Here is a 58,889-nt window from a genome sequence, read left to right on the forward strand (position 1 = left end):
TGAGGACATTTAAGGTTGCAGTGACACATCCATAACCTTAGCGGAAACTAGATTGCATACCAGAGACAATACTATAGACATCAAGATATCCAGTCAGTTGATTATTGACATATACAGAGGAACATACAGCATCCTATTTACAGAGGAGCATACAGTATCCTATTTACAGAGGAACATACAACATCATAGATATCATCAACCAACTTGCCCTCTAAATACACCTCTGCTGTTTTCAACCAAGATCTCAGCGATCACTGCCTCATTGCCTGCATCCGTAATGGGTCAGCGGTCAAGCGACCTCCATTCATCACTGTCAAACGCTTCCTGAAACACTTCAGCGAGCAGGCCTTTCTAATAGACCTGGCCCGGGTATCCTGGAAGGATATTGACCTCATCCCGTCAGTAGAGGATGCCTGTTTTTTTTAAATGCCTTTCTCACCATCTCAAATAAGCATGCCCCATTCAAGAAATTTAGAACCAGGAACAGATATAGCCCTTGGTTCTCTCCAGACCTGACTGCCCTTAACCAACACAAAAACATCCTATGGTGTTCTGCATTAGCATCAAACAGCCCCCGTGATATGCAACTTTTCAGGGAAGTTAGAAACCAATATACACAGGCAGTTATAAAAGCCAAGGCTAGCTTTTTCAAACATAAATTTGCTTCCTGCAACACTAACTCAAAAAAGTTCTGTGACACTCTAAAGTCCATGGAGAATAAGAACACCTCCTCCCAGCTGCCCACTGCACTGAGGATAGGTATCATTGTCACCACCGATAAATCCACTATAATTGATAATTTGAATAAGTATTTTTCTACGGCTGGCCATGCTTTCCACCTGGCTACCCTGGTCAACTGCACTGTACCCCCCACAGCAACTAGCCCAAGCCTTCCCCATTTCTCCTTCTCCCAAATCCAGTCAGCTGATGTTCTGAAAGAGCTGCAAAATCTGGACCCCTACAAATCAGCTGGGCTAGACAATCTGGACCCTTTCTTTCTAAAATTATCTGCCGAAATTGTTGCAACCCCTATTACTAGCCTGTTCAAACTCTCTTTCTTGTAGTCTGAGATTCCCAAAGATTGGAAAGCACCTGCGGTCATGCCCCTCTTCAAAGTGGGGGACACTCTTGAACCAAACTGCTACAGACCTATATCTATCCTACCCAGCCTTTCTAAGGTCTTCGAAAGCCAAGTCAACAAACAGATTACCGACCATTTCGAATCCCACCGCACCTTCTCCACTATGCAATCTGGTTTCAGAGCTGGTCATGGGTGCACCTCAGCCACGCTCAAGGTCCTAAACAATATCTTAACTGCCATCGATAAGAAACAATACTGTGCAGCCATATTCATTGACCTGGCCAAAGCTTTCGACTCTGTCAATCACCCCATCATCATCGGCAGACTAGATAGCCTTGGTTTCTCAAATGATTGCCTCGCCTGGTTCACCAACTGCTTCTCTGATAGAGTTCAGTGTGTCAAATCGGAGGGCCTGTTGTCCGGGCCTCTGGCAGTCTCTATGGGGGTGCCACAGGGTTCAATTCTTGGGCCGACTCTCTTCTCTGTTTACATCAATAATGTTGCTCTTGCCGCTGGTGAGTCTCTGATCCACCTCTACGCAGATGACACCATTCTGTATACTTCTGGCCCTTCTGTGGACACTGTGTTAACAACCCTCCAGACGAGCTTCAATGCCATACAACTCTCCTTCCGTGGCCTCCAACTGCTCTTAAATACAAGTAAAACTAAGTGCATGCTCTTCAACCGATCGCTGCCTGCACCTGCCCGCCACCTCCCTCACTAACTTTGAGCACCAGCTATCAGAGCAGCTCACATATTACTGCACCTGTACATAGTCCTATAATTTAGCCCAAACAACTACCTCTTCCCCTACTGTATTTATTTATTTATTTTGCTCCTTTGCACCCCAGTATTTTTATTTCTACTTTGCACATTCTTCCACTGCAAATCTACCATTCCAGTGTTTTACTTGCTATATTGTATTTACTTCACCACCATGGCCTAGTTATTGCCTTTACCTCCCTTATCTCACCTCATTTGCTCACATTGTATATAGACTTATTTTTCGATTGTATTATTGACTGTATGTTTGTTTTACTCCACGTGTAAGTCTGTGTCGTTGTATGTGTCGAACTGCTTTGCTTTATCTTGGCCAGGTCGCAATTGTAAATGAGAACTTGCCTACGTGGTTATACAAAGAAATTAAAACATATTTACAGAGGAACATACAGTATCCTATATGGGAAACATTGGATAGCTGATATGGACCATATAAATTAGCCAGGATCTGAGGAAGTACATCTAGAACCAAAGATACGATCTATCTGCCGTAATCATACACAGGGGACCACATTTGTAGGAAACAGAAGCCGGCAAACGTGGTGAAACCATGTCTCCGTGAAATACATTTCATGTTCAAATCATTTTTAGGACATGTTGCAGATTTTACAATAATTCCCCCAAAACTGCTCTCTTAGTCTACATATATTGATTGCTTATCAATTTCGTTGGGCTCTCATATCACCACCAATGTGAGATTACAGTAAACAATAACATTAGTCTCACTCTGAGACTGTTGTTATCTGCTTCACATCTGGTTCTGTTTATGAGTTCCCATGCCGACCATATGTGGCTCCAGTCCCCAAGCTACTTTGCCTGGATCTCGGGGCCAGAGAGAGAGTGAGACTTCATCCATCCGGCAGGCAGCCAAACCCAGCCTGGACAATAAAAACACCTCCCTATTTTGTAAAAAAGAGAGTTTATTCCAACCAGAGTCCGACTGAATTAATACTGCACATATAATAGGACTGTTCATGTAAGTACAGTGGCTGTTATCTCATCAGGGACATGGAAGGGATTTTTCTCTTGAGACATTGTCTTGCCTTGGGCTGTTTTGAACAGCAACATTGAGGATGTATTGTTTAAATTTGTAATTAAACTGCAGTCATTTTGGGGGATTATAATCTAGTTAGGAGTGATGCAAAAATGATTTAAAACGCTTGACGAAGTCTCATGAAATGAAAACCATAAAGTGTAAAGTAAGTGGATAAAACTAAATACATGTGAGGTGCCGACTAAACTTCACATTTCAACAGGCTTTCAACACAGCTGTACTACTATATTTTACCTACAGGTGGCAGTATATCTCTATGACATGTCTACAATGAATGTTCTTGAAGCCGCTTAGCCTAGAGTCGTTAGTATATTCAATTCAACGGCTTATAATACTAGGTAAGTTTCATATTCACAAATGCAAATGGTCGAATTCAAAACCTAACTTTTTTCACTTTATTAATGAATTTAAACAACATGGCACTACTTTAACTAAAATGAAGGGGGAAAAAGGCAATTAGAACTTGTTGTATTATTAATGAATATGATCTCTTTGTTTAGGATTCCTGGCAATTTAAATAATTTGTATGTATGCTTGTTTGCATGCGACTATTCCTCTTTTATTTGTGGATATTTGTTCATTTAAAAAAATAATAATAATGAAAATGACTCGACTCAAAAAAAATAAAAAAAATAAAAGCATCTACATTCATAGATTATATTCTAGGTCAGTGCTGACTTTTACTTAGGGTAGAGTCTACCCAGTCTTTATGTAGGACATATGGGTTGTTGTGTATATAATCCTGTCATTGACATTTACAGAATACAATTTTCTGGTAAACACACATTTTGGTTCATATTCCAATGTTCCTGGCACACACCTTCCTCTATATAATTTTTGTCAAGCCATCATGCATAGGTAGAGTACATTTGAATTATTTAACCTTTATTTAACTAGGCAAGCCAGTTAAGAACAAATTCTAATTTACAATGACGGCCTAGGAACAGTGGGTTAACTGCCTTGTTCAGGGGCAGAACAGCAGATGTTTTACCTTATCAGCTCAGGGATTCAATCTAGCAACCTTTCAGTTACTGGTCCAACAATAGGCTACCTGCTGCCCCAAATTTTACGTAAAAATAATTGACATTAAATGATTTCCCATGCAAGTGGGTTTCCGTCTGAGGGATATCATCAGAGCTTGTTAACGTCACCAGTTTTTCCTGTCAAGTGCTCAGATGAACCCTCCCGGTCCTGGAAACATGGACATGAGAGAGAACATTATGGTTTTAATTGATACATTTTTTCCTGACACCAAAAAATGGACAACTATTTCCTCCTCCAAACAGATTCCTCTCCAGGAAAACAGGCACACACACTGTGAGGGTTCCCCCCAAACCAAACACTCACTACTTCCTTGGAACCTGTGTTCAATCTTAACGACACATTTCAGTCTTCCATTATGCTAGTACTACATCCTAGTGATTCCAAATGACCAATTTGAAATGAGAGAAGTAACTCATTTGGCAAAATAAGACCGCTTTTAGACAGCTTGTTAACTGCACATTGAACAAACTGCACGGCTCGACGAGTCATCATTTATATCTAGCATGCATTTGCTTTATCCAGAAAAGTCCCATTGATCATTTACGACCTGGCCAAGATGGCACTTCAATAAAAAATAATGCATTGATCATACACAATACAGTGCATACACAGCACAGCAAAACATAAAGAGATTATTTCCTGTCATTGTGGGTGTTTATTAGGATCCCCATTAGCCACTGCAAAAGCATCAGCTATTCTTCCTGGGGTCCACACAAAACATGACATAATACATATTACAGAACAATATTAGTCAAGGACTGAAATGCATCAATTTAAAACGTCACACATAGCCGACATATCAGTACATACACACAATATCTAGGTCTAATACATAGTACAGCGCAAATTACAATACAATATATGTAAAATGGCTGTGTCCCCTTTGTGCAGTAATTTGTTCTTTTATCCGTTTTTTTAAACTGCTTTTATTGCTAGCTTGAGTTACCTGGGGTGGCAGAGAGTTCCATGTAGTCATGGCTCTATTTAATACTGTGTGTTTCCCAGCCTTTGTGCTGGATCTGGGGACTGTGACGAGACCTCTGATTGCATGTCTTGTGTTGTTCCCGAAGAGTGTCCGAACTGTATGCCAACTGGTTGAACAGACAGTTCGGTACCTTCAACACATCAATACCTCGCACAAAGACCAAAAGTGATGCAGTCAATCTCTCCTCAACTTTGAGAAAGGAGAGACTGGCATGCATGTTACTGACGCTTTCCCATGCACATCTAAGTGCGATAAATTCTTTGTTCTGGTCCATCTGCAATTTATCTATGTCCTTCTTTGCTGCACATGACCACACAGCTGGGCCTGTCTGGTCGACTGAAATGTCAAGAAGGCAGAGCAACGCCCTATCATGGACAGACCTCTTCCCATTTTAGCAACCATTGAGTCTATATGTTTTGACCATGACAGCTTGCTATCTAGGGTTACACCAAGCAGTTTAATCTCCTCAACTTGCTCAATAGCCACATTATTCAATAATAGATTGAGTGATTTGTCCCACAAATTATGCTTTTAGTTTTAGAGATATTTAGCACCAGCTAGTTACCCATTCTGAAACTGACTGGAGCTCTATGTTACATTTCTCAGTTATTTATTTTAATGTTGCAGCCAATGTGTATACTGTTGAGTCGTCAGTGTACATAGACACAGGCTTTATTCAAGAGCAGTGGAAGGTCATTTGTAAAAACAGAAAACAGTAATGTCCCTAGCCGGCTGCCCATAATAAGGCAGAGGATGCAAATCCATAACAGCTATGTTTTCTCAGCAATAGGTTATGATCAATGACATCCAAGAGCTGTAATGTACAGTAACTATATCCTTAGTGGCATGCTACATAACTAAACCCATAACTAATGTTGCTCTTGCTCTATAACATTTCACAATAGCCACTCAGTACACAGTGTGAAGTGGGTGATTGTGGCATTATAGGGATGGCCACTCCTCCTTTTTTCAAACAAATCAAAATGTTTATTTACTATACGTGCCTCACCCTTAAACCAACGACAACTGTAAATGTCTGTAAGAGAACAATAGAGAGTAGGTAGGCTATCTTTAGGGCCAGGAGAAATCTCTGGGCTGTGCTTAATATTCAGAGGCTGGCTCCAGCAGCACGTCCTGCCGTCCTGATCTGTCTGTGGTAGCCGTTCATCAGAGAGGGTTGGACATGAAAAGACAGGACAAGGCCAGACGGATGGCAGGTGTCTGGGTGACACAGCCATGTCCTAGGGGAGGACACTCAACCGACGGCCTGCCTGCCACCCTGATGGAGATGTAAGGAAAATAATACATCTAGCGTGCTCACTCACAGCTGTGACAGCACCAGGCCACTGCTCCCACACGCCTGGATACAAAATAACCAATAGGCTAGTAATTTGCTGGCTGTATTGTATATTCTACCTGAATACCGACATACGGTAAGAACAAGTTGTCAGATGCAGTATTCATGAGGCTGACAATCTGACAATCCAAAATAGGCCTCTGAGTAACTGAAGATCTGAAGGGAGAATTCCCATGTGAATTTACGTAAACAACGTAGACTTTCAAAGTAGAAACATATAAACTCATCAGGTTTAAAATACTCTAAGATCAAAGTATCGTTCAAAGTGATCTGAAAGACAAGCACATTAGTGAGAATAACCAACCTAGATGTGTCAGAGTGGATTAAACCAAAGGGAAGTATCTACACGCAGTGATTGACAAAAATTAGCTTTATATAAGAGGTATAACTGATGTAGTTGATAAAGTGTAGACCATCCAAAGTCCTAGGGCTCTATTCAATCCATAGCGATGAAGATACAATTTATAACGCGATGTGTTGGCTCAATCGGAAATTACCTTTACATTTTAATTAATTAATTAATTTTATTTCACCTTTATTTAACCAGGTAGGATAGTTGAGAACAAGTTCTCATTTGCAACTGCGACCTGGCCAAGATAAAGCATAGCAGTGCAACACAAACAACAACACAGAGTTACACATGGAGTAAACAATAAACAATAAACAAGTCAATAACATAGTAGAAAAAAAATAATCTATATACATTGTGTGCAAAAGGCATGAGGAGGTAGGCAATAAATAGGCCATAGGAGTGAATAATTACAATTCAGCAGATTAACACTGGAGTGATAAATGATCAGATGAACATGTGCAGGTAGAGATACTGGTGTGCAAAAGAGCAGAAAAGTAAATAAAATAAAAACCGTATGGGGATGAGGTAGGTAAATTGGGTGGGCTATATACCCGATGGACTATGTACAGCTGCAGCGATCGGTTAGCTACTCAGATAGCAGATGTTTAAAGTTGGTGAGGGAGATAAAAGTCTCCAACTTCCGAGATTTTTGCAATTCATTCCAGTCGCAGCCAGCAGAGAACTGGAAGGAAAGGCGGACAAATGAGGTTTTGGCTTTAGGGATGATCAGTGAGATACACCTGCTGGAGTGCGTGCTACGGGTGGGTGTTGCCATCGTGACCAGTGAATTGAGATAAGGCGGAGCTTTACCTAGCATAGACTTGTAGATGACCTGGAGCCAGTGGGTCTGGCGACGAATATGTAGTGAGGGCCAGCCGACTAGAGCATACAAGTCGCAGTGGTGGGTGGTATAAGGTGCTTTAGTGACAAAACGGATGGCACTGTGATAGACTGCATCCAGTTTGCTGAGTAGAGTGTTGGAAGCCATTTTGTAGATGACATCGCCGAAGTCGAGGATCGGTAGGATAGTCAGTTTTACTAGGGTAAGCTTGGCGGCGTGAGTGAAGGAGGCTTTGTTGCGGAATAGAAAGCCGACTCTTGATTTGATTTTCGATTGGAAATGTTTGATGTGAGTCTGGAAGGAGAGTTTGTAGTCTAGCCAGACACCTAGGTACTTATAGATGTCCACATATTCAATGTCGGAACCATCCAGGGTGGTGATGCTAGTCGGGCATGCGGGTGCAGGCAGCGATCGGTTGAAAAGCATGCATTTGGTTTTACTCGCGTTTAAGAGCAGTTGGAGGCCACGGAAGGAGTGCTGTATGGCATTGAAGCTCGTTTGAGGTTAGATAGCACAGTGTCCAATGACGGGCCGAAAGTATATAGAATGGTGTCGTCTGCGTAGAGGTGGATCAGGGAATCGCCCGCAGCAAGAGCAACATCATTGATATATACAGAGAAGAGAGTCGGCCCGAGAATTGAACCCTGTGGCACCCCCATAGAGACTGCCAGAGGACCGGACAGCATGCCCTCCGATTTGACACACTGAACTCTGTCTGCAAAGTAATTGGTGAACCAGGCAAGGCAGTCATCCGAAAAACCGAGGCTATTGAGTCTGCCGATAAGAATATGGTGATTGACAGAGTCGAAAGCCTTGGCGAGGTCGATGAAGACGGCTGCACAGTACTGTCTTTTATCGATGGCGGTTATGATATCGTTTAGTACCTTGAGTGTGGCTGAGGTGCACCCGTGACCGGCTCGGAAACCAGATTGCACAGCGGAGAAGGTACGGTGGGATTCGAGATGGTCAGTGACCTGTTTGTTGACTTGGCTTTCAAGACCTTAGATAGGCAGGGCAGGATGGATATAGGTCTATAACAGTTTGGGTCCAGGGTGTCTCCCCCTTTGAAGAGGGGGATGACTGCGGCAGCTTTCCAATCCTTGGGGATCTCAGACGATATGAAAGAGAGGTTGAACAGGCTGGTAATAGGGGTTGCGACAATGGCGGCAGATAGTTTCAGAAATAGAGGGTCCAGATTGTCAAGCCCAGCTGATTTGTACGGGTCCAGGTTTTGCAGCTCTTTCAGAACATCTGCTATCTGGATTTGGGTAAAGGAGAACCTGGAGAGGCTTGGGCGAGGAGCTGCGGGGGGGGCGGAGCTGTTGGCCGAGGTTGGAGTAGCCAGGCGGAAGGCATGGCCAGCCGTTGAGAAGTGCTTATTGAAGTTTTCGATAATCATGGATTTATCGGTGGAGACCGTGTTACCTAGCCTCAGTGCAGTGGGCAGCTGGGAGGAGGTGCTCTTGTTCTCCATGGACTTCACAGTGTCCCAGAACTCTTTGGAGTTGGAGCTACAGGATGCAAACTTCTGCCTGAAGAAGCTGGCCTTAGCTTTCCTGACTGACTGCGTGTAGTGGTTCCTGACTTCCCTGAACAGTTGCATATCACGGGGCTATTCGATGCTATTGCAGTCTGCCACAGGATGTTTTTGTGCTGGTCGAGGGCAGTCAGGTCTGGAGTGAACCAAGGGCTGTATCTGTTCTTGGTTCTGCATTTTTTGAACGGAGCATGCTTATCTAAAATGGTGAGGAAGTTACTTTTAAAGAATGACCAGGCATCCTCAACTGACGGGATGAGGTCAATGTCCTTCCAGGATACCCGGGCCAGGTCGATTAGAAAGGCCTGCTCACAGAAGTGTTTTAGGGAGAGTTTGACAGTGATGAGGGGTGGTCGTTTGACTGCGGCTCCGTGGCGGATACAGGCAATGAGGCAGTGATCGCTGAGATCCTGGTTGAAGACAGCGGAGGTGTATTTGGAGGGCCAGTTGGTCAGGATGACGTCAATGAGGGTGCCCTTGTTTACAGAGTTAGGGTTGTACCTGGTGGGTTCCTTGATGATTTGAGTGAGATTGAGGGCATCTAGCTTAGATTGTAGGACTGCCGGGGTGTTACGCATATCCCAGTTTAGGTCACCTAACAGAACAAACTCTGAAGCTAGATGGGGGGCGATCAATTCACAAATGGTGTCCAGGGCACAGCTGGGAGCTGAGGGTGGTCGGTAGCAGGCGGCAACAGTGAGAGACTTATTTCTGGAGAGAGTAATTTTCAAAATTAGTAGTTCAAACTGTTTGGGAATGGACCTGGAAAGTATGACATTACTTTGCAGGCTATCTCTGCAGTAGACTGCGACTCCGCCCCCTTTGGCATTTCTATCTTGACGGAAGATGTTATAGTTGGGTATGGAAATCTCTGAATTTTTGGTGGCCTTCCTGAGCCAGGATTCAGACACGGCAAGGACATCAGGGTTAGCAGAGTGTGCTAAAGCAGTGATTAAAACTTAGGGAGGAGGCTTCTGATGTTGACATGCATAAAACCAAGGCTTTTTCGATCACAGAAGTCAACAAATGAGGGTACCTGGGGACATGCAGGGCCTGGGTTTACCTCCACATCACCCGCGGAACAGAGAAGGAGTAGTATGAGGGTGCGGCTAAAGGCTATCAAAACTGGTCACCTAGAGTGTTGGGGGCAGAGGATAAGAGGAGCAGGTTTCTGGGCATGGTAGAATATATTCAGGGCATAATGCGCAGACAGGGGTATGGTGGGGTGTGGGTGCAGCGGAGGTAAGCCCAGGCACTGGGTGATGATGAGAGAGGTTGTATCTCTGGACATGCTGGTTGTAATGGGTGAGGTCACCGCATGTGTGGGAGGTGGGACAAAGGAGGTACCAGGGGTATGCAGAGTGGATCTAGGGGCTCCATTGTGAACTAAAACAATGATAACTAACCTGAACAACAGTATACAAGGCATATTGACATTTGAGAGAGACATACAGCAAGGCATACAGTAATCACAGGTGTTGAATTGGGAAAGCTAGCTAAAAACAGTAGGCGAGGCTAATCAGCGAGCACAACAAACAGCAGGTAAAATGGCGTTGACTAGGCAACTGGGTCGACAGATAAAACAAACAAGCAGAATGGAGTACCGTGATTAATGGACAGTCCAGCGTGCGTCAGCTATGTAGCCAAGAGATCAGTGTCCAGGGGGCAGCGGTGGATGGGCAGGGAAGCTGGACTGGCGAGTGTTATCCAGGTTTTAAAAAAACTAACAATGACTAAATAGCTTGTAGCTAGTTAGCTGGTTAGCGTCTGGAGGTTATTCAGTGAGTCATAAAAATAAAATAAAAATTAAAAGTAATAGCGATTCCGTATCACAGTGGGTGAGGCAGGTTTCCGGAAGGTATAAACAAAATAAAAATCAAAAAGAGATAGAAAGTAAATGGGTTCAGAGAGTGTTTGGGACGCGGTGATTCAGACGGTTAGCAGGCCTGTGCTAACAAGCTAACAGTTCGTAGGCCCGGGCTAGACAAGGTAGCAGTTAGCGGACCGGAGCTAGACAAGCTAGCCGTAAGCAGGCCGAATTAGCAAGCAGGGAGATAGCGAGGGCTAGAGAGTTAACCTTTGGGGAACGTCGCGATGGGGTGAGTCTGTTTATTCCTCTTCATGCGGTGACATCGACAGACCGGTCGTGGGCCCGGGTAATTGTAGCCCAGGAGTATGCTACAGGTGCTCTAGTATGCTAGGTGAGCTGGAGACACAGCGTTTCAGAAAGCTTGCGGGCCTTGGCCAGCAGATGGATCTTTGGCGATGTCGCAACGGAAAAGCCTGTTGAAACCACCTCGGACGATTATGTCGGCGGACCAGTCGTGATGGATCGGCGGGGCTCCGTGTCGGCAGTAAAGGGTCCAGGCCAATTGGCAAAAGAGGTATTGTTGGACCTCTAGTCGGGAGATGGGCTTAGCTCGAGGCTAGCTCAAGGCTAACTGGTGCTTGCTTTGGGACAGAGACGTTAGCCAGGAGTAGCCACTCGGATTGCAGCTAGCTAGTTGCGATGATCCGGTGTAAAGGTTCAGAGCTTGCGGTAGGAATCCGGAGATGTGGTAGAGAAAAAACAGTCTGATATGCTCTGGGTTGATGTTGCGCTGGTGTCCTAGTTAGCTTTGAAGACCGCTAGCAGTGGCTAATTGAGTACTAGCTAGTAGCTAGTTAGCTGGCTAGCTTCTGATGGGGGTTCCGGTTCTAAAGTATAGAAAAAGCAGATCCGTACCACATTGGGTGATGCGGGTTGCAGGAGAGTATATTCAGCCTATAGTTGGAAAGTGAGATTAAAATTTGTACGAAATATATACAGAAAAAAACGAGGAAAACTATATTTACACCAGACAAGACACCAGACAAGACAAGACAAGACAAAACACACGTCCGACTGCTACGCCATCATGGATGGTGGTTGGAATCAAAAATCTAAAATTTGGACTCAAATCAGACCAAAGGACAGATTTGCAAGTCAATTCTTCTTATTGGTGTCCTTTAGTAGTGGTTTCTTTGCAGCAATTCAAACATGAAGGCCTGATTCACGCAGTCTGCTCTGAACAATTGATGTTGAGATGCGTCTGTTACTTGAACTCTGTGAAGCATTTATTGGATTGCAATCTGAGGTGCAGTTTACACCAATGAACTTATCCTCTGCAGCAGACGTAACTCTTGGGTCTTCCTTTCCTGTGGCGTTCTTCATGAAAGCCAGTTTCATTATAGCGCTTGAAGGTTTTTGCGACTGCACTTGAAACTTTCAAAGTTCTTAACATTTTCAGGATTGACTGACCTTCATGTCTTAAAGTAATGATGGACTGTCGTTTCTCTTTGCTTATTTGAGCTGTTTTTGCCATAATACAGACTTTTATCAAATAGGGCTATCTGCTGTATACCATCCCTACCTTGTCACAACACAACTGATTGGCTCAAACGCATTAACTTCTTATGGTATAGGGGGCGCTTGCATCATACTTGGCCAAATGCCAGGGAAAATGCAGCGCGGCAAATTAAAATAAAATTATATAAAAATCAAACTTTCATTAAATCACACATGTAAGATACTAAATTAAAGCTACACTCGTTGTGAATCCAGCCAACATGTCAGATTTTAAAAAGGCTTTTTGGTGAAAGCATAAGAAGCTATTATCTGATGATAGCACAACAGTAAACAAGGAGGGTAGCATATTTCAACCCTGCAGGCGCTACACAAAACGAAGAAATAAAATATAAAACATGCCTTACCTTTGACGAGCTTTTTTTTGTTGGCACTCCAATATGTCCCATAAACATCACAATTGGTCCTTTTGTTTGATTAATTCCGTCCATATATATCCAAAATTTCCATTTATTTGGCGCGTTTGATCCAGAAAAAAACTGCTTCCAAATTGCGCAACGTCACTACAAAATATTTCAAAAGTTGCCTGTAAACTTTGCCAAAACATTTCAAACTACTTTTGTAATACAACTTTAGGTATTTTTAAACATTAATAATCGATCAAATTAAAGACGGGTCTATCTGTGTTCAATACAGGAAGACAACAATCCAAGCTACTTTTCAAGTCTTGCGCAACTCTCAACAGTGTTACACAGTTCCTAGATGGCCATACTTCTTCATTGCACAAAGGACTAACCTCAACCAAATTCCAAAGACTGGTGACATCCAGTGGAAGCGGTAGGAACTGAAAACAAGTTCCTAAGAAATACCGTTTCCCAATGAGACTCACTGAACAGACAGAGACGTCAAAAAAAAAAAATTCTGAACGGTTAGTCCTTGGGGTTTTGCCTGCTACATAAGTTATGTTATACTCATAGACATGATTCAAACATTTTTAGAAACTTCAGAGTGTTGTCTATCCAAATCTACTAATAATATGCATATCTTATATTCTTGGCTTGAGTAGCAGGAAGTTGAAATTGGGCACGCTATTTATCCAAAAGTGAAAATGCTGCCCCCTATACCTTAAGTTAAGAATTCCACAAATGAACTTTAGTCATCAATGCAAATGGTGGCTACTTTGAAGAATCTCAAATATAAAATATATTTTGATTTGTTTACACTTTTTTGGTTACTACATGATTCCATATGTGTTATTTCATAGTTCTGACGTCTTCACTATTATTCTACAATGTAGAAAATATTCAATATTAAGTAAAAACCCTGTAATGAGTAGGTGTCCAAACTTTTGACTGGCACTGTACGTACATATGAAGCACTTGAGGGAGACAAATAATGAAAGCATCGAGGACATGCATATTATTGTAGTCGTATTTATTTATTTTTTTAACAAAATTTTTTTTTTTTTCCCACCTGTACTGTGATTCATTATTAAAACTGGGGTCTTACATGATATTGTACTTTCCACTGAACATCACAAAGTTACCCTTTTTTATGTATGTTTAGCTTTTTTTTCTCTTTTTTTCCTATACAATGATTTGTGCTTTGATACCTTAGATTTGAAAGACATGTTAATACAGTTAAGTGAATACCAGGGACTACTGACAAAAATGTCCAAAGAGTAAAATACACCGATCTTATACACACCATACAAAATACAGATATACATAAGAGTGACTGGCTGAATGCTCCCATTCATTTAGGTTGTTTATTTGCACAGCTTTTTACAAGCAACTGGGGATTCCAAATCCCAGTTCCAAAATGTATATATTATGAGATTGTACCCCCAAAATTTAGGGAACATAAGGTGCATTTCTTCAGAGTTCTTGATATCTGTGTGTACAAGCCTTTAAAAATGTTTTGGGGATGAACTGACGGCATCGCCCAGAATCAACTCTTTCCATGTATAAATGTGTATGACTGCATATATATATATATATATATATATATATATACACACAGATTAATGGGCATTCAATATTACATCTGCTGGAATGTTCCCCATACTACTCATTAAATCAAGTACTTCAAGCAACATGATTCACAGAAGATCAAACTATTTTTAATATTTCACTACTACTTCAGTAAGCGATGAACAACAACAAAAAGAAAGAAAATGCATAAGTGCACATGTTGAACAAAAAAATTATAAGTTCTACTTTTCTGTAAAAAAATGACAAAATCACAACTAGTGTAGCCAATCCAGCAGGAGAGAAAAAGGTACAAGCATTTAGAACTAACTACCATACTGTATGTGGGTGTCAATCCAAAATGTAAGTGCATATATATATATATATATATATATATATATATATATATATATATATATATATATATATATAGAATATATATAAAATATATATAGAATATATATATATATATTTATACAATAAGTATATATTCTTGTAAATTTTATTATATGTATATACTTCCAAGTAAAGTGTATTCACTAACATATAAAGCCATTTTACAGTGTACATATTTTTTGCTCTAATTATGCCATAGCAAAACCCATGCTTTACATAGAAAAGGCATACACAACATTAAGAAAAATGTACAATTTATAAAACATGATACAATAAATAGTATTATAGAATTGCTGCTGTACACAAAAGCCATTTAATTTCACTCATATAAAAATATGTTTTAGTGCAACCTTACATATATTGATACTTCACATCATTCAGACCCAAGTGTCCAAAAAAGACGGGAAATTGCATTTATTACAAAGCTGATAAACTTTATATATTTACATCTCTTCCTGCTTAATATGCTTATAAGAATATAAGCAGAAAGTAAAGAAAAGGCACACACATTTGTACATTTAAAAGTACCAGACTGGAGTCCATAAGCAATTTGGTCAGGCTCATGGATAAGTTAACATATACTGTATGTATATTCTCTGAAACTTTAAATAAGAAATACATTGTCAAAATAGCAAACCAGGTTATAAAAGGCATGCTATACACATACATTGAAACTGCAGAGTATCTACTTAATTTGCTTGTGTTTGCGTGTGTGTGTGTGTTTGAATGTCTGTCTCTCTGTGTTCTTGTGTTGTGTGTGTGCAATAGTATGGGTTGATGTCTTTACGTTGCACGTCCCTCCCTTTTCAAACATCGTTCACCTGTTCTCTGTGGAGTCCTTTGATATATCTTTACCTCTTTTTGTGCTTGCTGCCCTTTCCCCTGGGCCCTGTCGACCTGGTGACCTCTCCTTGACATGGTGGCCTGGCCCTGCCGCGGGACCCGCCGGGCCCTTTGATGTGGCCGGCAGGGAGGTCTCTGAGCTGGAGCTGGAGGGTAGGGGGAGAGGGGAGGCCGAGCGGCCGGCCGGGGTCTGCCTAACCTCTAGGCCACTAAAGTGCTGAATCCTGCTGGGAGCGCTCTCCTGAGGGATGGGGTGAGGGGGATGGCAGGGGTGAGGCAGCGGGGAGCGGCGTCTCTGGTGGGGCTCTAAAGAGCACGCCACCACGCCTTTCTCCAGAGTGTCATGTTCCGTAGCGATGCGGAGAGAGGCGATAGCTTTGGTACATGTCTGTATGCTCTCCTCCTGCTGCTGATTGTCCTTGTTGTCAGGCATGTCTGCGCTGTCCCGGCGACTTCCTGACCTGGGTAAGGACGGGCCGGAGGAAGGAACCGGGGTCCTCTCCATTCTTTCATGGCACTGGGGCGAATCGGTGGACCTGGTGGACCCCCTGGCCAGCGGGAAGGACACGTCACTGGTGCTAGACTCCTCGGACGTGCTCTTCTGCAGAGGAAGGCGGGCAGGGTGGGCCAGTCCGGTGACTGAGGTGGCCACGGAGTGCACCATCTGGATGCCCCCGATAGGGATCATGGGGAAGGGGATGCGGACCTGCTGCTGGGAGTGCAGGGGGAGGTGGCTGAACAGGCCCTGGTGTGGCCGTGTGGACTCCTGGCTGCTGTGGGGAGGGGAACCCTTCCTCTGATCCTGAAACAATACAAGATGAATTCAGTACAAAATATAGTGGCCAAAGATAAATAGGGTCTGTGGATCTTCGACTATAGAATATGCAGAAAGTACTACGCATTTTCTCAATTTAAGTCAGGGGCGTAGGCACTGGTGGGCGCAGACACACCCACTGGGGAGCCAGGCCCACCCAATCAGATTGAGCAATCCCCCAATAACATATTTTTATTGTATAATGTTTTTATTATTATTATTACTTGTCAGTGTTCCAAACGGGGTGGGTCCCATTGATCATCAGTTATCATATAAAAAACGTACATTTGCCTCCAACCTATGGCAAAATGTGTAGAATTGCAGGTAATTAGCTGTAAAAAAACAAACAATTCTCTCCACCCCATGGCAAAATGAGTAGAATTGCATGAAATTAGTTATAAAATTGTAAAATCTTCTCTCCGCCCTGTGGCAAAATATGTAGAATTGCAAGAAATGAACATTTAAACAAAAAATGTCTCTCTTCACTGTCATGAGGGGGGCCACTAAAATGTTTTGCTCGCAAGGTGAGAATTAGTCAAATAATTATTAACTTAAATACATAATAAATTCATCAAATAAAATAAACGTAATATACGCAACATTTGAAATATTTATTAAAGTGAAGTAATGTTAATAAATAATGGTTAATAAGTGATAGGCAGTAATGGGCAGTCACTACCCTCATGGGACTTTATTCATTGTTTTATTCTGTGCTGTTACAGCATTCAACCCACATAATGCATGGTGCATTTTAATGTTGAAAAAATATATATTTCTTAATAACTGATACAAAATCGAACCATCAGTCCAGTGATATAAAAAAAACGAGTAATTTAATGCCCATTGTGTAATGCTCCCTCTGCAAGTAACAGGCTTTCCACATTTTGTTACCTTACAGACTTATTCAAAAATGGATTCAATACAAAATAATCCTCATCCATCTACACACAATGACAAAGCAGAAACAGGTTTCAAGGGCCAAGAGAGTGCAAAGCGGTCATCAAGGCAAAGGGTGGATACTTTCAAATATAACATGTATTTTGATTTGTTAACACTCTTTTGGATACTAAATGATTCCATATGTTTTATTTCATCGTTTTGATGTCTTCACTATTATTCTATTGTGTGTAGATTGAGGAGGTAAAAAAACAAACAATTTTATCCATTTTAGAATACTGCTGTAATTTGACAAAATGTGGTAAAAGTCAATGGGTCGGAATTTTTTCCAAATGCACTGTATGAAAATAGGCAAATGCATGAAACAACATTTATTTACATTCAATGTACATCGCCTATCCTTTTTAGGAATTGTATGTAATTGGAAATAGAACTCTGCCCTGTGCTTCTTCATACTATCAACAAACTATCGGTTGATAAGCAAATGCTGGTTATGGTTAAGGTTAGTTTTAAAATATGGATTAGGGTAAGGGTTAAGGTTAGGGTTAAGTTTAGCATTAGGATAAGGGCTAGGGTTAGGGTTAGTACACATGTAGTTGAAAGGTTACTGATAATCTGTGGAGCTTCTACAGATGGACTATCCAAATGAAGTGTTACTTTGGATTTTAATGGATCTTGAGATGGTAGGAAAAATCAGCTCAAATACAACAAAACTATTACCAGCTAAAAAGAAGTCAAATATGAATATTAAAAAATCTATATATTATACAGCTGAAGCAGGCTCCATTTCACGCTTCATTTAAACTGTCCGGATTTAAAAAGAATCTTAAGAAAGAAAAAAAAACAGTTACTAACCACTGAGTGATGAGCCAAGCTTACAGTACATTATGGCTACGGCTGGCTTATCTTTTTATCCCTCACTACCACGGAAACCAACCAGATGGTGGGGAGAAGTCAAGAATGACTCCACAGTGCAAGAATACTGCATTTTTCCCCTTTCCCCAGGGATTCTTAATTTGCCACATATATAAATAGAAACGACCGCAGAGACTGTAAGAGCACTCTATAGTGGGCCTGCCCGGTTCCATTGTACTATAACTTTAAGTTAGACTCTCCATTTATCATCCTATAAAAGCAGGCACTAATAATACACTGAACAAAAATGTAAACTCAACATATAACAATTTCAACAATTTTACTCTGTTACAGTTCATATAAGGATATCAGTCAATTGAAATAAATAAGTTAGGCCACAATCTATGGATTTCACATGACTGGGCAGGGGCGCATCCATGGGTGGACCTGGGATGGCATAGGCCCACGCATTTAGGGGCCAGGCCCACCCACTGGGAAGCCAGTCCCAGCAAATCAGAATGAGTTTTTCCCCACAAAAGGGCTTTATTACAGACAGAAATACTCCTCAGTTTCATCAGTAATCCAGGTGGCTGGTCTCAGACGATCCCACAGGTAAAGAAGCCGGATGTGGAAGTCTGAGGCTGGAGAGGTTACACATGGTCTGCGGTTTTGAGGCCGGTTGGAAGTACTGACAAATTCTCTAAAATGACGTTGGAGGCTGCTTATGGTAGAGAAATTAACCTTAAATTCTCTGGCAACAGCTCAGGTGGACATTCCTGCAGTCAACATGCCTATTTCACACTCCCTCAAAACTTGAGACATCTGTGGGACTGTGTTGTGTGACAAAACTGCACATTTTAGAGTGGCCTTTATTGTCCCCAGCACAAGGTGCACCTGTGTTATGATCATGCTGTTTTGCCTTTGAATGGGAGCACCGGTTTGTGTCAAGAACTGCAATGCTGCTGTTTTTTTTAACGCTCAATAGTTTCCCGTGTGTATCAAGAATGGTCAACCACCCAAAGGACATCCAGCCAACTTGACACAACTGTGGGAAGCATTGGAGTCAACATGGGGGGACAGGTCCCTGTGGAACGCTTTCAACACCTTGTAGAGTCCATGCCCCGACGAACTGAGGCTGTTCTGAGGGCAAAAGGTGTGGGGGGGGTGCAACTCAATATTATGAATGTGTTCCTAATGTTTGGTATACTCAGTGTATATTATGCCAGTAAGGAGCTGTTCATGAAGGCTGATGTGCAATGTTTATATAATAGAATAGAACAGTTGAATACATTCTGGAACACTTACTGTCTCCATCTCTGAGTGGCTTCTGCTACGCTGGCCCATTGGCACCATCTCTGAGTGTAGGTGCTGGCCCAGACTCCAGGGGGCACTGTGATGGTGCATGCCCCTCCTGGGGGAGACAGGTCTGATCATGCCGCGGTGGCGACTCCGTGGAGACAGCTCCCTCCTGCCCACCAGTTCTCTGCCCGGTGACATAGGGCGTCCGGCGTGGGACAGGGGTGAGATGTGACTCCTGGGGGAAAGGTCCCTGCGGGGCGAGAGGTCCCTTCTGAAGGAGATATCCCTCTTGGGGGAGTGGTGCCTGAGAGGGGACACCTCTCTGTGGGGTGACAGGCGGCCATGGGGGGACAGGTCCCGTCGGGGGAAGAGGTACTTGCGTGAAGTGGAGGTGGGGGATGGCTCTCGGAGAGGGGAGGACTCCAGGCCTGGGGAAGAGAGGCGAGACAGGGACAGGTCGAATGATGAGGAGCTGTGAGCTGGGGAAAGGCCAAAGTCCTCGTCCATGGAGCTGGGTACATCTAGCCTGCTCTTATAGTCCTCCCCCAGGGCGCCCTGAAGCAGCTGCTGGTACTCTGTCATCTGGCCCTGGCCTGCACCCTCACTGGGCACCATGAGCTGGGTGATCTGAATGCTGGGCAGGCTGGTGAAGTAGCTGAAGAGGGGTGGTTTGGAGCAGTGGCCCAGCAGGTCTGAGGAGCAGGCGCCCTGAGAGTCCGTGACGGACAGAGATGGTATGCCATAGGGCTGAGGGCTGGTGCTTCTGGAGCGAGTCTTCGGCGTGGATTCGCCATCATAATCGTCGTCATCATCTTCATCATCATCCACCTCATCCCCGTCATCCTCGCCACCATCAGAATCATCGGCGTCTGAGAACTGGTGGTCTGCCGTGATGCCTGACATCTTCCCAGTCTCCCTCTGGCCATCCTCGACATTGTCTAAAAAGAAACATATGGTTTATCCAACCGTTGATCCAGTCAAACCCTATGCAAATGCAGTAACAGTAGCCTACTTTGTTCTGCAAGACAAATAAACTGAATTTAGTGCAGGAAATGAGACATACAAACACAGTAGTGCTTTTCTATTTAGGCGTTTACAAATCTTTTACAGCAACTGCAATTTACTTATTTTGGATTGAATGGGTCACTGGTGTTCTTTCCCACTTTATGCCAAATGATGGGATACAAGCAGGGAAAATGTGAACTGTGTATCTTTAAAGTTGGTCAATTTACAGAAACCTGACAGAGGCGGTTCCTGTTTTGCATTACAATAATTGTTCCTCAAGAACCGCACCAGTGCAACATACAGGGCCCAGTATTGATCAAATATTGGCTCATTTCTATAAAATATGCTCAGTAAGTCTGTCTGATTCATACCAGCTTCTTCGGCGTCCGCATCCTCCACAGATGTCACTGACACCCCGAGCTCCAAGCACTTCTTCATGTGGGCTTTCGACTTCATGTGTTTTGTCAGGTTTCCTGAAACAAGAGTTTACGACTTTTAAAATGTCTTACTGGAAGCAGAATAGGCCGCCTGGCCTTTCAATTCACTCATCAACACTCCACTGCAGCAGAGAGAGAGAGAGAGAGAGAGAGAGAGAGAGAGAGAGAGAGAGAGAGAGAGTTACAGAGAGAGAGAGAGAGAGAGAGAGTTAGAGAGTTACAGAGAGAGAGAGAGAGAGAGAGAGAGACAGAGAGAGAGTTACAGAGAGAGAGTTACAGAGAGAGAGAGAGAGAGAGAGAGAGAGAGAGAGAGAGAGTGAGAGAGAGAGAGAGAGAGAGAGAGAGAGAGAGAGAGAGAGAGAGTTACCCTTGCCACCCTTCTAACACAATGCTGTACATAAATCCTTTTCCAATGTGATCACTGTTTTTTGTTTGAACTATCAGGTTAAAGTGCTTGAGAAGAAAGGTGTACATTTGCATACATGTGGTTATATGAAATGGAAGAAGGAAACCCACCTTTGGTTTTAAAAGCAAAGTTGCAGAACTTGCAGACATACGGCCGGACATCGGTGTGTGTGCGGATATGTTTCTTCAGCATGCTTGGCTTCTTACAGCGGATCCCACACTCTTCACAGATGTACTTCCCTCTTCCTCTGCCCCTCACGTAAACATAGTCTTCATTGGATTTGTACCTGAAATCATAACAAGATCAGATTATTCAACATTATTGGAGGGTTTTGAGTATATCGAAGCATGTGTTAAGGGAGCAAATATCAAATACATCAAACAGCTAACTTTACATTGGGAAAGTTAGCCTGCAACTGCTCAGAGAAAATAATTCCGGTGCCAGATTCAACTGGGTATTGGTCAGACATTTTTACAGCTGTTCTCGTTTCTGAAATTGAATTATATAAAGAAAAAATCTAACTGTATATGGTAATATCTTCAAAGGGATAGTCAAGACACCGTATGTTATTGTAATTAGAAGAAAAAAAATGATTAAAAAAATTCTTTGGAAATCTATTTATCGCTTGAACCAAAGTAAATAGGTTAACCGAAGCCTCACGGACAGTAGTCAATAATCACGGCAGTTAAACAACAAAACTATGCTCTACTGTATTTCCATAAAAACAGTAGCCTATGCTAGTAACACCTTTCAACCACAATTAAAAGCCATCTGAAAAATACATTCTGCTTTATAAATATACTGTGCATTCGGAAAGTATTCAGACCCCTTGACATTTTCCACATTTCTACTTTACAGCCTTATTTTTCATCATTAATCTACACATAATGACAAAGCGAAAACAGGTTTTTAGATATTTATGCAAATGTATGGAAAAATAAAAACAGAAAAACCTTATTTACATAAGTATTCAAACCCTTTGCTATGAGACTCGAAATTGAGCTCAGGTGCATCCTGTTTCCATTGACCATCCATGAGATTTTTCTACAACTTGATTGGAGTCCAGCTGTGGTAAATCCAATTGATTGGACATGATTTCGAAAGGCATACACCTGTCTATAGGAGGTCCCACAGTTGACAGTGCATATCAGAGCAAAAATCAAGCCATGAGATCAGAGGAATTTTCGTGGAGCTGCGAGACAGGACTGTGCTGAGGCACAGATCTGGGGAAGGGTACCAAATAAAATGTCTGCAGCATTGAAGGTCCCCAAGAACACAGTGGCCGTCATCATTCTTAAATGGAAGAAGTTTGGAACCACCAAGAATCTTCCTAGAGCTGGCCGTACAGTCAAACTGAGCAATCAGGGGAGAAGGACCTTGGTCAGGGAGGTGAACCCAATGGTCACTCTGAAAGAGCTCCAGAGTTCCTCTGTGGAGATGGGAGAACCTTCCAGAAGGACAACCATATCTGCAGCACTCCACCAATCAGGCCTTTATGGTAGTGACCAGACGGAAGCCACTCCTCAGTAAAAGGCACATGACAGCCCGCTTTAAGTTTGCCAAACAGCACCTAAATACTCTCAAACCATGAGAAACAATATACTCTAGTCTGATGAAACCAATATTTAACTTTTTGGCCTCAAAGCCAAGTGTCACATCTGGAGGAAACCTGGCACCATCCCTACGGTGAAGTACGGTGGTGGAAGCATCATTCTGTGGGGATGTTATTCAGTGGCAGGGACTGGGAGACTAGTCAGGATCGAGGGAAAGATGAACGGAGCAAAGTATCGAGAGATCTTTGATGAAAACCTGCTCCAGAGTGCTCAGGACTACAGACTTGGGTGACGGTTCACCTTCCAACAGGACAACAACCCTAAGCACACAGCCAAGACAACGCAGGCTCCGGAACAAGTCTCTGATTGTCCTTGAGTGGCCCAGCTAGAGCCCGGACTTGAACCCGATCGCCCATCTCTGGAAAAACCTGAAAACATCTGTGCAGCGACTTTCCCCATCCAACCTGACAGAGCTTGAGAGGATCTGCAGGGAAGAATGGCAGAAACTCCCCAAATACAGATGTGCCAAGACTGTACTGCTGTACAGTCTGTACACAAGACTGTATACCCAAGAAGACTCGAGGCTGTAATCGCTGCCAAAGGTGCTTCAACAAAATACTGAGTAAAGGGTCTGAATACTTATGTAAATATGATATTTCAGTTTAGTATTTTAATATATTTGTTTTTGCTTTGTCATTATGTGTAAATTGTGTGAAACCTCATTGTGTGTAACACCGTGTGTAATCGTGTGTAAATTGATGAGAAAATGTATTTAAATTAGATTTTAGAATAAGGCTGTAACGTAACAAAATATGGAAAAAGTCAAGGGGTCTGAATACATTCTGAATGCAGTGTATACATCCTATTTCTGCGGGAAAAGCCTCCAAGTCCATGAAAAGCAGTAATTTGACAAAATCATGTAATAGCTACATTTCAGTTACCACAGTAATTGTTTTATCATTCTCATATAACATAGGCCATGAAGAAGTGGTTTCAGCCACCAGGCATTAAATCCAACTTAACCACAAAATATTTAATATTTAAGTGCTGATTATTTCTATACAAACCTGTACATTTTGTATAGAAGTCACAACAATATAACAATTTAAGCAGCCGTCTCCAGAAGGTTCCACACTGATATCAAAAGGCTTTCAATTACATTTTAATGGCTAATGGCAGCCATCTTGACATACCCTCCTTCAAAGATTCTGATGCGAGTGGGCTCAGCCTGCTTTAAGGAGGCCTCCTTCTCTCCATGGTCCTCCTTGATTCGATCCCTGGAGCTCAGCCCCTTGATTTTCTTCCCATATTTGCTCACATCTAGCTGCATGAGCTCTGGCTTCATCTGCAAATGGAAAACATGCAGTACACTAAGTTAAGTTAAATCCTCGCAAATAGACAAAAACACTTGATGGCAGATGTAATGAAATGTCGGCTCAAAAATAACAATTTACTGTACCTAAGATTGCTTTATAATATTGTAGGGGATTTCAAACTTTCTAAAACTTACATGTGAGTTATGAAATCTGTAATGCTTATTTAGTAAATGTAAATGTAGTAAATTGTGAACAAGAGGCAAATGTGATGTGTTGATTACCTGCTCAAACTTCTGCTTCCAAGCAAGAGAGGACACAAGTTTTCCAGTTCCAGGTTGATACATAGCAGCCATCGTGTAGGTTTCTGTGTTCTTCCTCTGCTTGGATCGGAGCAGGGCCAGAGTAGCCTTGGTGCTGAGGCTGAGAGGGTTGGGGTTGTAGGAGCTGACACACCAGGAGCCGTAGACAGAAGTCAGGGGAGTCGTCTGAGCGTTGTTTGGCTTGGTGTAATTCAGGAAGCACCAACTGACACTGGTTGCCGTGCGAAGACTGGGGAACTGAAAGAACTGCTGAACGTCTGCCAGATCTGTGAGCAGCAGAGTGCTTCCAGCAGTGCCCCCACTCTGATTGGCAGCCAGCTGCACCAGCATGTTGACAGGGATCTTGCTGCCCATGGGTGGCTTGGCCTCCTCTGGACTGTCACTGGAGGAGACCATGGACTGTGGGCTGGAGCTAGCCTCTGGGGTGAAGGAGTCGTCAACATCCAGCTCCTCTGGGGACTCTCTGCCCCCAGGGGTGTCCATCACAATTTGCAGAGGGGGAGTGAAGCTGTCAGCTGGTGGCACATCGGGTATGTGAGGTGCGTTGGAACGCAGTGGGATTTGGGTGGAAGGGAAGTCTGCTGGTGGGGAGGAGGACATCCTCTCCTGATCGTCCATTGAACCCTCACTCTTTAGAGGTGCATGCTTTGGTAACTTGACGCTGTCCTTCGAAGCACTCAGCTCGACAGCGCTCAGCTCTTTTACAATCTGCCCGTACATCTTCTCCTCCTTGACCCGTTTCTGCTGTTTGGTCTCTATAAAGAGTTCCAGGCTACTGGCTGGTGATAACATCCGCTTGCTCGCCCCGATACTGGAGGACGCATCCGTGGTGGAGATGGTTCTCGATGTCAACGACAGCGGAATTCCCGTGTTTAGTCTCCCATGTTCAGTGTTCAGATCGGGAACTTTCCAGAGTGGATAACGTGGAGCTCCCTCAGGCTGACCAAGGATCTTAGATAAGTTGAAGCAACCTCCGTGCTTTGAAACACTGCCGCCTGTGAGTGAATTGGATGATGCATTCTCTGAGCATATGACTCTTGCTGAATAAGCGCTCTGGCTGTGGTTAGTTATGAGCTGTGAAACACTTGTGTACATAACACTTCCGTAAGATGGCACGTGAGTCTGTATCCTAACGGGGATTAGCATACCTGGGAGTGATGGCTGTGATCCTGCATTCTGAGTGGCGAAGATTGGCTGGACCTGTTGCAGGAGCATTTTACTCTCGGTGAGGGCCACTTTAGACGGTGGAGAGCTGTAATGCTGGGCCTGGGGGGAGACTCTGGAGGGATACTGGTAGTTCTGACTGATAGCACCGTCAGCCTTAATGTCACACTGCTCCTGGATCTGCTGTAGCTGATGATGAGGTGGGTGGGATTTCTGGAGCATGTGCGGTATACTAGGCTGTCTGATATGTAGTTTCTGTAACTGGTGTGGCTGGAAAGCCAGATGTTGCTTGTGTCTCTGTGTTGACTCCGGATGCCAGAACAGGCCGGGCTGAAATGGCAGGAAAGGCAGTGAAGCCAAGCTGCTCTGGAGTGAGGAGTATTGCATGGCTTCCTGGCTGATGAGCTCATGACTTGGATGCTCTACCTCTGATGACTGTTGACTTGGCAGACAAGATGACTTCTGGAACAGTGTTGGGTCTTCCTGGCTGTCCTCACTAATTCTCTGTTGCAGAAGATGATAAGGTGACCCTCTCTTGGGTCTTGCTACTTCGCTGGCTGATGCACCATGAGAACCTTGAGAGGATGGGGGGCTCTGCCAAGATAAAGGTCCATGGTCTGAGTGCTCTTGCTTGATGGTCATTTCGAGACCACCTTGATCATGCACCACTGTCTCAGGGTAAACGCTAAGGGATGCCTGCCTTACTAGGTAGCCCCTTCTCCGTTCTTTCATGGCTGATGCACTGGAGTAAATCTCTCCCTGTCTGGATAATGTTGAGAGACTGCCATAGTCAAAGGACTTGCTACGGATCTCTGGGATCTCGGTGGCCAGAGCACAGGGAGCCTGTTCGGATGAGGATCGTCGCATCTCCCTCTGCTGGTGATGGCCGGGGATGGTGAGAGAGTTGCCACTGTACTCAGACTGCTTGCCAAAGTCATCCTGCTTGGTTGGTGACACAGACTTCAGGTTTTCTTCCTTGTCAAAGGACATAGAGAAGTTGGAGCTGTGGGACAGGTTGCTTTCCTGGCTGGGGCTCCTGGACAGGCTGGTGCAGGACTCAAAGCTGGAATCCCCAGAGGAGTGCTCCAAGTCTGCCAAACGCAGACGTTTCTTTTTAGGAGGCAGCTTCTCCGTAGGGAGCTGGGACAGTGTCTCACTCCTCTGGGGCCACTGGAATTCTTCAACGTGCTTCTCCGGCTCCTTGGTCGGTACATCAGGCTCTTTCTCAGGTTTATCTGGCTCCTCCGTCACCCTGATCTCAGGCACTTGGATGTTAGGCTGCCGCACCAGTTTGGGGGGCATGGGACAGGGCTGGTTGGGTGAAGCTAAATCACTGTCGCTCTGCTGCTCCATGCTCTCAGACCTCAGGATAGAGTCCGGGCTCTGCACATCTTCTGTGTTTTCTGTATCTGACTGCTCTGAATATTGGCTAGAGGATTTGTCTTGCAGGTAGGCTGGGTGCTCAAAGGACTCTGACTTCTCGAAGGAGTTTGGCCTACTGAGTGAGTTTGTGTGCTGAATAACAGAGATAACGTTGCCAGTTGCCTTTCTGTCAGAGTCTGGGACGAGCACTACATCCTCTGAGCACATACTACTACAGCATGTTTCAAAACTGTCTGATTGGCTATGTGCATTGTACATGGATCCTATGGATCCTTTCCCAGTAGGTGTTGCCCTTGAACCTATTTGACTACCTTGTTTTGAATCATAATCCCCAACCATATCTACTGAGCCACTACTGTCATACTGGCCTGGGCCATCCTCCTCGTCCCCTACACTCTTTTCCTTCCTGCGTTTACGAGTGGCAATCTCTGTCATTCCCACTTTAGTACCATAAGGGCTGTATGTTGTATGCTCTGGCACCACAGGACTACGCTCCCCTAGCTTTAAAACCACAAATGGGGCTGTGTTCTTGAGAATGTGTCCATAGGTTTCAGATTCGCCATGCCCTTCATGTGCTGAATGCTCAAAAGCTGCCTGTCTCCTAAGCCTCCTAAGACCGGCAGCACCCGGGTAGAAGACATCATCAGAGGTCATCATCTCGTCGAAGGAGTGGCTGACTCTTATCCCCGGTGGGACGTTGAGGTTGGTCGGGGAGGATGTTGGCATTGAGTTACTCCTAATGAGTGGCCCTGAATCAGGAGCCTCTAATAGACCTGTGTTGCTTTGGCAAGGGCTTGTGGGGTACTGCTTAGGGTCAACACCTGCTAGTAGATGCGCTTCACTGTTATCATTACGGAAGAATATATGATCTTCAGATATCTTCCCCATGATTAGGTTAGTGTCTTGGCCAACAGTGGCCATGCCTACTGCAATGGATTGTCTCGATCTAGGAGAGTTAGGTTTGTAATACCAAGTCCGACCAAACATGATCTCCTCGTAGGACTTTGCGTTTGTGTTGGGAGGGCTGATTTGTTGCTCCGCACTCTCTGAAAGAGAGAAGTAGCCAGAATCTGTGCTGCCTTTGCTGTGTGGACTCAGAAGGTTCAGGGACTGCTGGGACTGCTGGTCTGAGTCCTGTGATCCCTTCCTATCTGTCAGTTTCAGAGCCAGTCTCTGTTTTATAGTAGGAGAGTCATCCACGCGGCTCACCTGGGAGCTGATGTGAGAAGCCTTGAGTTCCATGAATGGGGGGCACTCCATTGCTGTTGGTGGGATCCCTTGTTTTGGGACAATTAGGATAGGCACTTTCATGGATGCCATAGCTAGTTCCTCAGCTGAGTCAGCATATGCCGGCTCCCCACCCTTCTCCATTGTGCTTTTGTCCATTTCAAATGATATCTGGGGGATGGGGCTGACTTTGTCCATAAACATAGAGACCTCTGCCGTTTCCTCGTCGGTGTCCGTGCTCTGTTCACCGTCTGAGTGTACATCTGTCTCTCCCACTGAGGACGCTTGATCCATGTCTGTGCGTGAAGCTGCCAGTTCGGAGAATGGGACTAGTCCTGCTTTGATGGCATGGGCATGAGATTTTCGGTGTTTGTACAAATTACTCTTGGTTTTAAAGGAGAACCCGCAGGGGACACAAGGGTAGGGGCGTTCCCCAGTGTGTGAACGAATGTGCTTCTTCAGCACGCTGGGTTTCGCACAAGCCCTTCCACAGTAGTGGCAGATGTACTTTCCTGGCTTCTTGGGTTTCTGCTCCTTCTTGTATCCCTCCTCTGGCAGCTCCGGCCCTGATTTGGAATACTGGCCAAAAGAACTGGGTAAACTGGGAGATTTCTGACGAGAGAAAACTCCATGGGCACGGGAGTGTCCAGGGAATATGTCGTCGGATGGGAGCTGTCCAGCGAAAGGCCAGGCATGGGCCTCCAGACCAGGCTGTGGCTTGGCTCCGGACAGGAAGCGCTCTTGCATGGGCTGCTGTGGGTACTGTTGTGGTAACTGGTAGGAGTAAGTACGGGGGAAAGCCTGTGTGTATTGACTGTCTTGATGCGGCTGACCCATTGCAGTTGATAACATCTTCCCAGAGCCATACTTTTGTGCTGAGCCAGTAATATTGCTGCCACTGGCACCACTTTGCAGGCTTTCGCGATGCGAGTGCCTTTTTCCCTCCGGGTCAGCGAAAGTGCTTCTTTTTGTGACAGCTGAGGGCTCGGAGACCCATTTCCTTTGTAGCTTCTCCCGTGGCTCCTTGGTGGATTTTTCACCAGAAGCGGATTCATGTGGCTCCATTGTCCAACTATACTTCCTTTGGGTTTCTCAAAGGTCAAATGTCAGATGCTGTAGTTCTCAAATGAAGGGGCCTTCCATTGCTGAAGTCGTTTTGGGTTGTTCTACATTTGAGTCACAAAGATCCTCTATAGTGGGCATCAGAACACTTTCTTTCTGTCAAGCATACTGTAAACTTGCAAATTTGCATCAGCCCTTCAATTTTCTTTTTGTTTATTAAATGTATCAAGACATTTGAGGGATCTGAAAATTCAAACAGAACATTAATAAATTCCATGTACTGTGAAACAAAACGTGGTTTTAAAAATCATGATTCGGTATAAAATATCTATTACTGAACACTTACCAGTCTGAAAAAAAAGGTTTTGGTGATATCCCTCCTTTTATAACTTCCAAGAGAATCTTTATGTACGACCTGGAGAGAGGAGAGGGAAACAATTCAATGATTGAAACAAAGCATTTACTGTGAAGTCAGTTAATAACTTATGCCTCTATGATTTCCTCCATTTTCAAAAAATGAATCGCAGTTCAGTCATCTACAGTTGAAGTCGAAAGCTTACATTAAACTTTGCCAAATACATTTAAACTCAGTTTTTCACAATTCCTGACATTTAATCCTTGTAAAAGTTTCCTGTCATAGGTCAGATAAGATCAACACTTTATTTTAAGAATGTGAAATGTCAGAATAATTGCAGAGAGAATTATTTATTTCAGCTTTTATTTCTTTCATCACATTCCCAGTGGGTCAGAAGTTCACATACACTCAATTAGTATTTGGTAGCATTGCCTTTATATTGTTTAACTTGGGTCAAACGTTTTGGGTCGCCTTCCACAAGCTTCCCAAAACAAGTTGGGTGAATTTTGGCCCATTCTCCTGACAGAGCTTGTGTAACTGAGTCAGGTTTGTAGTCCTCCTCGTTCGCACACCCTTTTTCAGTTCTGCCCACACATTTTCTATAGGATTGAGGTCAGGGCCTTGTGATGGCCACTTCAATACCTAGAATTTGCTGTCCTCAAGCCATTTTGCCACAACTTTGGAAGTATGCTTGGGGTCATTGTCCATTTGGAAGACCCATTTACAACCAAGCTTTAACTTCCTGACTGATGTCTTGAGATGTTGATTCAATATATCCACATAATTTTCCTTCCTCTTGCAGCAAAGCACCCCCACAACATGATGCTGCCACCCCCGTGCTTCACGGTTGGGATGGAGTTCTTTGGCTTGCAAGCCTCCCCCTTTTTCCTCCAAACATAACGATGGTCATTTTGGCCAAACAGTTGTATTTTTGTTTCATCAGAGCACAGGACATTGCTACAAAGAGTACGATCTTTGTTCACATGTGCAGTTGAAAGCCGTAGTCTGGCTTTTTTTATGGTGGTTTTGGAGCAGTGGCTTCTTCCTTGCGGAGCGGCCTTTCACGTTATGTCGATATAGGACTCGTTTTACTCTGGATATTGATACTTTTGTACCCGTTTCCTCCAGCATCTTCACAAGGACCTTTGCTGTTGCTCTGCGATTGATTTTCACTTTTCGCACCAAAGTGCGTTCATCTCTAGGAGACAGAAGGCGTCTCCTTCCTGAGTGGTATGACCGCTGCGTGGTCCCATGGTGTTCCTTCTTGCGTACTATTGTCTGTACAGATGGACGTGGTACCTTCAGGCGTTTGGAAATTGCTCCCAAGGATGAACCAGACTTGTGGAGGTCTACAATTTTCTTTCCTGGGGTCTTGGATGATTTCTTCTGATTTTCCCATGATGTCAAACAAAGAGGCACTGAGTTTGAAGGTAGGCCTTGAAATACATCCACAGGTACACCTCCAATTGACTCAAATGATGTCAGTTAGCCTATCAGAAGCTTCTAAAGCCATGACATAATTTTCTGGAATTTTCCAAGCTGTTTAAAGGCACAGTCAACAAGTGTATGTAAACTTCTGACCCACTGGAATTGTGATACAGTGAAATAATCTGTCTGTAAACAATTGTTGGAAAAATTACTTGTGTCATGCACAAAGTAATGTCCTAACCGACTTGCCAAAACTATAGTTTATTAACAAGACATTTACGGAGAGGTTGAAAAACAAGTTTTAATGACTCCAACCTAAACTTCCGACTTCAACTGTATATTCTCATGTACAGTTGCATGCAGTACAAGGAATACAGTGCTAAACTAGATTGAGGTTAAAATATTTCGAATGAGTGTGATTGGGCCACCCACCCCCTCGTGCTTACAGTGAGTCATCAGTAACAACTCGGCCCACGCAGTTCCTAAAAAGACACAAAAAAGTACAAATAGCCGGCCAAATGGAGGTGACGTAAGACATCATATGTGCGTGGGCGTCCAAAGGGCAAGTCGTAAAGGAACTACAAGCACTAGCATTTTTCTTTTCGCTGGCCTCTGATGTTTACTTTCTATACATACACATACTGCAATGCCTAGTGAACACAGAAGCTACAAATAAACTTGCATTCGTTTGTGATTCTATTTCAGAGTGCTAACGTACAGAAACCACACCAACACTTGAATATAGAATGAATCCAGTGTCTGAGACTAACACGCTGAACATGTAAGTCTCTGCCGTGATTTTCTTGATTTCATTTTTTCTCTCTGATTGCGACACACACACACACACACACACACACACACACACACACACACACACACACACACACACACACACACACACACACACACACACACACACACACACACACACACACACACACACACACACACACACACACACACACACACACACACACACACACACACACACACACACACACACACACACAAGGCCCCTTTGCTCTGGCGCTACTGGGGTAGGAGCATGGAAGCTAGGTGACACGGGTGTCTTGAGGCCAATGTGAGAGATAAAAATATCCCAGTCGAAAACACTGGTATTTTTAGCACCTGAAACATGAACTTCTCGTCGGTTTTTGTTTTCTTCCGTGCTGTTACACAAAAAGAATGTGTGCAAACAACAGAACAAAGTCATAGGCGCTCAGAATAAGTGGTTGGATGGAGGTTTGGTACCGGCCAGATATCCTTTCTTATTGACCAACGATAAATACCACCTGCGATCCTGTTAAAAAAAACTGTACATGTACATGTTTCAATTAAACCCAAAGCCAAAAGTGTATGTGAAAACACAGCCAGATGTTGCTATGTTTAGAGAGATTGGAAGATACAGAATGCAGTATCAATTGCAACACACCTGTATCAACAGGTGTTGCATACCAACCTCATGAAATGTTCTCGATTGTCAGCTTTGTAAAAATACCGTAGTTACAGAGAGAAACATTCTGAGAGGAATAATAACTCATCCTAGCCTATTCACACAATACGCACTCCGTATTTTGTGAAAAAGTGTCATCTGATGAGCCTTATGAAGCCAGAGAAAACCTATCACTGAGTGGAAAAGAGCCATCTTTCTAAGCTGGAGTCAGTTTCATATATCACACTTAATGGTGGCCAGGTTGGTGCACCCCTCTCCTCTTCCCTTCTCCCCCCTCCATGTTTGGGCGCATCTCCTTCTATGAATCCATCTGTCTAGTATCTCTTGTTATTAGTACAGATCCGCTACCATGGTGCCCGAAGTTCTCTAAAATCTTTCTTTTAGGACATACAGTTCAGTAGGCATCTGCCTAAAACCATTAATGAATTATTCTCTGCCGTGTTGCATAAGGTTATCATTGTTCAAGTCAAAGAAAGACTATTGAATGGGTTATATAAAGTGTTTTCATCCTAACTAAAACGCCGTCCTTTTTTCTGACTGAGCGTGGGTGGGAATATTCTTTGGCATCATTTTTAAGTGGAGTACCTGGAGGAAGTGTGCGTGGGACACACAGAGGCAGAGTGTGCTAGGGACACCTCGCTCTATAGAGACGGACCACATTCTCAAAGATATAAACAGACACACTCCACTGGATGATTCAAGCATTTTATGTAACATCTCCATAGTCTAACAGTGGTTCATCTGATAGGAGGCCCCACCGCCAAAAACTGACGGACCAGCACCACCCCCCCACAGTAAGTTACTCCCCCCCGCCCCAAGCATTACAGTACATATATCTCCATCATCCCCCTCCTCCCCAGAGGTATACATAAAGTGTGGGTATAAGCCATGTTAGCTTCTTTATTTGGGCTCTCTTTTCATGGGGAGAACGTTACGGTGATAGAGGGCCTCTGCCCACCTCGGGCCTAGTTCTGGTTTCTGGCTGGAGATCTATGGGGAGTGGGGGATAAGCTGGTAGCCTGGGGCCGTACCAGGCCCTACACACTGACGCACATCTCCATTGTGACTGGGGAAAGAGCAAACCTTAAAGAGGCCCTTTCACTCAATCAAAATACATCCTCTTTCCAATGCAGGGATTAGGTATTTAAGCGTTTTTGGGCTGGCAGATTCAAGAGAGAGGATTAGAAAATGTTTTGTTATTTTGTGTGACAATGAGTGATGTGTAGTTATCCTTAAAGCATTTGGACAGCCAAGATGCCACATACCAATTTGAAGTGCTTGGAATTCCTTTCAACACTGAAATAAAGAATAGAGTGAATCCCGTTTTCCTTTCCCATAAAATAACAACATCTGAAGTTAAAAATGAACCATGACGCCATATCTCTCACTGTCCAACCAAAAGTTATTTGCAGGACACGAGCACTTTAAATAAATAAATACAATTGTTGGAATAAAAATTTTAAAAACAGACCTGGAAAATATCTCCATTGCCAAACTATGTTCTTTAAATATTTGGAGTCATAGTCTTTGACACTGCTATTATCGACTGATGTTTTAGACCTATCAGTGTTACATAGTCACTCCAATAAACAGTTGAAGGTAATTAAATCAACCTCATCTAGTTTCAGTTCCATCTCTATTACAGAGGGTAGGTAGTACACACGGTTCTGTTGGTCTAAGCAAATTGACATCTGCAATTATACCTGAGTAATTCCTGTAGAAACAAAGGCCAGTCGCATGGGTAGCCGCCTGTGTGTTTTGGGTATCTCCTAAACCACAGGGCCATTCGATCAGCACAGTGGCCTAATTCAGTGGCCTGTCTGTGGGGTTGACCGTGACACATCCGCCAGTGTGTTTTCAAAGCTCCGGTTACCCCTTTTGTTTGTCCTCCTGGTGACATCACGTTCACAGCAGCGATGTAGGCAGACACACACACACACACACACACACACACACACACACACACACACACACACACACACACACACACACACACACACACACACACACACACACACACACACACACACACACACACACAGGCCGTTTCTTATTTCCCTGAACGGAAACCGGCACAGTTTCTTGTACTTTCCAGGGCAGACTCTGAATAATTCAAATCATTGCTAATTGTTTCCATTCAGTAATTACAGAGTTTATGGTAACAAACTCCTGCCTAGAAGTGCATCATGGTCAGTGCCTCAGCCTCAGGGGGCCTAATGAGACCCCCAACCGAGACCCTTGTTTATTTATCTGTGTTTGTTTGTTAGAAACACACACATATCTGCATACAAGTTTTATACCTTTCTCTGTGTCTTCCCTTACAGTGGGAATGAGAGGGGAGCTGGGTCAGTTTGCTGGGGTCTTTGTTCCAGCTATTCCAGCTCATTGGGGATGGAAGCAACGTTAAAAGCTCCAACTGGCTTTATCAACTGGCTAGCTAGGGGAAAATCTGAAAGGGTTGTGAAAATAGATTGAAGCAAGGCTCCTACAATAAAGTATTATGTGTTTTAGGGGCGTCTGGATCAACGCGCCTTTCACCTGAACTGTGTCAGGGAGTTATTCACAATGCAATGTTGAAGAATCCCTCTGTTCTCAAATGGACTGCATGCACAGAATACACAACATATTTTTTGGGACTACTGAAAGGACTGAGTGAAATGAATTAATTCTGCAGTCATGACACACTTCTCTACTCTATTCAGTTGCAGGTTCATCTGTGCCTCTCAATGTAACATGGGCAACAAAAGTAGCTTGTTTGTCTTTTCCAGTCTGTATCATGTATAAAAAAATACACATATTGTAAAATATGAATAGAATGGAATAAAAACAAAATAATATGCAATAAATATACACCCAGAAAATATTCCTGAATCTTATTGAAATCCCAGAAATAACTATTTTCATCTTCGGACTTATACCACCAATAGTTTGCGTCTTGACAGCCTGAGAGATTCACCATTTGCACAGCCAGCAGGTTTTGTGGTGTGATTTTATCCCCTGTAAGCAGGTTCTGTGGATGCATCACCCAGTCCGTTCGCAAGTCAGCCCCCGGGAGTGTCATATTGACTCCTCATTAGGAGCCCAAAGATGAAGCACTGCCTGGAGCTGGGAGAGACTGCAGCCGGGAGATACTGCAGTCTGGAGACTGTGGAGAGACAACACGCAACAGGTTGAGAGAGGGGGGAGAGAGAGAGACCATCCATTGCTCAAACCAGGTCAAGGTGGTCAGAAGAGCCAGTGCCCTCACAGAGCAATACTAAAATGACAACTACAATGTAGTGCATCATACACATTTATAGAATGGTAAGTGTATGTGCAATGCGTATGGCATGATGGGATGGATATTTCGTTTTGGGACAAACTCCAGCAACACATGAGAAATGTAAAGACCAGTATTGGTAAAACTACAAGGCACATGATTCAGACAAGAATCATATCTTGATAGTCATACATCCTGTCATACATCCTGTCATACATCCTGTCATAAATCCTGTCATACATCCAGTCATACATCCAGTCATACATCCTGTCATACATCCAGTCATACATCCTGTCATACATCCAGTCATACATCCTGTCATACATCCTGTCATACATCCTGTCATACATCCAGTCATACATCCTGTCATACATCCTGTCATACATCCTGTCATACATCCTGTCATACATCCTGTCATACATCCAGTCATACATCCTGTCATACATCCAGTCATACATCCTGTCATACATCCTGTCATACATCCAGTCATACATCCTGTCATACATCCTGTCATACATCCAGTCATACATCCAGTCATACATCCTGTCATACATCCAGTCATACATCCTGTCATACATCCTGTCATACATCCTGTCATACATCCAGTCATACATCCTGTCATACATCCAGTCATACATCCTGTCATACATCCTGTCATACATCCTGTCATACATCCTGTCATACATCCAGTCATACATCCTGTCATACATCCTGTCATACATCCAGTCATACATCCAGTCATACATCCAGTCATACATCCTGTCATACATCCTGTCATACATCCAGTCATACATCCTGTCATACATCCTGTCATACATCCAGTCATACATCCAGTCATACATCCTGTCATACATCCAGTCATACATCCTGTCATACATCCTGTCATACATCCTGTCATGCATCCTGTCATACATCCTGTCATACATCCAGTCATACATCCTGTCATACATCCTGTCATACATCCTGTCATACATCCTGTCATACATCCAGTCATACATCCAGTCATACATCCTGTCATACATCCAGTCATACATCCTGTCATACATCCTGTCATACATCCAGTCATACATCCTGTCATACATCCTGTCATACATCCTGTCATACATCCTGTCATACATCCAGTCATACATCCTGTCATACTCATGTCTACATTTCAAGCAGAAAGTATGAGGTACAGCTAGGCATAAGATGGGAGGTGGTATTTTTAACATGGTTGGTGTGTGTGTAGTGAGTAGTGAAAAGAGAGAGTTGGGCTCTGCGTGGGTGAGAGGCCTTGGCTACAGCCTCATTGAGACAGGGTGAGGTGAGGACGTGTGGGTGACAGTTCCTGTGTGGGAAGAACAAGCCTGAATGCCATGCAGCAGGGTTACCATGCTGATGAATTGAAATTATGAAAGGAGCTGGTTGCACAACTCAGCTAGGTGGTTGGTCGGTCGCTCTGCTCGGCCACCTCTTCTCGCCGTCGGTGTGAGAGCTCAAGTGGGAAGACGGGTGTTCACTAGGCATAGCATACTACTCCTTAAGCTGAGGCATTCACTAGGCATAGCAAACCACACCTTAAGCTGAGGCGTTCACTAGGCATAGCATACTACTCCTTAAGCTGAGGCGTTCACTAGGCATAGCATACTACTCCTTAAGCTGAGGCGTTCACTAGGCATAGCATACTACTCCTTAAGCTGAGGCGTTCACTGGGCATAGCATACTACTCCTTAAGCTGAGGCGTTCACTAGGCATAGCAAACCACACCTTAAGCTGAGGCGTTCACTAGGCATAGCATACTACTCCTTAAGCTGAGGCGTTCACTAGGCATAGCATACTACTCCTTAAGCTGAGGCGTTCACTGGGCATAGCATACTACTCCTTAAGCTGAGGCGTTCACTAGGCATAGCATACTACTCCTTAAGCTGAGGCGTTCACTAGGCATAGCATACTACTCCTTAAGCTGAGGCGTTCACTGGGCATAGCATACTACTCCTTAAGCTGAGGCGTTCACTGGGCATAGCATACTACTCCTTAAGCTGAGGCGTTCACTAGGCATAGCATACTACTCCTTAAGCTGAGGCGTTCACTGGGCATAGCATACTACTCCTTAAGCTGAGGCGTTCACTAGGCATAGCATACTACTCCTTAAGCTGAGGCGTTCACTGGGCATAGCATACTACTCCTTAAGCTGAGGCGTTCACTAGGCATAGCATACTACTCCTTAAGCTGAGGCGTTCACTAGGCATAGCATACTACTCCTTAAGCTGAGGCGTTCACTAGGCATAGCATACTACTCCTTAAGCTGAGGCGTTCACTAGGCATAGCAAACCACACCTTAAGCTGAGGCGTTCACTAGGCATAGCATACTACTCCTTAAGCTGAGGCGTTCACTAGGCATAGCATACTACTCCTTAAGCTGAGGCGTTCACTGGGCATAGCATACTACTCCTTAAGCTGAGGCGTTCACTGGGCATAGCATACTACTCCTTAAGCTGAGGCGTTCACTAGGCATAGCATACTACTCCTTAAGCTGAGGCGTTCACTGGGCATAGCATACTACTCCTTAAGCTGAGGCGTTCACTGGGCATAGCATACTACTCCTTAAGCTGAGGCGTTCACTGGGCATAGCATACTACTCCTTAAGCTGAGGCGTTCACTAGGCATAGCATACTACTCCTTAAGCTGAGGCGTTCACTGGGCATAGCATACTACTCCTTAAGCTGAGGCGTTCACTGGGCATAGCATACTACTCCTTAAGCTGAGGCGTTCACTGGGCATAGCATACTACTCCTTAAGCTGAGGCGTTCACTAGGCATAGCATACTACTCCTTAAGCTGAGGCGTTCACTGGGCATAGCATACTACTCCTTAAGCTGAGGCGTTCACTGGGCATAGCATACTACTCCTTAAGCTGAGGCGTTCACTAGGCATAGCATACTACTCCTTAAGCTGAGGCGTTCACTAGGCATAGCATACTACTCCTTAAGCTGAGGCGTTCACTGGGCATAGCATACTACTCCTTAAGCTGAGGCGTTCACTGGGCATAGCATACTACTCCTTAAGCTGAGGCGTTCACTGGGCATAGCATACTACTCCTTAAGCTGAGGCGTTCACTAGTCATAGCATACTACTCCTTAAGCTGAGGCGTTCACTGGGCATAGCATACTACTCCTTAAGCTGAGGCGTTCACTAGGCATAGCATACTACTCCTTAAGCTGAGGCGTTCACTGGGCATAGCATACTACTCCTTAAGCTGAGGCGTTCACTGGGCATAGCATACTACTCCTTAAGCTGAGGCGTTCACTAGGCATAGCATACTACTCCTTAAGCTGAGGCGTTCACTGGGCATAGCATACTACTCCTTAAGCTGAGGCGTTCACTGGGCATAGCATACTACTCCTTAAGCTGAGGCGTTCACTAGGCATAGCATACTACTCCTTAAGCTGAGGCGTTCACTGGGCATAGCATACTACTCCTTAAGCTGAGGCGTTCACTAGGCATAGCATACTACTCCTTAAGCTGAGGCGTTCACTGGGCATAGCATACTACTCCTTAAGCTGAGGCGTTCACTAGGCATAGCATACTACTCCTTAAGCTGAGGCGTTCACTAGGCATAGCATACTACTCCTTAAGCTGAGGCGTTCACTGGGCATAGCATACTACTCCTTAAGCTGAGGCGTTCACTGGGCATAGCATACTACTCCTTAAGCTGAGGCGTTCACTAGGCATAGCATACTACTCCTTAAGCTGAGGCGTTCACTAGGCATAGCATACTACTCCTTAAGCTGAGGCGTTCACTAGGCATAGCATACTACTCCTTAAGCTGAGGCGTTCACTAGGCATAGCATACTACTCCTTAAGCTGAGGCGTTCACTGGGCATAGCATACTACTCCTTAAGCTGAGGCGTTCACTGGGCATAGCATACTACTCCTTAAGCTGAGGCGTTCACTGGGCATAGCATACTACTCCTTAAGCTGAGGCGTTCACTAGGCATAGCATACTACTCCTTAAGCTGAGGCGTTCACTGGGCATAGCAAACCACACCTTAAGCTGAGACCACACCTTAAGCTGAGGCGTTCACTAGGCATAGCAAACCACACTTTAAGCTGAGGCGTTCACTGTGCACAGCCATGCAATAGCACAAGCAATAATGGCAGTAGTTACACGTTTCCCGCTGATAGGCAGGTGGAATTTATTACTTTTATTTGCATTTGTTGTTATGAGATATGGCAAAAACATTTGGCATTGAATGGGGAAACATAATCCATCAAATTATAAACATATTGATGTTACAAAAATGGACTAATCTGGGCACTGGGTTGTCTCTTAACAAATCGCTGTGTCACAAATCTCGACTGGGTCATGCCATGGGTATCAGCCCCATGCCTGATGATGTTCCTGCTGATTGTGATGAATGTTATCTGCTCATCCAAGGATGCTGGGCCATTATGGGAGGCGTAACCTACGAGCGGCGGTAATAAACAGAATCTCTCTTGGCTGTGCGGAGGTATACAGTCTGGCACTCAGGCCAACAGCACACACATCGCCTCACAGACAGTTGCCCCAGAGACACTGTTTGGCTGTTCACTCATTTGTTTATGGGCCTTTGATCGATGCGTCCATCCAGATCCTCTTAATCAGTTTCTGATCTGGTTTCTCCCTGGCTCTCTCCAAGAAGACAATCACATTCAGAGATTCAGAGTGTTTAATAGTCACGGGTTCAGGTGTTTCAGGTGTGATTGCAGGCTACAGTGAAAATCTTCAGCTCCACATTAGTCATTAGTCAGTTATTCAGGCTCCACATTAGTCAGTTACAGAGACCAGGAGCAGAGCTGTCTGTTGGTGTTGGGTAAAGGCCCAGTACAGAGACCAGGAGCAGAGCTGTCTGTTGGTGTTGGGTAAAGGCCCAGTACAGAGACCAGGAACAGAGCTGTCTGTTGGTGTTGGGTAAAGGCCCAGTACAGAGACCAGGAGCAGAGCTGTATGTTGGTGTTGGGTAAAGGCCCAGTACAGAGACCAGGAGCAGAGCTGTCTGTTGGTGTTGGGTAAAGGCCCAGTACAGAGAACAGGAGCAGAGCTGTCTGTTGGTGTTGGTGTTGGGTAAAGGCCCAGTTACAGAGAACAGGAACAGAGCTGTCTGTTGGTGTTGGGTAAAGGCCCAGTACAGAGAACAGGAACAGAGCTGTCTGTTAGTGTTGGGTAAAGGCCCAGTACAGAGAACAGGAGCAGAGCTGTCTGTTGGTGTTGGGTAAAGACCCAGTACAGAGAACAGGAGCAGAGCTGTCTGTTGGTGTTGGGTAAAGGCCCAGTACAGAGAACAGGAGCAGAGCTGTCTGTTGGTGTTGGGTAAAGGCCCAGTACAGAGAACAGGAGCAGAGCTGTCTGTTGGTGTTGGTGTTGGGTAAAGGCCCAGTTACAGAGAACACGAGCAGAGCTGTCTGTTGGTGTTGGGTAAAGGCCCAGTACAGAGAACAGGAGCAGAGCTGTCTGTTGGTGTTGGTGTTGGGTAAAGGCCCAGTACAGAGAACACGAGCAGAGCTGTCTGTTGGTGTTGGGTAAAGGCCCAGTACAGAGAACAGGAGCAGAGCTGTCTGTTGGTGTTGGGTAAAGGCCCAGTACAGAGAACAGGAGCAGAGCTGTCTGTTGGTGTTGGGTAAAGACCCAGTACAGAGAACAGGAGCAGAGCTGTCTGTTGGTGTTGGGTAAAGGCCCAGTACAGAGAACAGGAGCAGAGCTGTCTGTTGGTGTTGGGTAAAGGCCCAGTACAGAGAACAGGAGCAGAGCTGTCTGTTGGTGTTGGTGTTGGGTAAAGGCCCAGTTACAGAGAACACGAGCAGAGCTGTCTGTTGGTGTTGGGTAAAGGCCCAGTACAGAGAACAGGAGCAGAGCTGTCTGTTGTTGGTGGTGTTGGGTAAAGGCCCAGTACAGAGAACACGAGCAGAGCTGTCTGTTGGTGTTGGGTAAAGGCCCAGTACAGAGAACACGAGCAGAGCTGTCTGTTGGTGTTGGGTAAAGGCCCAGTACAGAGAACACGAGCAGAGCTGTCTGTTGGTGTTGGGTAAAGGCCCAGAACAGAGAACAGGAACAGAGCTGTCTGTTGGTGTTGGTGTTGGGTAAAGGCCCAGTACAGAGAACACGAGCAGAGCTGTCTGTTGGTGTTGGGTAAAGGCCCAGTACAGAGAACACGAGCAGAGCTGTCTGTTGGTGTTGGGTAAAGGCCCAGTACAGAGAACACGAGCAGAGCTGTCTGTTGGTGTTGGGTAAAGGCCCAGTACAGAGAACACGAGCAGAGCTGTCTGTTGGTGTTGGGTAAAGGCCCAGTTACAGAGAACACGAGCAGAGCTGTCTGTTGGTGTTGGGTAAAGGCCCAGTTACAGAGAACACGAGCAGAGCTGTCTGTTGGTGTTGGGTAAAGGCCCAGTTACAGAGAACACGAGCAGAGCTGTCTGTTGGTGTTGGGTAAAGGCCCAGTTACAGAGAACACGAGCAGAGCTGTCTGTTGGTGTTGGGTAAAGGCCCAGTTACAGAGAACACGAGCAGAGCTGTCTGTTGGTGTTGGGTAAAGGCCCAGTTACAGAGAACACGAGCAGAGCTGTCTGTTGGTGTTGGGTAAAGGCCCAGTTACAGAGAATACGAGCAGAGCTGTCTGTTGGTGTTGGGTAAAGGCCCAGTTACAGAGAATACGAGCAGAGCTGTCTGTTGGTGTTGGGTAAAGGCCCAGTTACAGAGAACACGAGCAGAGCTGTCTGTTGGTGTTGGGTAAAGGCCCAGTACAGAGAACACGAGCAGAGCTGTCTGTTGGTGTTGGGTAAAGGCCCAGTACAGAGAACAGGAGCAGAGCTGTCTGTTGGTGTTGGTGTTGGGTAAAGGCCCAGTTACAGAGAACACGAGCAGAGCTGTCTGTTGGTGTTGGGTAAAGGCCCAGTACAGAGAACAGGAGCAGAGCTGTCTGTTGGTGTTGGTGTTGGGTAAAGGCCCAGTACAGAGAACACGAGCAGAGCTGTCTGTTGGTGTTGGGTAAAGGCCCAGTACAGAGAACACGAGCAGAGCTGTCTGTTGGTGTTGGTGTTGGGTAAAGGCCCAGTTACAGAGAACACGGGCAGAGCTGTCTGTTGGTGTTGGGTAAAGGCCCAGTACAGAGAACACGAGCAGAGCTGTCTGTTGGTGTTGGGTAAAGGCCCAGTACAGAGAACACGAGCAGAGCTGTCTGTTGGTGTTGGGTAAAGGCCCAGTACAGAGAACAGGAGCAGAGCTGTCTGTTGGTGTTGGTGTTGGGTAAAGGCCCAGTACAGAGAACACGAGCAGAGCTGTCTGTTGGTGTTGGGTAAAGGCCCAGTACAGAGAACACGAGCAGAGCTGTCTGTTGGTGTTGGTTAAAGGCCCAGTTACAGAGAACAGGAGCAGAGCTGTCTGTTGGTGTTGGGTAAAGGCCCAGTACAGAGAACAGGAGCAGAGCTGTCTGTTGGTGTTGGTGTTGGGTAAAGGCCCAGTTACAGAGAACACGAGCAGTGCTGTCTGTTGGTGTTGGGTAAAGGCCCAGTACAGAGAACACGAGCAGAGCTGTCTGTTGGTGTTGGGTAAAGGCCCAGTACAGAGAACAGGAACAGAGCTGTCTGTTGGTGTTGGGTAAAGGCCCAGTACAGAGAACAGGAGCAGAGCTGTCTGTTGGTGTTGGGTAAAGGCCCAGTACAGAGAACAGGAGCAGAGCTGTCTGTTGGTGTTGGTGTTGGGTAAAGGCCCAGTTACAGAGAACACGAGCAGAGCTGTCTGTTGGTGTTGGGTAAAGGCCCAGTACAGAGAACAGGAGCAGAGCTGTCTGTTGGTGTTGGTGTTGGGTAAAGGCCCAGTACAGAGAACACGAGCAGAGCTGTCTGTTGGTGTTGGGTAAAGGCCCAGTACAGAGAACACGAGCAGAGCTGTCTGTTGGTGTTGGGTAAAGGCCCAGTACAGAGAACACGAGCAGAGCTGTCTGTTGGTGTTGGGTAAAGGCCCAGTACAGAGAACAGGAACAGAGCTGTCTGTTGGTGTTGGTGTTGGGTAAAGGCCCAGTACAGAGAACACGAGCAGAGCTGTCTGTTGGTGTTGGGTAAAGGCCCAGTACAGAGAACACGAGCAGAGCTGTCTGTTGGTGTTGGGTAAAGGCCCAGTACAGAGAACACGAGCAGAGCTGTCTGTTGGTGTTGGGTAAAGGCCCAGTACAGAGAACACGAGCAGAGCTGTCTGTTGGTGTTGGGTAAAGGCCCAGTACAGAGAACACGAGCAGAGCTGTCTGTTGGTGTTGGGTAAAGGCCCAGTTACAGAGAACACGAGCAGAGCTGTCTGTTGGTGTTGGGTAAAGGCCCAGTTACGTCTGTTGGTGTTGGGTAAAGGCCCAGTTACAGAGAACACGAGCAGAGCTGTCTGTTGGTGTTGGGTAAAGGCCCAGTTACAGAGAACACGAGCAGAGCTGTCTGTTGGTGTTGGGTAAAGGCCCAGTTACAGAGAACACGAGCAGAGCTGTCTGTTGGTGTTGGGTAAAGGCCCAGTTACAGAGAATACGAGCAGAGCTGTCTGTTGGTGTTGGGTAAAGGCCCAGTTACAGAGAATACGAGCAGAGCTGTCTGTTGGTGTTGGGTAAAGGCCCAGTTACAGAGAACACGAGCAGAGCTGTCTGTTGGTGTTGGGTAAAGGCCCAGTACAGAGAACACGAGCAGAGCTGTCTGTTGGTGTTGGGTAAAGGCCCAGTACAGAGAACAGGAGCAGAGCTGTCTGTTGGTGTTGGTGTTGGGTAAAGGCCCAGTTACAGAGAACACGAGCAGAGCTGTCTGTTGGTGTTGGGTAAAGGCCCAGTACAGAGAACAGGAGCAGAGCTGTCTGTTGGTGTTGGTGTTGGGTAAAGGCCCAGTACAGAGAACACGAGCAGAGCTGTCTGTTGGTGTTGGGTAAAGGCCCAGTACAGAGAACAGGAGCAGAGCTGTCTGTTGGTGTTGGTGTTGGGTAAAGGCCCAGTACAGAGAACACGAGCAGAGCTGTCTGTTGGTGTTGGGTAAAGGCCCAGTACAGAGAACACGCGCAGAGCTGTCTGTTGGTGTTGGGTAAAGGCCCAGTACAGAGAACAGGAACAGAGCTGTCTGTTGGTGTTGGTGTTGGGTAAAGGCCCAGTACAGAGAACACGAGCAGAGCTGTCTGTTGGTGTTGGGTAAAGGCCCAGTACAGAGAACACGAGCAGAGCTGTCTGTTGGTGTTGGGTAAAGGCCCAGTACAGAGAACACGAGCAGAGCTGTCTGTTGGTGTTGGGTAAAGGCCCAGTACAGAGAACACGAGCAGAGCTGTCTGTTGGTGTTGGGTAAAGGCCCAGTACAGAGAACACGAGCAGAGCTGTCTGTTGGTGTTGGGTAAAGGCCCAGTTACAGAGAACACAAGCAGAGCTGTCTGTTGGTGTTGGGTAAAGGCCCAGTTACAGAGAACACGAGCAGAGCTGTCTGTTGGTGTTGGGTAAAGGCCCAGTTACAGAGAACATGAGCAGAGCTGTCTGTTGGTGTTGGGTAAAGGCCCAGTTACAGAGAACACGAGCAGAGCTGTCTGTTGGTGTTGGGTAAAGGCCCAGTTACAGAGAACACGAGCAGAGCTGTCTGTTGGTGTTGGGTAAAGGCCCAGTTACAGAGAACACGAGCAGAGCTGTCTGTTGGTGTTGGGTAAAGGCCCAGTTACAGAGAATACGAGCAGAGCTGTCTGTTGGTGTTGGGTAAAGGCCCAGTTACAGAGAATACGAGCAGAGCTGTCTGTTGGTGTTGGGTAAAGGCCCAGTTACAGAGAACATGAGCAGAGCTGTCTGTTGGTGTTGGGTAAAGGCCCAGTACAGAGAACAGGAGCAGAGCTGTCTGTTGGTGTTGGTGTTGGGTAAAGGCCCAGTACAGAGAACACGAGCAGAGCTGTCTGTTGGTGTTGGGTAAAGGCCCAGTACAGAGAACACGCGCAGAGCTGTCTGTTGGTGTTGGGTAAAGGCCCAGTACAGAGAACACGAGCAGAGCTGTCTGTTGGTGTTGGTTAAAGGCCCAGTTACAGAGAACAGGAGCAGAGCTGTCTGTTGGTGTTGGGTAAAGGCCCAGTACAGAGAACAGGAGCAGAGCTGTCTGTTGGTGTTGGGTAAAGGCCCAGTACAGAGACCAGGAGCAGAGCTGTCTGTTGGTGTTGGGTAAAGGCCCAGTTACAGAGACCAGGAGCAGAGCTGTCTGTTGGTGTTGGGTAAGGCCCAGTTACAGAGAACACGAGCAGAGCTGTCTGTTGGTGTTGGGTAAAGGCCCAGTTACAGAGACCAGGAGCAGAGCTGTCTGTTGGTGTTGGGTAAAGGCCCAGTTACAGAGACCAGGAGCAGAGCTGTCTGTTGGTGTTGGGTAAAGGCCCAGTTACAGAGACCAGGAGCAGAGCTGTCTGTTGGTGTTGGGTAAAGGCCCAGTACAGAGACCAGGAGCAGAGCTGTCTGTTGGTGTTGGGTAAAGGCCCAGTACAGAGACCAGGAGCAGAGCTGTCTGTTGGTGTTGGGTAAAGGCCCAGTTACAGAGACCAGGAGCAGAGCTGCCTGTTGGTGTTGGGTAAAGGCCCAGTTACAGAGACCAGGAGCAGAGCTGTCTGTTGGTGTTGGGTAAAGGCCCAGTACAGAGACCAGGAGCAGAGCTGTCTGTTGGTGTTGGGTAAAGGCCCAGTTACAGAGACCAGGAGCAGGGCTGTCTGTTGGTGTTGGGTAAAGGCCCAGTACAGAGACCAGGAACAGAGCTGTCTGTTGGTGTTGGGTAAAGGCCCAGTACAGAGACCACGAGCAGAGCTGTCTGTTGGTGTTGGGTAAAGGCTGTTAAATAAAGGTTAAATAAAAACAATTTAAACAAAAAATATTTAAAGCCCATTACAGAGGAGATCCAGCTCATAATCAACCCTCTCCAGAGACTCAGAGTCCAGCATAATATGTTTAAAAGTATTGCTTGGTTGTAAGTACAGACGATGCTAAAGGGTATGTGTACAGTGTGACCTGTTTGGCCATGCCACCAGCCCAGCGCCTCATCTTGAAGATGAATTAGCCCAGAACAGTCTGTGGACTTTGGACAGGGTTGATGGGGAACAGGGGGTGACATCATTTCCCCCAGACAAGCCAATCCATGAGCCTGAGTGTGAGTGGAGACACACACACACACGCGCACACACACAGGCACGCATGCACGCGCACACTCTCCTTCTCTCTCTCCCTCTCTCTCCCTTTCTTTCTCCGTCTTTCAGTCTCTGTCCCTCTCTCTCTCTCCTCCTCTCTCAGTGAGAGGCCCATCATGGGGTGCAGGAAGACTCCAGTGGTCTGAGCATAGCGCCTGGGGTGTTGAGCCAAAAGACCGGGCCCCACAGGCTGAAAGCCATTTAGAGAGGGAGAAACAGATCCTTTCAACATGAGGTCATGCTTAATACAACTGACACTCTGGCGGCCCCGCCAGTGTCCCCAGCCTGATATACAGTTACCAATGAAACAAGTGGCCAGACGGACACAGACAAAGCGGAGAGGGTGTAAGTGCCGCCATGCTAAGGACCTGGGGAGGCTAGGATGAGGGTTGAGGGCAGGGAGGGAGGGAGGGAGGGGAGTGCGGTACTGTGGGACTCTCTGGCAGACCGACTGTGGGACAGAGCCGGGTAATTACACCAGGCCTCAGTAATTGAAAACGGCATAGATAAAAAACCATCTCCCTGTGTCTGTGTACAAGCCCTCTGCTCCAACAGGCTGCCTGCTGCAATGCTGGAAAGAGCAACAAAATAAGAGTCGGCAGCAGCATGCTTCCTGGTTGGATTTATGATCATTTCCTGGAGGTGGTAACGGCTAAACATGCATGCTGTGTGCACAGTGGGATAAACCATGTGACCCAGATCTTACTCTTTATGTTGTAGTAGGTGCAGTTCTGGGATTTCTCCAGCTAAGCAGCAGAACTAACTATCCCTAGTTAATTCATGCTCCACAGCTGTAGACGTTTAATGTACATGTTTCCATTTAGCGCTGGACGAAAAACATAAAATCTCCCCTATGGAAAGAAAGAGAGGGAGAATAAAAAATAAATAAATAAAAGGGCTTCATGTTGGTTTTAATTGTCTATGGAAAGACGGTCATATTTTCCACCGGGTAAGCTTGAAAAATTACCTTCATTACATTTTCCACAACATTTTGCAGAAATGTCAGGAAGCAGCTGTAGAGGTACTGATTAATTGTCTTTCTCACTGGTTCCCCCACTTACAACACCGAGCCCCCCGTCTTTGCACCGACATTAGAACTTTATGAGGCTAAACTTTAGAGCAACAGACAATAGGCGACGCTAACTTTTGAAACCACATAACCGTAGGAAAGAAGGCTGCTTCAGTACGGACATCTCAGCTGTGGCTATCTTGGATGGAGGACTAACACAGGCTTAACTAAGCCTGGAAGGCAGCATCCACTACCCCTCCATGCCCCCCCCTCCTCCCTCACACAGATCCCTCCCAGCGCTCAGAGTTTGGGTATTATATTCCTAATATACACCACACACCATGTGGACACAACCAATGTATCAAACAGGGTGTTGTACTACGGCGCTGGGGAACTCCAGTGGAACAGTATACCTCATAACCAAATATTTTGAATCCAGTTTCTATAAAGAGAAGGGGAAGGCAAAACATGAAGGGGATCGTCTGGAGGATGTGATCCTGTAGGACTGGTGGAGGAGGAGGAGGAGGAGGAGGTGGAGGAGGAGGAGAAGCTCAAACATCTGCCACCAATGTGCCTCCCTGCCTGCATGGTGCAACTAGGGCCTCCCTCCTAGACCAAATAAACGACTCTCGTCACTGTCCAAGGTTAACAGCCCCCGCTTATGGCAAAGTAAACAGACAGGACCCACTGACACCGACTACCATGGAAAACCCAGTAAAGTGCTAATACTCCGTAGTTCAGACTTGTTGGAAATGTACACATCAGGGATGTCTAGCACAAATGTCACCAGCTCCACAGCCAACGTGTTTGGGTGTGAATGGACAAACGGTGTGTGTAGTCAAATGGGTTTCCCTTCCCTGAAGAAATAGCTAGCTGCACCACGGAGACATTTGGAGTTGATTCAGGTTAGCCCGACACGGGAGCAAAGAGAGGGTCTTCCATCGGCGAGAGGAGAGGTTTGAGCTGGAGGAGGGATGACAGATGGAGCGTGATGAAAAGTGACAGAATCATTTAGACCATTACATGGCCAGTCAGTTGGGAGTGTGGCTGTCACAGATCGAGAGGATGTTTTAGACCTGTAACAGCAGGGTCGTCTCACGACTGACCCGATAAACACAGCCATAATCAATTGTGCAGAAACAAACACAATCCTATCTGCTTCCTGGTGGTACTGCAAAGTCCCAATGCTAGAAATCGAAAACAAGGCTGAATCATGATATTCTTCAGTATTTATACTTACCTATTGAACAGCCAGTAAATCATGAGCAGTATTTTTTATCACCTTTATCAAGAGTCAACCACAACCCATAGATCAGATAGGCCTGTATTTTATATCCCATCTGCTAGCATGCAGCTAAAGCTAACACTCACCCCTTTCCAGATGTGAGGCTCACTGAGGTGTCTGTTCCTAACACTCCAATTATTTCCACCCTAAACGCACACACTCCTGACTCTTGTGTGGAATGTGTGTGTGTGTGTGTGTGTGTTTGTACACTCACCTGCGTGATCTCAGGGGACTTGAGTGGTGATTGAGCCTGGCATTGTTTATGGGTCTTCAGTCTGCTTTGGGGCAAGGTGGGGGGGCTGGGGGGGATCACTGGGTCAGGCTCGTGGGAGGGGGGCAAGAGAGGGGACCGAGGTCAGGATGACCCCTTGGTAGGGGTGAGGAGACGACACAGACCACTGGAAAGAAACAACAAGAAGAAGACCATTTAGACACCTCCCACAACAATAGAAACCTGCCATAAAAAAATCCAATAGACTGATTTTGAATGGGGCAATAAATCAAACCAAAATTAGCATTGCTCTATCAATCTGCTTTTTTAATTTAACTAAATGTTTCAGTGCTCTGGGTTGACTCCATATAGTTAACGGCACTCCTGCCAAAACGTTTTATAGAGATAGATCATAATTCATAGGATCTGAAAGGTACAGTATGGTGCACATACAGGAACAGGCTAAATGGTTACGTTGCCTGTTAAAGCCTTTTCAATAGAGCTAGCTATGCCCAGTCTCTTTCTACCCTACACATCTCCCTCTGTTAGGAGAGGTCGAATTGATGCTCTCCTTTCCGACCTGACAAATTAGACCAATCTTATCTGCGTAAAAGAGGAGTGGTCATAATTAGGTTGGTTGTTAATCTAACGGACAGTGAGAAAGAATTAGATCTTTTTTTCTTATCATCCACCGTGAAAACGCCAGCATGAAACTCTGCTCCATCCATTCATAACCTCCTCAGCCGTGCTGACAAATCACAGATATTACATCAATAGAGACCCAGAGAGCCAAGGTCAATGACATATAGCAGAGGCGGTACTCTCTCTCACTCTCGCTCTCTTTCTCTCTCCTTTTATTTATTTCTCTCTCTCTCTCTTCTTTGTCCCCCTCTCTTCTTTATGCCCCCCGCCTATTTAATTCCATGGCCGTGCTAAGGCCCTGACCCTCGGCCCACTGGCTGGGTCTGCTGCATGAAGAATATCACTGTGGTTTCGCAATAAGAGGGACTCCTCCCTGATTAAATACAGTACAGTATGGTCACAGTAATCTGTGACCATACTCTCTCACTCACTCTCTCTCTGAGAATCAGGCAGACAGAGGCCCACCAGGCCAGGCATGCTGTGGTTTATGTAAGCTTTTCCAGGTCAGAGGGTAGAGAGCCCCCCCCCCCCTCCAGTAAGGTAGAGTACTACCCCACTCTGTCTGACCTAGGGCTGCAGGGGAGGGGAACTCTGAGGCAAGATAATCCAGAATATTTCCATGGAGTTGCATCATAATCTGCAGTATGACTCTCTCAGCAACAAAAGAGCATAGGCTAGCTTACATCTAGCCATGTTGAATGCCATGCTCCCCTCCAACGCAGGATTCCACCAGAAACTAAAATAAAGACAAACTATCCTCTCTTTCACACAATGTAATTCAAGGTCCAAAAATGACAGTACTTCTACTAATCGGATTGATATGCCTAATGTACCACCCCAAACTGTTTGAATGCAGTGTCTGGACGACGACACGGATAATATACAGTTGGTGTAACGACTCTCGTTTGTAGAAGGAGACCAAGGCGCAGCGTGGTCGGCGTACATCGTATTTTTATTGATGACACCGAAACAAAATAATAAACGAAAAACGAAAAACGAAAGCGCACAGTTCTGTCAGGCTCAGATACTAAACAGGAAACAAGATCCCACAAAACCCCAAAGGAAAAGTACAACTTATATATGATCCCCAATCAGAGACAACAATAGACAGCTGCCTCTGATTGGGAACCACACACACAAGGCCAAAAACAAAGAAATGGAAAAGATAGACTTTCCCACCCGAGTCACACCCTGACCTAACCAAACATAGAAAAGAATAAGGATCTCTAAGGTCAGGGCGTGACAGTTGGCTGAGTTCTCTGTGCATCGGCAGGACAGAACAACTAAGTCTGGTAAGATTAGGGGTGGGTGTGTGTGTCTATTTGTCAATAACGGCAGGTGCGTGTTGTCTATTATTACGGAAGTCTCAAGATATTGTTCGCCTGAGTGAGAGTACCCCATGATAAACTGTAGACCACACTATTTACCAAGAGAGTTTTCATGTATATTTTTCGTAGCCGTCTATCTACCACCACAAACCGATGCTGGCACTAAGACCACACTCAACGAGCTGGTTGAGGCCATAAGCAAACAAGAAAATGCTCATCCAGAGGTGGCGCTCCAAACTCTAGACCACCTTTACTCCACACACAGTGACGTGTACAAAGCTCTCCCTCGCCCTCCAGTTTTTCTAGCACAGACTGGAATAGGTTCCGGGATTCATCCAATAGCATTGAGGAGTATACCACCTCAGTCACCGGCTTTATCAATAAGTGCATAGACAACGTCCTCCCCACAGTGACTGTACGTACATATCCCAATCAGAAGCCATGAATTACAGGGGCCAAGCTTCCTGCCATCCAGGACCTATATACCAGGCGGTGTCAGAAGAAGGTCCACATTTTTTTCAAAAACTCCAGTCACCCAAGTCATAGACTGTTCTCTCTTCTACCGCACGGCAAGCGGTACCGGAGCGCCAAGTCTAGGTCCATAAGGCTCATTAACAGCTTCTTCCCCCAAGCTGAACAATTAATCAAATGGCCACCAGACTATTTACATTGACCCCCCCGCTTTGTTTTTACACTGCTGTTACTCGCTGTTATTTATCTTTGCATAATCACTTTACCCCTACCTACATGTACAAATTACCTCGACAAACCTGTACCCCTGCACATTGACTCGGTATCGGTACCCCCTGTATATAGCCTCATTGTTATTTTATTGTGTTACTTTCTATTTTATATTTTACTTTACTTTATTTAGTAAATATTGTCTTCACTCTATTTCTTTAACTGCATTGTTGTCTGTGCCCAATAATATTTGTACCATGTTTTGTGTCGCTACCATGTTGTTGTGATGTTGTAAAGTTACCATGTTGTTGTCATGTGTTGCTGCCTTGCTATGTTGTTGTCTTTAGGCCTCTCTTTATGTAGTGTTGTCTCTCTTGTTGTGATGTGTGTTTTGTCCTGTATTTATATGTATATATTTTCTTTTCTTTTCTTTTTTTTCTTCTCCCAGCTCCTGTCCATAAAGGAAGGTCTACATCTGTTTGTTGTATTCGGTGTGAAAAATACAATTTTGTTTTGATCGCATTTGGCCCACAGAACTTACTCAAAGGTTGCTGCTAGAACAACACAATGAAGGCCATACCTGCCTCCATAAGACGTTGATAAAAACATGCTTGATAAGGTCCCTCAAATCATTTTACATTTCCATCCAGTTTGAAAACACATAACTACAGAAATAGCCGGCGGGGGCTATTCTGTCTCTCTCAACGCTGAAGGTTAGGATAGAATACAAAGCTTTTTTTTCAAAAAACCAAGTCTCTTGCCAAGTCTGAGCTAGCCGCACATTTCCACCACATACCAAACCCACGGGTTGTAGCTATACAGAACATAGATGAATCCTCTTTCGAGGAGAAGTGGGCCATTTGTTTCAATATGGGCCTGTTGGCAGCCTGTTGGCAGCCTGTTGGCAGCCGGAGAGCAGGAGTTCCTCTGAGAGAAGCTGGAGTAAGCGCTGTGATTATTGACTTCTAGTGGGCGATCAAAGCTCTTCTTTTTTATCTCTAAGAATCACTACCGGGGCTTGTGAATGACGCACACGTCCATGGCACCCATTACTCAATGCTGGGATAAATCTGGGAGAGGTCCATTCTCATTTCTGGAGCACGTAAGAGGACTTTAGATGACAAATATTGTAGAGGGGCTCAAATAAATACTCATAGCTGCAACAAACTGGCAAATAACAGTAAGTTCTCCAGTAAACTCAGAAGCATTTGAACGGCATTTGTTGATTATTAGTCATAAAACAGTTTGAGGAAATATGAAATGTCCTCTTTCCTAAAAAGGGAGCACTGACTGGAAATTGGAAACAAAAAAAGCAGTCCCTCTATTAGAATTAGAGAACTTCCAGTTCCACACACACTTTCCTATCCATTGGCCTTCCTGAGATAATCACTCAAAACAAGTTCCATGTTTATCCTGTACGTTCCGCAGTCCAAAAATACCCCCAGCATTATCCGTGCACTAATTCATCCTCACTCCTGCCTACTGCAGAGGTGCTGTCGGAAAGCCGTCACAGCCACACTCATTATTATTGTCTCAGTCTCAATTGGATTACAAGGCATGAGCATTTAATACAACACACATTATGGTACTTTCTAATCTTAATCCCTCTTTCCATTTCTCCGAAACATCAAAAAATCCTGCCACGCTCGTCTGTGTAGCAGCACTGTAGCAGCATAGCGTCGGCACATGGCATGGATGGATACACCACAAAGACAACAGCACTCTGAACGTAACAGCCCTCTTACGTAACCCCTCGATTGATTCTTAAACACTTTCATGTTCTATTTAAAGTAGCGCTGTTACTCAACAGAAGATACAAAGTGCATTGTTTGGCTAAGGTATGCGACAGGAAAACGTACGTGACCAACTGAATAAGGCAGAGCCTGAAAAAAACAAACACTGGATGGCATTGTGTTAATCTATAGCAACCAAGGCCAATGTTTACAGTAATTCCCTCACAAAACAGTGCCTGACAACCATTGTCTCTGTTTAAACTGAAGAGATCTGAACTGGGTGCTAGGTGGAGATGAAAAGACCCTCCTGCTCCCACAACCTTATTCAGCTGATAAAAATGTCATGTGTAGTAATACAGGAGAGTTAGTGGGATCATTGGAAGTGGCATTAAGAAGCTAAATTGTATCACAGTGTGGGGTACCCTCAGGCCACCGGGCCTGTCATCACCTCCTGCCCTGCTCCCCCTCCTCACCCTAATCCCTGCCCCTGCCAACGGGTCTGAAACCATGGAAACAGACGAGCGCCCTGTCAGGTGCACCTGCATCGGCCTGACACCTCCTCTGCCCTAGACGACAAACTCCCCCCTCGACCCTCCTCTTTTCTCCTCCTCTCTCTCTCTTTCTCTCCCCTCCCTTCTCCATTTTCTCTCCTCTCTTCTCCTTCTCTCCAGCTCAGAAACAGCCAGCCCTCCACAGCATGTTGCTTCAGCCGAAGTCCTATTCACCAGGGCAACCAGGGCAGCCGGCCTCCCTAACACGACTGAGATCCCATAATGAAGGGCCAATTAAGGCCATATAATGGGCTGAAGTGGCAGGGAGGCAGGGGGACAAAGCGCCCACCGCCCACGCCTCGCCACGTGCCCCTCTGACACATTTCTCTGGCATCAGTCACGGCCTCACATGTCTGCCGCGTCGCCTTTCACTCGGAGAGAATAGCAGAGCCCCGCAAAAAACAGAAAAAAAACACAATGCCTACAAATATGCTGCTGGGGGAACAAGGCCCCCTGTGTGAGCGTGTCCTGTTTCAGTACCCTCTTTCTCTCTGTCGCTCTCTTTCTCTCCCTCACCCTTTCTCTCTCTCCCTTTTCCCCCTCCCTCCCTCCCTCCCTCCTTCGGCCGTCTAAACTAGTCTGGGAGCTGGAGGATGAGGATCATCTCTCTCTTAATATCTCTCATTTAAAGTCACACGTCTGTCTTCCATAATTAATCAAAGTCGTCTTAATAAATATGCCTAAACTCCTGTTTCTGCTTTAATTAGTCTCGTAGCCAGGGGCGTTACATAGAGACAATGCAATTACCGTATACTTAATGGGGACACTTAAACATTTATGGGAGGAAACTGAAAAGTACATTTGAAGAATGGCACAATGGACAAAAAGGGGGCAGGATTCAACCCTGTTCCTGTGTTAGAGGTGATGAGGGGAGAACAGAAAGAGGGGCTCCACGCTCCAGCACAAAAACACATCAGAGGGTTCTGTTGTTTTTCTCTCCCCCTCTCCAGCTGCACATCCCGCCTCCCCTCCTCCCTCCTGTCCACCACTCCAATCCCCAAGTCTGTTCTTGACAGGTCAGGCCTGATGGAAAGCACAGCACTGAAGAATGAGTAGTACATCAGCGTGGAATTCAGAGAATAGCTGCGGTCATGACATCAGCGTCACACTTTCTTTCAAGTGGGGGCCCTGAGCGCTCCCCTGACAGCTGAGGTCGAGTGTCGTGTTACTCTTCACAAGAGCCGGGAAATCGGCCTAAGTGGATTTCCTGATGGCGTCGGCAGCCATCTTTCATTTGAGTGGGCTTGACGCTGGTGTTTGTTCTGCGGTGAAGTCAAAAGGAGAGAAGGATCTCTCTGTGTGCTGCTGGACAACAGACAAACGTCTGATCTCGGAGGGAGCTGGTTGGTTGGCCAGGCCTACACATGGATTCCTCCACTCTGAGGCCTTGTCAAGACTGCGGTTTCAATACAATATCCCCTGTGTGTGTGTGTGTGTGTGTGTGTGTGTGTGTGTGTGTGTGTGTGTGTGTGTGTGTGTGTGTGTGTGTGTGTGTGTGTGTGTGTGTGTGTGTGTGTGTGTGTGTGTGTGTGTGTGTGTGTGTGTGCATTCCTGAGAGTAAAGAATAACACATCACTTTCCTTTCAACAGCCTTAATACATTCACAGAACCTCAGATCCCATAGCCTTCAGACAGACAGTTTCCCCTAAACGAATCAACAACAATAGTTCAAAGCCTCAATACTAGTTACACTAACTAACACTACTGTGTGAAACCCCAGAGAGGCTCCAGAAGCAGACCAGACCCAGGAAACAATCAGGGTCCGGGAACCAGACTTCAGCAGGTGTTGCAGAGAGAGCTGGGCCACTGGGCCGCTGCTCTGTAATCAGCGTGTTGGGAGACAGGATTTGGGCTGAACCAAAATGGGAACCGCATGGCCTTTAATGGGCATTAATCACACAGTGAACTCAGCGTTCACTGCTGGGCAAGAGAGAGCGACATGCACGTCCACGCAGCATCCGGGAACAGATAATCAGTGTCATTTTCTCAACCAAATCACATCTCCAAATCACTGTGTCTTTCTGTGGCTGTGATGGAGGGGGGTCATGTTTCGACACACTCACACTAACACAGGCCCCAGACAGCGTCACGCCATCAGAGGTGTGGGTGGGGTGAGCTGACGGCCCAATGACACCCACTATGGTTGTCATGTCCAAAACAAAGGAATGAGAATCCGTTCCCACCCTCCCTCTCCTCACTAGATCTCTCGTTGTCCCTCTGGGGGCTGTGAGGTTACCAGGTTCAGTGGGGTCTGTTAGGGGTGAGTCCACGTACCCACTCCCCCTCTGTCTGTCTGTGTCATCCCCCCCCCCCGAAAAATGATAACTAGCCTGGGCTGCCTGTGAGTCTCAGCAGCAGCAGCAATAGCAGCCGGCATCCCCGCCAAGCCTACTCCTGTTATATGAGGTGGGATCTGGCCCTGCGCTCCTCTGAGTCAGCCTGTTAAACCTATCAAGGCCCCGTCTGTCCAGTTTCCACTAGTTTCGCCTCCCAATACACACCCGCCCCGCACTTTTTTTTCTCTCTGTCTCACTCTCTTTTTTTTTATGAAGCTTTGGGGTTTTTAAGAGCACCGAGGAGCATCTGGTGGGATTTCTGGTGTGCTGGGGCGGAATTCTCTGGGCTGAAATGAGAGCTTTATGGCTGTGTAATTGATGGGCTCGGGGACGGGCAGCACAACAGCAGCACATACCCATATTCTGTACGAGCCGGTCCCCCGTTTTATCGGGTCCCACTGGAAACATGCTGATTGACACTGAGGTTGAGGAGACAGGGGACTCTGTGCACTTCAACACATAAACACTCAATCATAAGTGGTTTGCAGAGAAGGTGAACATTTTCATATTGTTGGCGTCAGCTTCTCCAGTCAGACGCTAGCCATCTTTGCCTACACAGAAGTGGTCACAACACAAGGGTACTCCAAATCAACTGCCAACACAAGACTGTTCCTTATGATGCAAATTAAATTCCACCATACATACTGCATGTCTGGCAATATATTATTAACAAGTCAGACCACCTTATTCCTATAAATCTTGTTCCTCCAGCCGAAGTGTGAGAGAGAACTTGTTAATTGCTTCCCTCCCATGTTAACGCAGTGTGCTGCAGTGTGCTGCATTACACAGTGGTGTGGTTAAGGGCACAGCTGTTTTCTCACTACAGGGAGCTGAACAATAGCCCCGAGCTTTGTCCTCCCCTGGTACGACAGTCACTTCCTCATCCATACCCTCCAACACACACAGCACTCTGATGAACCAACTGCCTTCTGATGAAATTCCCTGAAATCTGCAGGAAACAAAGTGTAACCCGAAACTGCCAAGGCATGGGAAAGAGGTCTGTCTATCTTCCACCATTGTTTTGTACACACCACGTTTTTCATAGGGTGGGTATAGAGGGTAACTGGCTCTGGTTGTCCTGTCGACCCTATTTGTGGAAATCCTGGATGTTGATCAAACAAAGGCAAAGTCTACATCCCTCACTGCCTACAGTCAACATGCCATGGGAGGAAGGCCTTGGTAGAGCTAGGTATCTGGTTTTGGTAGGGGATGTCTGTATGGCCAAACAAGAGACACACAGTACAGGAAGTAGGTTGGGCTACCCTGTTGAAAGCGGACACAGTTATCAATGAAGAGCACTCCGTTCACACACACACACACACACACACACACACACACACACACACACACACACACACACACACACACACACACACACACACACACACACACACACACACACACACACACACACACACACACACACACAAACACGCACTCAGTCTCGGTGTGACGCAACACTGCCGCACCCCCTCCAGGAATGATTACAGGTGACGGGCCCATGGCCCGGAGGAGCTAATCTCCCCCAGACAGAGGATTGTGAAATGGGAGGGTCACAATCAGACAATCAGACCTTCATGCATTACCTTCCTTGAAAAGGAGAGCTTAGTCAAGACAGAGAGGGGGGTTGTGTTCATTCAGTCCAGCGGCAGTGTCACTGCTCAAGAGGCTGCCTGACAACACCTAGGGACTATGATAAACAAAGGTGTGCTCACACCAAAGCCTTTCACTCAAGGTGTTGAGAGGACACACTTTTAGAGCCGCCTGAAAGGTGAGTTCAACACCGTTTTAGCACTGCAATCGTGACGTGACATTATCGGCAGCTTAAAACAGGGTTTTAACTTGGAATTTCAGATGCCTTAAAACGTGTACAAAATGGTTTGTTTATGATAAAAGGTCTGATAATATAAACACATCCCAAACAGTTTGAAAAGTATGATGTCATTTGTCAGTGTGTGAGGAAAACATAAAAAATGACATCCCACATCAGTTTTCCAGCTTTTTACCTTATTCAAGGTATCAAGCCAAGGCTTCAGGTTGACTGCAGACTCACCACAGTGGCGTTAGATGCGGGTAGTATGCTGATGCTCTAGCCTTGGCTTTCCTATTCATTATGGACTTCGATACAGAAACTGCTGTGTCTGCACAGTCTTTC

General features: G+C 45.6%; 1 protein-coding gene across 1 annotated transcript; it reads right to left on the bottom strand.

Moving 5' to 3' along the window:
• Positions 1–14,800: 14,800 nt before the first annotated feature.
• On the bottom strand, positions 14,801–49,658 carry LOC118386917 (transcription factor HIVEP2-like). Its single transcript, XM_035774920.2, has 8 exons — positions 49,467–49,658; positions 29,650–29,718; positions 24,429–29,546; positions 24,025–24,176; positions 21,389–21,564; positions 20,807–20,908; positions 19,437–20,368; positions 14,801–16,367 (listed from the first exon to the last, which is right to left on the bottom strand). Exons 3-8 carry the CDS (start codon positions 29,304–29,306, stop codon positions 15,540–15,542), a joined length of 7,068 nt encoding a protein of 2,355 aa, XP_035630813.1. The 5' UTR covers positions 29,307–29,546; positions 29,650–29,718; positions 49,467–49,658; the 3' UTR covers positions 14,801–15,539.
• Positions 49,659–58,889: the final 9,231 nt, after the last annotated feature.

The sequence above is a fragment of the Oncorhynchus keta genome, chromosome 8, assembly GCF_023373465.1.
Source record: "Oncorhynchus keta strain PuntledgeMale-10-30-2019 chromosome 8, Oket_V2, whole genome shotgun sequence".
NCBI classification, from domain to species: Eukaryota; Metazoa; Chordata; class Actinopteri; order Salmoniformes; family Salmonidae; genus Oncorhynchus; species Oncorhynchus keta.

Excerpts from the sequence above, each read along its gene's own strand:
- LOC118386917 (XM_035774920.2), bottom strand. The coding sequence starts at position 29,306 with ATGGAGCCACATGAATCCGCTTCTGGTGAAAAATCCACCAAGGAGCCA. Across the intron at positions 24,177-24,428 it reads GGAAGCAGAAGTTTGAGCAG|ATGAAGCCAGAGCTCATGCA; the intron begins GTAATCAACACA and ends TTCCATTTGCAG. Across the intron at positions 21,565-24,024 it reads ATCAGAATCTTTGAAGGAGG|GTACAAATCCAATGAAGACT; the intron begins GTATGTCAAGAT and ends TTATGATTTCAG.